The 58,784-nt window shown below is 44.1% G+C and overlaps 1 protein-coding gene across 2 annotated transcripts; it reads right to left on the reverse strand.

Annotated features, from left to right (window-relative positions):
* Positions 1-2,256: 2,256 nt before the first annotated feature.
* On the reverse strand, positions 2,257-43,877 carry Itgal (integrin subunit alpha L). Of its 2 annotated transcripts, none has more exons than XM_047534090.1 (31): positions 43,674-43,877; positions 42,460-42,562; positions 41,686-41,780; positions 41,506-41,573; positions 39,759-39,876; positions 39,503-39,633; positions 38,269-38,414; positions 34,530-34,662; positions 34,239-34,389; positions 29,820-29,893; positions 29,592-29,724; positions 27,161-27,312; positions 26,691-26,828; positions 26,057-26,254; positions 25,799-25,929; positions 23,643-23,803; positions 23,387-23,538; positions 20,902-20,991; positions 16,710-16,763; positions 16,544-16,614; positions 15,697-15,838; positions 13,490-13,600; positions 13,016-13,095; positions 12,840-12,926; positions 11,157-11,232; positions 7,705-7,818; positions 7,412-7,468; positions 6,692-6,790; positions 6,212-6,307; positions 5,465-5,575; positions 2,257-3,784 (listed from the first exon to the last, which is right to left on the reverse strand). In XM_047534090.1, exons 1-31 carry the CDS (start codon positions 43,729-43,731, stop codon positions 3,608-3,610), a joined length of 3,507 nt encoding a protein of 1,168 aa, XP_047390046.1. In that variant the 5' UTR covers positions 43,732-43,877; the 3' UTR covers positions 2,257-3,607. The 2 variants fall into 2 exon arrangements, with proteins under 2 accessions (XP_047390046.1, XP_047390045.1); XM_047534089.1 differs by having other exon boundaries at positions 16,710-16,766; positions 43,674-43,876.
* Between the last annotated feature and the right edge of the window lie 14,907 nt (positions 43,878-58,784).

Genomic DNA, 58,784 nt, shown 5'->3' on the forward strand with positions numbered 1-58,784 from the left:
GGAATGTGGGCTTGGGTGTTCTTATGTTTTAACTTTTTTCCATTTTAACTTCTAATTTGATATAAAAATGGTTCTTTGGGGATCCTTGATATTTTTAAAAGCATAAAGGAAGACTGACATCAATTACCATTGCATTAGAAACTTATGGAACACCTACCTCTTTGTGTCAGCTCTGGGGAAGGGCCAGATGTTGCTAAAACACAAATGAGCCTTTGTCCCCCTTGAGAACCTAAAAATTTGGAAAGAAGCCTGCCCAGAGGTAGCATGATGTGCCCCAATGAGGTGGAAGCTAAGTGCTAATCAAACCAAGAGAATGAAGAAGGCTTCAAGTGCTTTGAAGTGAGGAAAATTGTATTGGACAGAAAAGAGGTAGAATCCAGGTGTGGTGGTTTGTGCCTGTAGTCCCAGCTGCTTGGAAGGCTAAGGTGAGAGGATCACCTGAGTCCAGAAGCTCAAGGCCATCCTGGGAAATATAGGGAGACCCCATTTCAAAACAAAACAAAAAATTTTTAAAAAGGAAAGAAGGAGGGAAGGAAGAGGAGAGGTGGAATGAGCATTTTGTGCAAAGTTATAAAGGCAGGGGAAGGTAAGTAGGTATGGGAGGACAGGTGCTGGTAGGTGAGTTAGAATAGATTCCTAGATGCAATAGTAACAGCTCTCATCCTGAAATGAGACTCACTCTTTTGGTTCCAAACTTGATGAAAACAATCATTTTTGTTTGTCACAGAATATCACTTCCTCAGAGAGACTTCCCTGAGCACCCATGGCCTTCTGAATCACTCCCTAACCTGTTTTCCTGCTTTCTTTTCTTCCTGGCCCTAACCACTACCTGAAGTCACTGTACTATTTTCCCACCATAACAAACTGCCTGAGGGTAGGGACTTGCCTTTTTCATCTCTACATCTTCAGATCCCAGGACAGGGCTGGACACAAAGCCCTCAAGACATACTGAATGAATAGAACCTGACTTACCTTTCATGAGCCCTACAGATTATTTCAAGTGCTGTTCTTACTTCTGTGATACGCTTGGCAGTTAAACTTTTCTCCACTCTGGGAAAATGGGTCTCACTTCTTCCTTCCTGCTGTTTTGTGTGTGGTCAACCCCATGGTTCTTTGGGGACTGGACCAGGAGAATGGATGGTGAGGTTGGAGAGGCTGGCAGGCCTTGAATGACTGTCTTGGGTCTTGCATACCAGGCTTGATGAATGGGGGGGGGCTCTAGGCAGAAGGGGGGCAGTCAAAGGTCACTGCCTAGGGGAACAAAATATTGCCTCTCACCTCCTACCTTACATGGATGCACCATTTTCTCTCTTCCCAGTGTAGGACCAGGAGCTGACCTCAGTCACTCAATATTTCCTTGGGGTCCTACTGGAGGATAGTAGTGACTGGACCCCTCTTTCTCCTCTAAAGGAGGGGCTTGAGAGCCACACCCCTTTATCCTTGCTCTAAATAAAAGATGAAGAAGGTGTTAGGGATCATTGAGCCCAGGGTCTCAAACATGCACAAACATTATACCACTGAGTCCTTTTTTTTTTGGAAGGGGGTCCTGCGGATTGAACTCAGGGGCACTTGACCGCTGAGCCACATCCCTATCTCTATTTTGTATTTTATTTAGAGACAGGGTCTCACTGAGTTCCTTAGTGCCTTGCTTTTGCTGAGATTGGCTTTGAACTTGAGATCCTCCTACCTCAGCCTCCTGAGTCGCTGGGATTACAGGCATGCGCCACCATGCCCAGCCCACTATGTCCTTTTTTAATGTTTATTTTGAGACAGGGTCTCAGCCTGTTGCTTAGCCTAGACTTAAATTTCTGATCCTTCTGTCTCAGTCTCCCAAGTAGTTGGGATTGCAGGTATGCACCATTATCATAGTTTATACTCCCATCTTAATAAATTACCAAATGCCCCCTAACCTTTTTTTTTTTTTTAAATTGAATGTTTATTTATTTATTTTTTTTTATTCTTTTTTTTTTTTATTGTGAACAAATGGGATACATGTTCTTTCTCTGTTTGTACATAGAGTAAAGGCATACCATTTGTGTAATCATACGTTTACATAGGGTGATGTTGGTTGATTCATTCTGTTATTTTTTTCCCCTTCCCCCCACCCTGCCCCCTAACCTTTTAACCTTTTCTCTAATTCAGTGTCTCTCTCTCTCTCTCTCTCTCTCTCTCTCTCTCTCTCTCTCTCTATTGTGCTAGGGATTGAACCCAGGGCCTCATGCATGCGTCAGTATCTGAGGGTCATCATGATAAAAGAAAAAAAAAAAAAAAAGAAAGAAAGAAAGAAAAAAGGGGAAAAAAAGGAAGAAGCAGAGATGACCATTTCAGTTCTTCTTAGGGAGAAATCACAACCTCTTAAGTTGAAAGGGGAATGTTTATTTAATTGAGTCAGTCTGGAATGTTGCACCATCACAAAAACGTCACAAAATTGGACTGAATCTCACATTTATTGGATAAGTATGTGTAGGCACTGTGCTTGGTGCTGAGGCTGCAGGTGAACCCGTTCCATTTTGAGCTTGACCTCCTTCTGATCAGGGTGCAAAGGAGCCTGGGAGGTGCTGTGAACCAGGGGAGGGACAGAGCCCGTGAAGACTGAGCTTTGAAGGATGGGGTTCCCAGGGACCTGTCTAAACTTTTTCTGTATCTTTCCATGGGTTCTATCATGAATTTAATGAAATTGTGTCAAATACCTGCTATGTGCCCTACCCTGAGATAGCACTAGTGATCCTAAGTTGAACGGGATAGGTATGCACTCCCTACATTCATGGAGTTCCCTGTTTGAGAGACGGAAATTAAATAAATCATTAAGCAGTGAACACATACAAACTGGGGGACAAGGAACAAGTTCAGGCTTGTGTAAGTGTATGCAATGGAGAGCTGGATTGAGCCAGGACAGGGACTGCCCTGAGGAAATGACAAATGTGCAGAGATCTGAAGCCTGAGTGAAGGTGAACCAGGAAAGAAGAGGAGGCAGGAATATTCCAGGCAAAGGGGGCTATCTGGGCCAATGCAGAGGAGAGGAAGGAGCTTGGCAGCCAAGGAAGGTTAGAATAAGAGGAGTCTAGAAAGCAAGGTGGGACATCTCCAGAGCTGCTGGTACCCATTTCTACAAGACCTTGGAAGTCTTCTTAGGGAATTTGGTCTTTGGCATTTGCTATAGCAATACAGTTACAAGGATCAGATTTGCTCTCTGGCAACAGAATGGGGGGACTGGACACTAGGCAAGAAAGTGTACAGGGGCAGGTTCTGAATCTGAGGCCTCTGGACATCCAAGGGCAGATGTGAAGGCCAGAGGATTACTAGGTTCTGAGACAGGTTCAAATTTAAATTTCAATTTAAATCAAATATTCTCTTCCAGGGGAGAAAACCAAGAGAGGCTGATGGGAGCCAGGACCATCTGATAACCAAAAGGTCTCACCTCTGTAGATTCTCACCATGAACCTGCAGAAGAGGCAGGCAGGAATGAGATCCATGTGCACAACCAGGAAACCGAGGCCTAGAAGAGCACTGATTTGCCCCAGGACACACAGTGCAATGCAGGCAGAGGCTGGCCAGCCGCAGGCATCTCAAGTCCAGTTCTGGATCCTCTGTGCACCAGGCCTGGACTTCAGTCCTTGTCACCTCCATCCTGGGTCCCCTCTCCCTGGAGGGGCTCTAAACAATCCAGATCTTTGGCCTTTTCCTCAGATGCTGCCAGAGGCCCAGAGTCTTCTCCAGCGATTCCATTTGGGACATTGCCATCAGCTTCCATCTTCTCCTTCAGGTTCCGTTTGAAGAAGCCAACCTGCAGGAAGACAGACATTGAGTGAGCGAAAGTCCATGCAGCATTTGAGACCAGTCTGCTCCAGCAACATAAGAAGACACTCTGTCATCTGCATGCTTTGTTCTTGGCGGGGGGTAAATATATGTATATATAAATCTTAAAAAAATTTTTGTGGTGCTAGGGATGTAACTCAGGGGCTCACACATGCTAGGCAAGTGCTTTATCATAGATCTACATGCCCAGCCCTTTTTAATTTTTTTTCTTTAAATTTTGAGACAGGGTCTTGTTAATTGCTCAGGATGGCCTTGAACTTGTGATCCTCCTTCCTCAGCCTCCTGCATGACTGGGACTATGGGTGTGTCACCCTGCCTGGCTGGAAATGCTTTTTAAAGCTTTAAGTTTAGTAGTTCATTCATTTTTCTTCTTTTTTTCCTTTTTTTGTGGTGCTGGGGATTAAACCTAGGGTCTCATGCATACTAGGCAAGCACTTTACCACTGAGCTACGGCTACATCTCAGCCCTAGTAGTTCACTCTTTAGGCTCATCAAAATGTCGTGTTTCAATCTTTTAAATGGGTGTTTTTTTTTTTTTTTTTTTTCCAGTGCTGGAGATTGACCCAGGGCCCTACACACACTAGGCAAGTGCTCTATCACTGAGCTACTCTCCAGTTCATTGACCAGTTATTTGACAATATTTAGTAACACGAAGAGTCAATACTTAATGTAGTGCTTATTATATGATACACTCTCTGCTGAAAGCTTGGAACACCCATACACATATAGTCAAGTAGAAAACACAAACTCCCCAAAAGTCTATATAGTATTATCCCATTTACGTTCTTCACATATACACACATAAAATTTCTCTTTTCTGTTACACTTACATGCACACATTTATTAATAATGAAATTGGAATTTGAAGGACTGTAAACAAAATGGATGCTTATGACAACCCTCTGGAGATGCAATTAGAGAGGAACTTTGATTTTCTTTTTTTAAAATATTTTTTTAGTTGTTGATGGACATTTATTTATTCATTCATTCATTTATTTATTTTATGTGGTGCTGAGGATCAAACCCAGTGCCTCACACATGTTAGGTAAGTGCTCTACCCCTGAGCCACAACCCCAGCCCAAAACTTTGATTTTCTATATTCTCTTTCCTATAATATTTGAAGTTCTTTACATGGAACATATGCCCTTCACTCTTCATCTCTATCTTCTACTCATCCTTCAAGTTCCAATTCAAATGCCACCTCTCTTAGGAGAACTTTCCAGGCCCTCACAGCCTGAGTTAGGTCCCTGTGTTACAGGTTCCAGAGTATAAGGTCCCCAGTGTGGCACTCATTATGCCTGTTCCTGTCTTCCCTTTCCGGGAAGACAGGGACCATATTTTGGTATATGCCTCTGAACTATGGGACCTGGTACAGTGTCTGGCACCAGGAGGCCTTGCTACATGGGAATTTTCTTGTCCCTCCTTTCTATCTAGTCTTGGCTTTACCAGTGCTGGACTCAGCAATAGTAGGAAAAAAATCTCACTTGCTCTTTGGACCTCAGTAGCCTTATCTACAGAAAAGAGATAAGTTGATACCTTTTCTGATTCTAATGCTCCCTGGCCATGGTGGTCTCCTCCCTGGCTCCTGCCAAAGCCCATCCCCCCAGCCTTCTGTCTTGGCAATGTCCATTCCTTCTGGAAGTTCCCACCTTGTACAGTGCTAGGAAAATCAGCAGCAATAGTAGCAGCCCTCCGATGCCACTCAGCACATAAAGATAGAGCATCTCCTTCTCATACACCACGTCAACCTTCATGAGGACCTGGAGAAGGAGGGGCAGCTGAGTGCAAGGAAGAGCCTTCTCACCCCTAAAAGTTCCCATGTACCACCCAGTCCCCAGTCTCACCACGTCCATCTGGGCTGTGTCACAGCACTAGGCTCTGGCTCCAGAACCTCTCCCTCCAACGCGTCACCCGCTATAGTCACCACAGTGGCTTGGTCAACCCACACCACAGCCTTCCCTAAGACTTAACATGGCTTCTCATTAGCCCCAGCATATAGTGCCAGAATCTCAGCTCAGCATTCAAAGTCTTTCAGAATCTGGCTTCTGCTTACCCTTTCATATTCATCTGCTAGGTCAGCTGCACTTCCTGCTCCCCCAGCCCTCCCTGATCACTCTGTGGGCCTCTGGGCTGCTCTGAGCACCCTCTCTTTGCTCACTGCTGGGCTGGTGACCCTTTGCTAAGCTGCTATCAGACTGATTTTTAGCAGACACCTGAGTCTGCCTCATCTTACAGGGATGACCTTGTGGTCTCCTTGCACCCCAGTGGTGTGGGAGCTTCTCCAGGGCAGATGGCTTTGGCTGGGGGAGAGAGGGTGGGTATAGCTGTCTACATCCAGCTCTGGCCTGGGGCACCTCAGAGCCCTCTCTTCCTGGGACTTCTAAGGAGGTAGATACCTGGGCCATGGAGGCGTTGCTGCCATACAGATGGAAGTGCTTGCTGCTATTGAAAGAGATGGAGAGCGAACTGCAGAGGCTGAACATGGAGGAGGCCTGTGGGAAGGGTGGGAGGCGTCAGGACCCAAAGAACAAGGATGGAGAACCCACCTCAACACAATAGGGAGGAGAAGAGGGGAGTGGGACCCAGTGGGGTGACCCTCCTCTACTTGGTTCTCTACTGTGGGCACCTTCTCATTGCTGGAAGGTTGGTTTCTCCCATAAAGAACATGTGAGAACTTTCTGTAGACCCTCAAAAACAACCCTGAATTTTAAGCAAATCATAGTTCTCTTTCATCTGCAACTGTCTAAACTTGGGGGATTTTTCATCAAGATAAAAGAGAAAAATGGAAGTAGACTATGTGGGGGAGTTTTCATGCATCCCCGCAAGGCTCCTAGGCCCCCGACTACTTCCCATCCACAGTTATGAGTAGGTGGTACCTCAATCTCTCCCACCAGCTCCACGGTTCCGGTCACTTGGACGATGATCTCCTGCCTGAAGACAATTGGGCAGTGGAACTGGACTCCTGGGAGACAAGGCTGACGGGGTCAGGAATACACGGGTGTCAGAGAAGGCTATTGTCCCTTCGCACTCTGCTCAACCACAGACCGATTTCTTTCTTTTTATTTTTTTGTATTGGGGATTGAACCTAGGGGACTTTACCACTGAGCTACACCCCCCCCCATTTTTGTGGTATTGGGGATGAACCCAGGAGTTCTCTACCAATGGGCTACATTCCCAACCTTTCTTATTTTTTAATCTTCTTTTTTTTTTTTTTTTTTTGGTGGGGCGTACCAAGGATTGAATTCAGGGGCACTCAGCCACTGAGCCACATCCCCAGCCCTATTTTGTATTTTATTTAGAGACAGGGTCTCACTGAATTACTTAGCACCTTGTTTTTGCTGAGGCTGACTTTGAACTCACAATCCTCCTGCCTCAGCCTCCAGAGCCACAGGGATTACAGGCATGCACCACCATGCCTGGATCCCCCTTGCTATTTATTTTTTTATTTTGAGACAGGGTTTTGCTAAGTTGCTAAGTTTTGCTAAGTTTGCCTTGAACTTGTCATCCTCCTGCCTCAGATTCCTGAGTCACTGGGATTACAGGAGTGCACCACTGTGACTGGCCCCAGCCCAATTTCTCAGCTCACAGGCTCATACCTCAGCTGCACTGGGCAACCTTCTCAGTTCCTCACGATGGCAGGTGACAGGAGGTTCCTAGGAATGAAGGTGTGAGGTCTCCAGTTGGTCCAGGGTGTCTTTCCACCCCAGCTAAGACCTTGACATTCCAGTCTTCTTCCCCAACTGGCCCTTGGTTAATTCAGACATTACCAGATCCATGGGATTTAGATTCCTTCATCCTCACTCCCTTTCCACATCCAGCTCCACGTGCTGAATCCAGGACAAGTTCACCCCACAGACCTGGGCAGCCTCCTTCTCTGGGCAGCACTCACCATCTGCACATGCCACATGTGTGTGATGAGCCCCTCGCTGTAAGGATGTGGCACCCCAACCAAGGCCTCCAGGGCGGGCATGTTGTGATCATGGACGGAAGGCTGAATCCTCACCTGGCACAGAGGACAAGGACTTCAGAGCCTGAATACCAACCACGCCAATTGCCACCCCACCTGGAGCGCCCTGCAATCCTTGCTGGCTGAGTCCCAAGGGCCTGCTATTTGTGGGCACTGTGTAATGACGACCATCCTCACAGCTCTTCAGTGGGGGTTCCCTGCTCTTCCGCATGGCAAACCCTCACACACCCCGCCAGGCCCTGTCCCAACATCATCCCTGAAGGTTTTGCTGCTGCCCATAGAGAGGACAGTTTCCTCCTCCTGTGTCCCACAGCACTGGCCATCCCTGGCAGGATGGCAAAGTGTCTGTTTCTGTGTCTATAACATCACTAGACTATGAACTTCCTGGCTACAGGGGCAACGTCTTATTTCATCTCCAATTCCCTACTGCTTGATGTGGTACTTAGTATATAATAGGCCAAAAAAAGTAGTTTTTTGCTTTTGTTTAGGTGCTGGGATTGAACTCAGGGCCCTGCACATGCTAAGCGTATGTTCTTACCACTGAGCTATCTAACTCCAGCCAGAAAAGTAACATTTTGGGGAGTGGATTGGGAGGTGGGTACTGGGAATTGAACCCAGGGACTTTACCACTGAGCTACATCCCCAACCCTATATATATTTTTTTTTCTTCTGAGACAGGGTCTCACTAAATTGCTTAGGGCCTCACTAAATTGCTGGGGCTGTCCTCAAACTTACAATCCTCCTGCCTCAGCCTCCTGAGTCTCTGAGATTACAAGCATGAGCCATCATGCCTGGTCCTTTGGTTTAGATTTAGAGTGTCCCCCCAAAAACTCGTGTATGAGACAATGCAAGAAAGTTTAAAGGTGAAATGATTGGGTTATAAGAGCCTTATCCTAATCAGTGCATTAATCCACTCATAGGGATTAACTGTGGTAACAATTGGCAGGTAGGGTGTGGCTGTAGGAGGTGGGTCACTAAGGGTGTGCCTTTGGGATACATATTTTGTCCTTGTTGAGCAGAGCTCTCTCTGCTTTCTGATTGTCATGTCCTGGGCTGCCTTCCCCATCACACCCTTCTGCCTTGATGGTTTTGCCTCATCTCGGGCCTGAGGGCAATGGAGTTGGCCTCTACTGACTGACACCTCTAAAACTGTGAATCCTAAATAAAACTTTCCTTCTTGGGTCACTGCCACAAAAAAGTTGACTAAAATATCTGGCTGGTTTTTTTGTTTTGTTTTGTTTTATTTTTAGTTTTAGTTTCTGAGGATTGAATCTAGGTACACTTTACCATTGAGCTACATCCCCAGTCCTTTAAAAAATTTTTTTAATTTAAATTTAAATTTTGAGACCAGCTCTAGCTAAGTTGATGAAGGTCTTGCTAAATTGCCCAAGCTGGCCTTGAAATTGTGATTCTTCTGCCTTAACCTCCCCAGTTGCTGGGATTACAGGGATTACTGGCGTGTACCACCATGCCCAGCTCTTGAGTACTTTTTATATAAAAGAGTTACCTGTGCTAGGGCTGGAGACCCAGAAATGTATGAGAAAGTGACACAGAAATGGCACTAATAATGCCTTAGGGAGGTCAAGCAGAGAGATGTTCATCCAGTAAAAGGGGTTCTATGGTTTATTCAACAAATATTGGTGGGCACTTAAAATATCAGTTAAATTAACTCAAAAAGGCCTAATGTCACAGGCAGCAATGGAACTTAGCTGTGAGAGTTTGCCAGGGTTTTCAGAGATGAAGATGGGAGGGTATCCAGAAAGAGAAGATACAGGGAATCTGAACTATGTGAGATAAGTGTGATTGGCTGGAGAGTGGGAAGCCTGGGGAGGAGATGTGGGGGATCATGCAATTCTATTGGCCTATCATATTGGGATCCAACTGTGCGGTCCAGAAGGCCTGAGTGTGAGGAGTCAGGGTACTATTGATGGAAATCATGGAAGATAGCTGAGGAAGAAGTAGCTGCAAGGAGGCATGAAATGGAAGAAGTTCAGAAAGGGCAGATCAGCCCCATATTAGGGCCTATCTCAATTGGGTGAAATGAGAGATATGATGACCCTATATACATATATGATTACACGAATAGTATGAATCTACATCATGTACAACCATAGAAATGAAATTATGTACCCCTTTTTGTGTACAATGAACCATAGAACCATTTGTGTACAATGAATCAAAATGCACTCTGGGTAAAAAAAATAATAAAAAAATGAATTTTAATGACTCTTACACTGGGCTAAGTTAGGCCTTACTAGCCACATTGAAATTGTATGCAACTTCATTTTATTTTTTTGTGGTGCTGGGAATGGAACCCAGGGCTCAGCATATGCTAGGGAAGTGTTCGACCACAGAGATCTCTCTCCCTGTCTCAAATATTAGGGCCTGTCTCAACAGTTCAGTTGCAAGAAGATGAGAAACTGAGTCTGAGCAGTACCAAGGGGCAAAGAGAAAAGGGGATATAAATAGAACAGTGGGACCAGGCACAGAGGAAGGGCAAATTCACACAGACTTGGAAATTCTACTTGAGGCAAAGAGGGTGCTTTAAAAGGATCCCAAGCAAGCCGGGGGAGATGTTGGCTTAGGAGAAGTTGACAAATTTGGCTTGGAACATGTGGAGACCAAGGCTTCAAGATAGCCATTGTATGCAAAATTGACTATGCCTCTCGAGACGGTACTGTATATTTATCCTATAAAGTAAAATGAAAATGCTCTTGACTTAGGCGATGCCTCCTCCTCCCTTGGAGGTCACCTCTAAGGAAACCCTAGACTGGGGTATAGCAGCCTCTCTCCTCTAAGCTCCCTGTAATGAAGATCACTGCCCAGCATTGACCATGTTGTGGGAACAATGAGAGATCATGAATTTGGAGGTTGAACACATGGATTTGGGTATTCAAATGGAAGCCTGAATCTGACCCCTTGCCCTTATTAGCCATGTGACCTAGGCAAGCTATTGACCTGTCTCATCTGTTCGATGAGAATGGCAATGACTATCATACAGGGCCTCACAGGCTGGAGGGCACCAGTTGTGGAACTTAGGTTTGGTGATGGGCGGGGACCCAGCACCAAGCAAAGTACCTAAAGTAGAACAGTGGTTCATTAAATGCTCACAAAAACATAAGTGCTCTTTCAGGGTCCTCATTCTCAAGTTCTGATGCCATAAATATGTGTTCAAGTGTGGAAAGTGAGGCTGCTGCTGTGGAAGCATTTAAGTGGAGACTGTGAAGCTCTGCAGACAGGAAGACAGACCTAGGTGGAAGACTGGATCCAAGAAGGATGGACCGTATCTAATAGGCATGTGCAACCCCCATTCCCAGGACAGACCTGAATGAATCTATGGCCTCTAAGGACCCTTCCCCCCTTGAGGTTCATACCTGGTAGATGTGCTTGACTTGGTGAATCTTGGGACCTTTGGGGGTGAAACTGACATAGAGTGTGGAGTTTTCCTGGCTGTAGAGAGAGAAGAGCAGAAATGGAGGGCAGAGGAGACGTCAGCCAGGTCTCTAGGGAGCTTCTGAGCTGTCAGCACTGGGCTAGGCATTACTTGGACACCATCATTTCATTTAGTTCTTTGGAAACTAAGACCAGCCTCTCACCCAAAGCCCCACAGTGGAGAGAGAGACAGGACAGGAGCCTGGGGGCCAGGCCATGCTTTAGGGGCTGTGTTCTCTCTGCTGAGTGTCACCTCACTGGTGTCTCCCCCATCTTCTGGACCCTGCTTATCTCCTAGATAACCATCAGCCTCTGCATCCCTCCCTGACTCCATGCTTACAGCGCATTTGACTGGCTGACCTTTTCTCCGATCCTGATGCCACTACTCAGAACCCGTCCATGGCTCCCGGTTGCCTGGGAGGATCTGATCCAGGCTCCCACATTCAGACTGCTTTCCTCCTGCTCCCCTGAACATCCCCACCCCAGTCCCTCTGCTTCCTGCCTTCTTCCCTTTGCCTATGCTTTTAGCTTTGTCTTCTTTCTGGCCCTTACCCAAATTGCCCCATCCTCCAGACCCCAGTCCCAGTCTCACCATCAATCTTTCATCTCTCCCCTCATGACCACCTTGGCATTTGCTGGCTCTAATTTTGTATTGATATAATTTCATATCAATTTGGAATTTATGTTCAGAAGCATGGGAGACCCGAGCCGGGATGCTGAACCTGTCCTTATCTCACAGAGCCAAGTTGAAAAAGCCCCTCAACTTTTCTAATTTCCTTTTCTATAAACAAGAAAATCCAACTAGAGCTCCCCATGAGTCCTTCCTGCCACAGCATTCTGAGATTCACTGGTTCTGGGTGTGCAGGAGTTTGGTTTCTCTGGCTTGACTGTAAGTTCCCTGAGGGCAAAGGTCATGGTGGGGACTTTAATCACTCCCAGCACTGCTGTTCCCAGGAAGGGAGAGACTCTAGCACAGCTAAAAACAGCTCAGAGCTGTGACTTTGGAGCCAAAGTTAGACCCTGGCTTCAATGCTTCCTGGCTGTATGATCTTGGGCAAGTGCCTGACTTCTCTGAGTCTCCGTTTGTTTATTAGTCAAATGGAGAGAGGTACAGCTGCCTCACAGAAGTGTCAAAAGCTCCAGGGAAAGCCAGCAGCCAGGCAGTGCCTGTGGCACAGCATCTGACACAGGGCAGCTTGCAGTGCAGTTTTTAATTCCATCAGTTAATGATGACCTGAGTTCTTAAAGAGTCCTTCATCTTTGGTGCAGGAATACCATAAGGGTCGTGACTGAGATCAATTCTAATTACCAGCCCCCTGCCCCAGAGGCTCTAGAAAAGGAAGAGGAGCCAGGTGCAGTGGCATATGCCTGCAATTCCAGCAACCTGGAAGGCTGAGGCAGGAGGACCTCAAGCTTGAGGCCAGTCTCAACAACTTAGAGAGAGTGTCTCAAACTAATAAAAAGAACTGGGAAGAGCACCTCTGAGTTCCAGTCCCAGAACAAAAAAAAAAGAAAAAAAAGAAAGAAAGAAAAGGAAGGGTGCCTCTGCAGGGGGCGTGCCCGGGCAGCAAGGCTGGGTGGGAGGCTGAGGTGGGAGTCGGGGGTCAGTGTGGCTTAGGACTCACTCCTTGATGAGCACATTGATGGGGTACAGGACAGGGATGCTGGTGGTGGCTGAGTTGTCCTCCAGGAGGCCGGAGTCCTCATTCTCACTACATGGGGGCAAGGCAGAGGGTGTGTTAGAAGTGGCCAGGCCTGTGGGGTGGCGATGCTGGCGGGGGCCCGCTGGGGGCCTGCTCACCAGTTCACAGTGGCACGCAGCTCGACAAAGTCCTCCCAGGAGCTGTTCAGCAGCGTATTAAACATCACCTGGATACCAACCTGGCAGGGAAGGAGTGGGGGGCCTCAGGAGCAGTCTGAGCACCTCAGGGCCCCCAGCCCAGTCACCATGACTGCAGTGACCATCACAGGTGCTTACTACGTCCCAAGCACTTGGCTAAGTGGTTCATCCCCGTTGCACATATGAGAAAACTGAGGTTCCAGGTGGTTAAGGCATGTGTGCATGGTCACAAAATGAATAACCCAGTCCCAGATTTGTCTCAGTCCAAAGTCCAGCCTTTCAAATATGACACAGAACAGCTCCTACACATGTTCCTTGGGGTAGGGGCTGGCTTCCTGGCTAACCACCTACCTGCCTCCTCAGAACCAAAGTCTGCCTCCCCTCCTCTGGCTCAGAGTCCCTTGGTTGTGTGTTTCAAACACACGTTGCACTCACCGAGCTACCTGCTTTGAAGATGGGAGAGCTCACGTTGCACAAGAGGGTCCTGGTCAGGAGTCTGGATTCCCCAGGAAGCTCCTCACAACTCACAGGTATCTGGCTGTGCGGCTGGGAGTGAGAAGGGAGACCAGGGGTCAGGGTTGCCCCAGAGGTCATCAACCCTGGAGCTGCCTCCAGGACTCTGTCCCTGTCATAGCACATTCTCAGAGAGGCAGAGGCAAAGAATCAGGGTCATAGCCAGATGGTGGCACGTGCTGTTGTTCCATCTACCCCTGGGTAGGAGTGCTACCTCTGAGGCAGGAAGACTGCTTGAGCCCAGGAGTTGGAGACCAGCCTGGGCAACACAGGGAGCTCCTGTCTTGAAAAAACAAAAATAAAAACACACAAAAAAAAATCAAAAACAAAAATATTATGCTAAGTGAAATAACCCAGACACAAAGGGCAAATATTGTGTCATTCAATTTATATGAATTATCAAAAATATGTAAATTCACAGAACCAGAAAGTCCATGAGATCTTCGCAGGGACAGAGAGGGTAGGGAATGAATTATTGCTTAATGGGTCTGAGATAACGCAGAAGCTCTGGAAATAGTGGAAACAGCTGCACAACATTGAGAATGCACTCAGTGACAATTAACTGTATGCCTAGGAATGGTTAAAATGGTAAAATTCATGTTGCATAGCTTTAATACCATACTTTTTTTTTTTTTTTTTTTTTTTGCGGTGCTGGGGATCGAACCCAGGGATTTGTGCTTGCAAGGCAAGCACTCTACCGACTGAGCTATCTCCCCAGCCCACCATAAAATTTTTTTAAACATGGGGGATAACCATATGGAGGACAAATGTCAATTAATTAAAACTAATATAGAAAAAGTACACAATGTGGGGGTGTGACTCAGTGGTAGAGCACTTGTATAGCAAGCACGGTGCCCTGGGTTCAATCCCCAGTACTGCCAAAAAAAAAAAAAAGAATAAGTACACAACACTGTGTATGTATATAAATAAACAGATGATATATAATACACACCTACATACATATGTATATGTACAAAACTATATATATAGACAAGTAAGAAGGATAAACACTAAAAGATTAAAGTTGTAATTGGCCAGGCATAGTGGCACATGCTGTAAGCCCAGTGACTCAAGAGGCCAAGGCAGGAGGATCGCAAGTCCAAGGCCAGCCTCAGTAACTTAGTGAGACCCTCAATGACTTAACCAGACCCTGTCTCAAAATAAAAAATAAAAAGGAAAGAAATTGTGGTATATATGCACAATAGAATATTACTCAGCCATAAAAAAGAAAGACTTTATGACATTTGCCAGTAAATGGATGAATCTGGAGACTATCATCCCCCCAAAACAAAGGGTGAATGTTTTCTGATATGTGGAAGTTAACCCACAATGTAGGGAGGAGAAGAACAGAAGTTCAGAAGGTTAGACAAAAGGAGAATGAATGGAAGGGAGGGAAGAGAGGAGTAGGAAAGACAGCGGGAGAATCTGACATAACCTTCCTATGTACATACATGAATACACCACAGTGAATCCCACCATTGTGTACATCCACAAGACTGGAGCCCTAATTAGAATAAGATGTAGTCCATGAATGTATAATTTTATCAAAATGTTTAACTAAAAAGAACCAATAAAAAAATAAAAAGGGCTGGGGATGTGGCTCAATCCCCAGGACAAAAAAAAAAAAAAAAAAAGTAATCGCTGAGTTGTAGAAGTACATGTTATTGTCTTCTTTAAATGTCTCTGTAATTTCCAAATTTCTATTGTGATCATATATTATTTTTACAATAGTAATTGAAAAATAAAAGTTATATGTTAAAAAAAAAAAAGTTGCTCAAAAACACTCTGGTTGCCTCTACGAGGGAGGTAAATCCATCTCACTCAACTCACATCTTGCTCACCAACTGCACGGGGGCATGGCCCCTGAAGCTCTTCCACACACCCCTCTTGTATGACCCTCTCACTAACCCTCTGGGTGTCCTCAGTCTCACTTTCAGTTGTTAAATCTGAGGTTCAAAGAGGGTAAGTTGGTATCCTGGATCACAGAGCTTGAGGGAGACCTTCAGGCTGGGGGCACAGATAGGACACTCAGTCCTCTGCTACCAGCTGCTGCCCACTGCTGAGGCCGTCGCGGCTGCCTCAGGCGGCAGGATGGAGCGGGAACTGCGGGAGTCAGAGCTCAGGCTCACCTTGAGCATCTCCACCTTTCGGAAGGAGAGCCCCCTGGGGAAGCTCAGGTTCAGCTGGACCCAGTAAGCATCTTCTCCTGAGTTACTCAGTGTCCACTCCACAGCCAGGTTGGCAGAAGGGGTCAGACGCAGGACTGGGGATCTGAGGGGGGATCAGGGAAAAGTTATAGGGACCCAGATGAAGGAAGTAGGATCGAGGTGGGAACAGAGAGATCTGGAGGGTCACACGAAATGAGCTCCCATGCACAGACCTTAGTTCTAGCATCTCATCCAACCTGACAGCAGTTCTACAAGGGACGTGCGTTTCTCAGAGAAGGAAATAAGGCTCAGAGAGGGAACTTGCAGGGAAAGGGCTTTATTTATTTTTTTAAGGATATCTTTGGACTCTGAGTCCAGTGTTTTTTCCAGCTGGGAGCTGCTCCATCAGAATGAGGAGGTGCGGTGGCACACACCTGTAATCCCAGCAGTTTGGGAGCCTGAGGCTGGAGGATCCTGAGTTCAAAGCCAACCTCAGCAACTTCGTGAGGCCCTAAGAAACTCAGTGAAACCCTGTGTCTAAATAAAATATTTTAAAAGGGCTGGGAATGTGACTCAGTGGTTAAGTGCCCTTGGGTTCAAACCCTGGTATGAAGAAGGAGAGGGAGAGGAAGAAGAGGAAGAAGGGAGAGGAGGAAGAGGAAGAAGAAAAGGAGGAGAAGGAAGAGGAGGAGGAGGAGGAGGAAGAGGAGGAGGAGGAGGAGGAGGAAGAGGAGGAGGAGGAGGAAGAGGAGGAAGAGGAGGAAGAAAAAGAAAGATACAGATGGAATTGAAGGGAAGGCTGGTGGTGGATGTGGGAAGCCTTACTGACCTGTCAGGGGAGGACAGCACCAGGTTTGCCTCGCACTTCTTGTCCTCTCCGCAGTTTTTCTCAAAAGGGATCTGAAAGGTCAAGAAGCAAGGACTGGGAGGCTGGGGCTCCAGACCCAGCGAGAGCCCAACCCCAGGCCACGTGTCTGCCCCTCCTCCCCTCTTACCTCCTTGGTCTCAGAGTGTGGGGCTGGTCTCAGGATGGGCCGAGTGTCCTTGTCCTGCTGTGCATGGAGTAAGGAGGACAGGGGAGCTGGGTTGGGGCAGCAAGACTGGTGAAGGAGGGCTGGAGGAGCTCCTGGTTTGGGGCTCAGTGGGAATGGGTTTGGTCTTCCTCCCCAGGAGCCAAATGCCTTTGCAGGACCAGCCTTAGTCTCCTGCCTCTGCCCACGGCTATGTGTGAGGCCCTTGTCTGGTGGCAGCTACCCAATGAGAGTCAGAGACTCAGGGTGACCCATTCCCTCCTATGGACAAAGAAGTCCCACAGTTTCTTCCTCGACAGGGGCTCCTGGCTGCACAATCCCAGATTCACCCGCCTGCCAATGGCCCTTTCCTGGGGTTCTCCTCTGCCAACTCCTTCTTCACCTAGAGTGATTCTCCAGCTCTTAGAATTTCAAGGATGATTTTCCCAACATTTTCTGAGCTTCTACTCCAGGCCTGGCCCGGAACTGGTCACTGGTTGTACACCAGAAGCCAAACAGACACGCTGCCTGCCCTCCCGATCTAGAGGAAGAAACACCCTGCATTTTCAACCCTGAGTCAAGGTTCTGACCAGAGAAGGGCAGAGTATCTTCAGAGCAGGGGGAAAGGACTCCTCTCTCAGACTTGGGGGACAAGGAAGCTTCCTGAAGGAATGCCATCCTGACTGAAATCTGAATGCTATAGTTTAGATCTGAAATGCCCCCAAGGTCCATGTGTTTAAGGCCCTAGTCCACAGTGCAGCTGGGAAGTGGTGGAAACTCTAAGATCTGGGAACTAGTTGAGGAAGTTAGGTCATTGGGAGAGTGCCTTTGAAGGAGATATTGGGACCCACTCCTTCTTCTCTCTTTCTTTGCTTCTGGCAACCATGAGGGTGGACAGGTGCCTCTACTGTATGCTCCCACCATGATGTGGTGCCTCATCCCAGGCCCAAAACAACAGGGTCAACTGATCAGGGACCAGAACCTCCAAAACCACAAGCCAAAATAAACATTTCCTCTTTATAAGTTGACTGTCTCAAGTATTTCTTATAGTAATGGAAAGATGATTGATATAAGGTCACACCCCCCTTAGGTGCCAACATGGCGCTGGCCAAGCTTCTCTTCCTGATTTTACAGACCCAGCCTCATAACTTCTTCCCCCCCGACGCAAACTCGCACCCAATTGGCGCTGGACATCCTGCCCAGAACCCTAGCAACAAGCTCACCCAATCAACTCTCAACCCGTTTCATGCCCCAACCAATCAGCCTCTTCCCGGCCCTATATAAGTGTGTGCATTTTTAAGATAAAATGGGACTTCTCCGGTGATTTGCTTTGGACTGTGGCTCCATGTGCTTCTTTCAATTGACACATTAAAGGAGGGAGCCAGATGAAGAGAATGGAGAGAAAGAAAGAATAGTGTATACAAAGGCCCAGAGGATAGACAGACTGTGTCCTCTCAAGGAGCAGGATTGTGCTCAGACTTGCTGGAGTTCCATTCATTAGAAAGGGCAGGGAGACAGAGCACGATCCAGATTCCATTGAACTTGGTGGACCATGATAGAGATTTGGACTTTATTCTAAAGGTAATGGGGGCCCCAGAAAGATTTTTATGGATTATCAACTGTACATTCTAGAAAGACCCTAGCCTCCTCTGATTTCAGATCACCTGCCAAGAAGTCTCTAGATTCTTCCTTGAGGGGCTGGAGTCCTGGTGGCCTCTGCTGACTGATCCCCATGCACCCTCAACATTCACACACAGATCTCCACCACCCACTGGGCCATGGACCAAATGGGAGTCCAGACCTTGAAACTGACAGTCATCTTTCTGTCAGAAGTGAGGTTCATCTCCCTGTTTCCTTTGACCTTACCACCATACATTTCCTCTCTTCTCCACCTACCCAAAGTCTACTGATTTTGCAAGAACCAATGACACTTCCTCCAGGAAGTCTTTTTTGACTTTGACTGACTTCAGGTCTCTTTTCTCCTGAGTTTTTATACCACATAGTTTGGCATTTAATTAATACCTATGGTTGAGCATGCTGGTTGTGCCCACATATCCTTCTTCACCTTTGCCATTAAAACAGAGCCTACGCTTTTTGTTGGGTCACATGGCCAAGTTCCAACCAATGAGATGCAAGTGAAAGTGTTATGTGGGCAGGGGGGTGTTTAAGAACTGTTCTTAAAGACATATTTCTCCTGTCTTCCTTGGCAAGGCACAAATGTGATGGGTAGAGTCCATGCAGCCACTTTGAGCACAAGAAGACACAAAGAAAATGAAGAAGAAGGAAGATGAGGAAGAAGCAATATGGAAGGAACCGAGGCAACTGACTTGGAGAAGGAGCAACTGAACTATGACAGGAAGGCCAAATCCAGCCCCAACAGTTCAGTTAATAAAATGCTACCGGAACACAGTCACACCCACTCATTTGCCTACTGTTTCTGACTGATTTGATGCTGTAAGGACAGAGCTGAGTAGCAACAGAAGCCACCTGGCCTGCGATGCCAAAAACATTGACTATTTGGCTCTTCCCAGATAAAGTCTGTGAACTATTTATTACAGGAATGGAAAGATGATTGATCAGTAAACCCCTGATTTAGAAACTCAGACCTGCCACCCCAGCTCCAGCCTGCCTTTTACAGGGGAAAGACAGACTTTTTACAAGGCACTTTCTATGTAAATTTCTATGTGTTTGCAGCTGAGCTAATCTAATAGTACTTTGCCCCTGCCTAGAATGAACCCAGTTGCCTCTGGGATGATTCACAGGCCCCAAGTGCAACCAAGTTCAAAGAAGTTCAAAGCTGAACTCTCCAGCTCACTTTCCTGACAAACCTGTGTTCTCTTTGGTGTTTCCTGTTGGGGGCGGGCTCCATCATCCACCCAGATGCAAATCGGAAATGAGTGTCATCTTCTGCCTCTCTCCCCACATCTCAGCCTCTGACAGTTCTGCCTCTTACACCTCTCTTGACTATATCTCTTTCTCTCCGCTCCCACAGAAAATGCCTTGGTTCAGGCCTTACCATTCCCCAGTGGCACCAACCACTAGAGCAGTCTCCCTGATCCCAGGCTCACATCCTTGCAAGTCAGCCTCCTTACCACTGCCGGAATTAGCTTCCTTTCTATGTGACAGTAGAGATGTCTACGTCCCCTTTCCCAACTCCTCTCCACACCTGGGTCCCACCAAGGGCTTTGATTGACCCCATACATTCACATATGGGTACACACTCTACCCAGGCCTGGTCCAAGGGATTCATTTAGGGGTACAACTGTGGCCAAGGTCATGACAAGAAGAAGGTCTCTGCTTTCTACTTGGAGTTGCCAAGTAATGGAGAAAATGTCTGACAATGATACCAACACAAAGAGAGTAAGTGATGGTAAGAAGAAAGACGATTCCTGAATGCCCACCTCTCCTCCACCTGGGTCACCTCTGTGGGCAGACTTTCCTTATCCCCTCAAATCTCTGGTATAGATTGTTGCTGCTCTGAACCTACTAACTTGACTTGTGGCTCGATGGCAGTGTGTGGTCACCGCTGACTTCCCTGGTTTCTCCAGCAGTGCCCAGAAAAGGCCTTAGCACAGGGAAGGGGCTCAGTCAGCTTTGCTCGAGTCTGTGGTGAGCATCTGGAGGGAAGGGCTTTATTTCTGGTAAACACACCATCAGTATCTTCAACTCTCAGGAGAGTGAGCACAGGTGGACGGGGTGTGCCGCTCTAAGCGGCCAGAAGCCACAGGAAAGTGCAGCCGGCAGTGAGAGGCCTCCAGCTCTGGAAGAAGCCTCACTTCATAGGTGGGGAAACAGTTCCAAGGAGGGACAGAACCTGCTCATGCTTGTGCCAGGAAAGAAATCCACGTGTTCAGGCTTCCAGGCCCAGGTTCTGTCCTCCAGAGCCTGTTGCCTTCAACCAACTAAACCATCAGTTGAGTGCCAAGGATTTCAGAAAAGAACATCAGTCTTCTGGCACCCAGAGTCACTTCCCAGGCCCCCCTTATTCTCAGAGTTGCATTTTCAAATTTTTAAAAAATAAAACTCCGATAAATTCCCTTCCTGCTGCTTAAGTAAGCCATATTTGTTTTATGTTGCTTAGAATCAAAGACTCCTACATAATTCAGTCTCTTCTTCCTAAATAGAATATCTTCTCTTCCATATTCCCCATTAATGCCCCCAGTCAATCTCCTCTTACCATCCTTTGATCCCTTGATGTCCCTTCTTCTTCCCAAAGAGAGAAATTCAGGGAGACGTTGATGGGAGAGATGAGGTCTTGAATGCAGACCTGAAGGTGAAAAAAAGAATGCAATCTTTGTCCTGAATCTAACATACCAACTGAGCGCATGCCTTGTGTGCATTTTACCAATGATCAAATGCTAGTAGTAAGTTATCTAAGACCTCAACAGAAGCGAACATATTTTTTCACTACTTACTAATAATAAATAAGTATGCTATATAGCATATGTTTATATTGTGCCCAGGGTACTTCTCAGCACAAGCTTCTAATTACCCAACCCCAATTCCATGGAAACATCACTAATCAATCACAGCACTATTTGCCTTTGAGTCCTAATGAAAGCTGTTGAATCTATCAAACTGTTCTAGGCAGTCATTATCAACGTTTGCACAAGAATATTCTAGAATAAACTGAGCTTGGTAGGACACATCTGTAATTCCACTCAGGAGGCTGAGACAGGAGGATTGCTAATGTGAGGGCAACCTTAGCAATTTAGTGAGGCCCTAAGCAACTTAGTGAGACTGTCTCAAAATAAAAAATTAAAAGGGATTGGGATAGGGCTGGAGATATAGCTTAGTTGGTAGAATGCATGCTTCACAAGCACAAGGCCCTGGGTTCAATCCCTAGCACCACCAAAATAAAAAAAAAAAAGTGGGGGCTGGGGATGTGGCTCAGTGGTAGGGCATCCCTGGGTGCAAGGTTCAATCTCCAGTCTCACAAAAGGAAAAAAAAAAAAAAAGGATAGAGAATTTTCTAGAATAACAGGACTATCCTAATTCTAAAATAGTCCCTTGAGAATAGGGATGAGGTTTTTTTTGTTTTTTTTTTTTTTTGGTAATTGTGGTTTTTTGTTTTTGTATTTTTTTAGTTGTAGATGGACACAATTCCTTTATTTTATTTATTTATATGTGGTGCTGAGGATCAAACCCAGTGCCTCACACATGCTAGGAAACTGCTCCACCACTGAGCTACAGCCCAGTCCCAGGGATGGGTTTTGGTGGTTTGTTATTACCAGTGCCTGACACTGGTACTTCACAGGCATGCAAATCATACTTCACCTAAAATTCCTACCAATTTTGAGAGGAAAGCATTATTATTTTCACATTTAAAATGAGGGAAATGAGCCTTAAAAAGGTGACCCAATTGCCCAAAGATCTAGAACTGGGAGTGAGAGAGTCAAGATATGAATCTACATCTGTCCAAACCCAGAAGCCAGGGTCTTTCCACCATCTTTTCCATGGTCTTTTCCACCATGGTCTTTGCCATCTTCTCTGGCAAATTAAAGTTCAAGTGTTAAGTTCTTGTAAGGGCTGGGATGCAAGGAGGCCGAGGAGCAGGACATGGGATTGTAAGTGAAATAGGCTGTGAGTGGATACTGTCAGAAAGGGTGATAGCTAACCCGGAGGTTCACTAAACTATTTGCTTCTACTTCAGGTCAGACACTCCCCACAATAAAAAATGTAAAACAAACTTCAATATCTCTTTACCCCAATCCTATCTTCAGTCCTTTTTGAAACATTTAAGAGATCATAATATTTGATGTCAATTTCATTTTTTCACAAGGACAACTATAAGCAAACTGCATTTGTTTATTTCAGCACTTGTTCAAACTAATATAAAAAAAAAACTTTCTGCAGCTCTGTGCAGTGCCTGTAATCCCAGCAACTGGGGAGACTGATGCAGGAGGATCACAAGTTCAAGGCCAGCCTGGGATACTTAGTGAGATGTTGTCTCAAAATAAAAAATAAAAAGGACTGAGAATGTATCTTAGTAGTAGATCACGCCTGGGTTCAATTCCTAGTACTGCAAAAACAAAACAAACAAGAACAAAAATAAAAAATAAAAATTCTTTTTCTGGAATAGATGTTAATGAATTATTACATGTACCTGGCAAATAATGACATACCATGATGACTGAATGTCCTCTAGCTATTAAAATATGAAAGAGCTGGGTGTGGCAGTGCACACCTACAATCCCAGAAGTTTGGGAGGCTGCGGCAGGAGGATCATGAGTTTGAGGCCAGCCTCAGCCATTTAGCAAAGTCCTAAGCAACTCAGAGAGACCCTGTCTCTAAATAAAATATAAAAAAGGGCTGGGAATGTGTCTCAGTGGTAAAGTGCCTCTGGGTTCAATCCCTGGTACAAAAAACAAACAAACAAAAAACAAAAACACAACTATGAAAGCTGAGTTGCAGCATTAATAGGGGAAAATGGTAGGTGCATTATAATCGTTACCAAGTTACAAATGCTTTTGTGAATATAGTCAGGACTACAAGAAAATATGCTAAGGGTGTTATCCCCACTATTGTACAAGAGGAAATGGTATACTGAGACATCAACAGGACTCGTCACCCAGCTGGACAACAGCAGAGACAAGCCCACACCCTCTCTCCATGGTTGGCTCATTCGCCCCTTTCCAAAACACCAGCATTGGCTCCCTTACCGGGAAATGAAACCAGAACTCCGTGCAGGTCCTGACCAGGGTAACTGCTGTGTTCCCAGTGAGTTCAGGTTTCCCTCCAGGGAACAACCCCCGGCTCCTGGTCCTATGGCCATCCAGCTGCAGAGTGTAGGTGAGATTGGCAACCAGGTGACCTGGGAGGGTAAAAAAGACAGGAGTTGGTTGGTGGAGGATCCTGAGGCCATAGCGGGGATTTGGGATGGGCAGCTGCTCTTGTGGGCAGGAGGACAGCACTGACCCTGAAAGCTGGGGATGAGAGACTTGAGCTGGAAGCAGACTGTGAGGTTAACACCTTCCTTCTTCTCGTGACTTGCTGAGTAAGAACACTCCACCTCATGCACTGGGATCTCAGCAGGAGAGAAGGACATCAGAGTGACAATATCCACCACAGGCCGGGAGCTGCCAGACAGAAAGCCACCAAGTCTCTCCCTTGGCCTCAGCTGCACATCCCCGTCAGCCCTGGGGCTGCATCAGCAGAATCCAAAGGACTCTTCTTCCCTAAGCTGATCACTGTCACCTCTCAATGATGACAAGGACAATGACAATTAATTAGGCCTCCCTAGTTCACTTCTGGCAGCCTCATGACCCATTTTCTATAATGAAGAATGAGTTGTAAGAAGAGAAATCCCAGGGGCTAGGGATGTAGCTCAGTGGTAAAGCACTTGCCTAGCATGTTCAAGGACCTGGGTTTGATCCCTAGCACTACAAAAATAAAAATAAAATGAAAACAAAAATCATACTGAGCTATTTCTATGCATATAACCATCCAATGATGCCACATGATATTTAGAATAAAATTCAGATATTTTACAATCTTGGTCATACATCCTTATCTCCAATCTTATCTTCCTTCCCTTATCTCTGGTCTAACATCCCCTGACCCTGGACTGACCACATTGCAGTCACATCTGTCCTCTTTGGTGAGAAGCTTTTGCCTCCGAGGGCCCTGGCACATCCTGGGCTTTCTATTTAGAACTCTCTTAACCTAGATTTCTGCAAGCCCAGTTCTATCTCATCTTTCAATTCCAAGTTCATACATCACCTTCTTAGAGAGTTTTATTTGGCCACCCAATCTTCATAAGGCCTTCTCCACTATTTTCTCCCATAGTTCCCTGTTCATTTCTTTCACTGCACTTACCACAGTTCATAATTAGCTATTTACTTGTTTACTTTTTTGAAATACTGGGGATTGAACCCAGGGTTGCTGTACCACTGGGCTACACTCCTGGCATGTTTTATTTTTGGTTTTGAAACAGGTCTAAGTTGCCCAGACTGACCTTAAACTTGTGGTCTTCCTGCTTAGCTTCCTGAGTCACTGGGATTACAGGCAAGGGACACCATACCCAGCTTGTTTAATTTATTATATCTATCACTACACACACACTCTGGACCCAGTACCGGATTCAGTGTTCAAGACATAGCAGGTGATCAATAAGTATCTGTACTCTGTACAAAAGATGCTTCCAATAACACAAAGAGAGGATCAGACAGGAAATGTCACCACCACTTCAAATGTGAGGAAAGTTAGGTCCTGGGAATCCAGGCCACCAGGTTCTAAAGTCATGCCTCTGTCTATCACATGTGTTGCTTCTCTAGGAAGTTCTAGACAGGTCTTCTCTAGGAAGTGTCAGATAGGTCTGGGTTCAAACCAGTTCTGTCACTGAATGGCAGCTGTTGACCTGGAATAAGACATGAAGCCTCTATAAAGGAAAATCCAGTCAAGCACAGTGGCACATGCCTGTAATTCCAGGGACTCCAGAGTAAGGCAGTAGGATCACTAGTTTCAGGCAAGCCTGGGCAATTCAGTGAGACCCTGTTTCAAAATAAATAAGGCTGGGGATGTTAGTGGTGGAGTACCCTTGGAATTCCTTTTTTTTTTTTTTTTTTTTTTTTTTTTGGTGGGAGGTATTGGGGATTGAACCCAGAGGTGCTTTACCACTGAGCCACATCCCCAGCCCTAATTTGTATTTTATTTAGACACAGTATCTCACTTTTGCTGAGGCTGACTTTGAACTTGTGATCCTCCTGCCTCCGCCTCCCAAGCTGCTGGGATTACAGGCGTGGACCACCACACCTGGCTTATTTTTTATTTTTGAGACAGGGTCTCACCAAGTTTCTTAGGGTCTTGCTAAATTGCTGAGGCTGGCTTTAAACTTGCAATCCTCCTGCCTCAGCCTGTCCAGCTGCTGGGATTACAGGCATGTGCCATCAACCCAGCTGCAACTTTGTGTTTGATTCCTTAGTACAGGGGAAATTAAAAAATGCAGAACCCCTCTGGCAGGGTTGGAGTGAAGATCAAATGGGTTAGTGCTGTCAAGCATTAAGCATAGTGCACAGTTCACTGCTCAAAGGAGAAGAGCTTAAGTTATCAGGGGACTTAGGAATCTATCTTACCGCAGCACAATCACCTGGCCCTCAGCTCCCACAACCACATCTGCCAAGCCATCTTCTCCAAGGTCCTTGACCCCATGAATGGAACGTCCAAACCAACGAATTCCTGAGAACATCTGGGTCCCTGCTATTCGCTGAAAACAAGAGAGAACTTCCTGCTAAGATGAGCAGAGGACAGATAGAAGGCCTGAAGAGGCAGGCTGCGGACTGGAAACTTCCAGGTGGCTGAGAACAGTTTGATGGGCAGATGGGGTATCTCACCTGACTCGGCCAGGAGCTGAGTCCACCGTTCCTCCCATTGAAGATGTAAATAGCCCCCTGCTCCTCCAGAGGGGCTCCCACAGCCACATCCATCAGCCCATCCCCATTAATGTCTGTTAAGGCAGCGATGGTGGCTCCAAACCGCCCAAGTGGGTAACCAGCATCTCCATGAAGTTCTGAGGCCATTTCGAATCCCAGCTGGGAAGGAACAAGGAAACAAGTCGCGACTCCATCACAGCAAGCTTCCACAGAACATGGCATTTGAAGAACACTAAAGAAATGTGAGAGGTGGTTCCTCCCAGTCAGAATGGTGCCGTCAAACTAACCTTAGTGCCAACTTGGTCTTGCACTGTCTGTGTGATCTCATAGCTCTGGAAAGTTCCCTAGCTTCCTATTTATAAAATAAGGCTTGCCAGTATCTCAGGAGGTGATGGAAGGATGAAATAAGGTCATGTATATAGAACATTTGGCACTGGGTCTTACACCCCAAGTAGTGTTAGCTATCGTTTCTTGTTCTAAAGGTTTGATTAACACATGATCAGACAGGAAAAGCCCTTCAGAACAATTAGAACCTGAGTAGGTCTGAGAATCTCTGCTTCTCCCCTTCCACGTCACTCAGGGTCCTGGTTCCCACCTGTTTTCTCTGGTAGATAAACACCCGGCCTCCTCTCTGCTCCCCATAAAACAGGGGGGCTCCAATCAGCAGCAGCTCTGTCTCCCCATCTTGGTTTATGTCAATGCCACATAGCTCTCCACCAAAATAAGAGCCGATCTGTAGGGAGAGGAAGATGTTAAAGGAAGAGCTCACAGGGACAGCAGGAGGTGGCAGGTTTCCTCCCCGCTAAGTCACACCATGTCCATCTTCTTAAAATCCCTCAAAAACAGGTTCATGTCCTGGATCCACCCTTAGAGCCTATGTAGATTAAGACAAGCTGAGTTCTGGAAGGTTCAGTTTCTTAAACTGGAGAGACACAAGGCTTACCTCAGAGGGTTTTGTGACAGGGCCTGTCACACAATAAGGGGATGAGAGTTGAAAGGACATCAGGAGCACTGCTCGTGTCACACCAGCCCCTATCCTGAAGCCGCCTCCTGGGCCATGCTCACCTGGGTCCCATTTATTTTCTGGACCTGGTTCCAGCGTCCTCTGTCCTTTGATTCTTCAAACAGTAGTACTCGCCCCACATGCTGGTATCGGGGGGCTCCAGCAGCCAGCAGTGATGTGGGGCCCAGGGAGGGCAGCCAGGTCACAGTGTAACCTGAGGAGAGAGAGAGAGGGGTGTGGAGATGAAAATGCAAAGGAAGCTGGAATAAGGACATAACCACAGGGAGAGGGCAGAGGCCTTCAAACATCGAACTTGAAGCAAAGATGCATCGAAGTGGTCAGGAGACCTTCTCCTGAAATTAAAAATAAACAAATAAATAAAATGGGAACAGTACCCACCTCATAGGGTAATTTTGAGGATGGAATCAGGCCAAGCATATAAAATGCTAGCACCTTGCTAATTATTACTAAACTAAGAGCTAAAAGTGAGTAGCAGAATAAGCACTTGATGTTATATTTATGTATCTCTGTGTGTGTGTGTGTGTGTGTGTGTGTGTGTGTGTGTGTGAGAAAGAGAGAGAGAGAGAGAGAGAGTAGTATCATGACTGTCTTTTTTCTTCTTTTTTTAAAAAAAAAATTGCTACTTGGGATCAAACTCAGGGGTATGCTACCTCTGAGTTACATCTCCCACTCCTTTAAAAATTTTTGTTTTTGAGATAGGATCTTACTAAATTTCAAAAAGACTACAATCCTCCTGCCTCAGCCTCCCAAGTCCCTGGAATCACAGGAGTGCACCACTGTGCACAATTTGACTGCCTCTTCTTTAGTGAACAAAGTTGTCGAAGATTTTACAGTGTACTGAAAAACAGGAAATCCCCTTGAAGGCAGTAAAGTAAGTGTAGTGGTTTACAGAACAATCTACTTGAGCTCCCCTACTAGTAATGTAACCCTGAGTAAGTTATTTAAACTCTCCTTGACTTGATTTCTTCAACTGTAAAACAGGGATAATAAAAATACTTTCATGGCCTTGGGATGTAGCTCAGTGTATGTGTGTGTGTGTGTGTGTGTCTCCCTGATTTTGATCCCCAGCACCACAAGAAATGAATGAACAAAAAGACTCCAAATTAAAAATTACTTAATAATTCTTTCTCATTGTGTTGTTGTGAAGATGAAATGATATAAAATATGTTAGCATGTGTAAAGCATTTAGGACATAATATTTGCTCAGTAAAGACTGTCCCCCCCCCCAAAAAAAAAAAATCACCGCCGAGAAGCTCCTGTAGAAGTGTAGATGTAAAATGAATAGCACCAACTTTTTTGAGAAAAACTTAATAAGAATTTGTGTTCTGAGAGTTTAACAAGGATGGACCCACTCCTAAGCAGTGGTCATGGATGAGGGAGTGTGGAAGAAGGTAGTTCTAGATTCAGGAGGTCAAACTTGGAAGCAGTCCTATCCCAGGCTCTTGGAACCAGTTCATTCCTTGGGGCACGCTGACTATGTGAAGCAAACCAAAAAAGCTATAACCCAAGAATAAGCTGGCATCAACCCAAGGAGAATGGCATCACTTAGGTGAACTGGCACCTACAGAGCTGTGCAGGATGAGACTTCAACAGCGACACCATGTGGCAGAGAGAAGCAACAGAAATTATGGTTTGACCAGACTCTTCCTCTATGTTTAGCATCATAAGAACTCTTGAAATTGAATAAAACTGTAGAGTTCTTCAACAAAGTCAGAAGGAGAAACCTCACAAAGGAACAAGTAGTCCTCCTACGAATAAGGCAGACTGTTTGAAAATGGACCTGGGATTTAATGTTTAGGTCCAACCAATGATGACAGAGAGTCACTGACATTGAAAGAAGTTTCCTGCTGGTTTTCACAGAAGCAGGAGGAGCTGCTCACCACAAAAGAGCCAGTGGGGAAGCACCAGGTGGGTGAGAAGGCAGAAGGAACAAGATTGTGGTTTTTGTGGGAAGGATAGGGAAGGAGGGTTGGAAAGTTTTAGCAAGTTTAGGATTGGACAGATTGAAGGATTTTGGTAGGCTCAGGATTGTAGAGGGTTCTTCAGTGGTCTGGTACCTTAACATGAGGCAACTTAGGGCAGGGGAACTCTTGGTTTGATGTGTGAGTTGAATAAAATAAGTGATTGGCATTCTGGGCTCTGGAAGGCTGGTATGCATATGAAAGTTATGTTCACAGGCAAGAGTTCAGTGGCTCTAGGAATTAGCCAGCCCTAGGAAGGGCAGTCTCTCCAGGATTAGCCAGGACCCAAGAAGTCAAAGCATCAGAAAGTCAAGAAAAAAAATTTTTAAAGTGTAATTAACACACCAGCAAGAGGTTATTAAGGGAAAAATTAAGACTATTATAATCATATTGAAGTTCTGAGTTTTTTCACTCTGGTTGCTGAACTACCTTCATTTTTATTTGGAAAGCCAACCTGAGCAACTCTAGCCCCCTCAAACAGAAGAACCCATCAAAAAAGAGAAATACTCACCCAAATATCCTGCTCTCACTTCTGGTGTCAATGGTTCATTTCCAACAAATGTGTCATCCTGCAAGTCAGCCTTCAGGTCTAGAAAGCCTCCAGCCCAGTCCTTGGCTCCAACTGCCCCCACAACTGCATGGCCCTGCCCAGGGAGGGAGGGGATCATGTCAGGACCCTCCTTGAACCAGCTACATCCCTGCAACACCCCTCTGCTCCTCACTTCAGGCCACCAAGCACCTTGCTGAGGTCTGCACTGATCCCACTGGAGGACAGCTCCATGTCGAAGGATGTCAGGTCCTGTTTGTTTGTGCCTGAAGGATAAAGTAGGGGAGATCAGACTGAGACCCAAAGAGCAGCAAAAGCCACTGCTTTTTGCCATGGTGCAAAGTAGAAAGCAAGAACATCAGATTTGGACAGATTAGGGAAGTGGCCTGATGCTAAGTCAGTGATTCCACCCGAATGTGTCTAAGGTACAGCTCTTCTAAAAAAAATGGTTTATTTATTTATTTATTTAATTGGTACTGGGGATTGAACCCACGGGCACTTTACCATGGAACTATTTCCCAAGCCCTTTTTATTTTTTATTTTGAGACAGGGTTTTGCTAAGTTGCAGAGGCTGGTCTCGAATTTGCCATCTTTCTGCCTTAGCCTCTGGGATCTAGCCTCTGCCTTAGTCGCTGGGATCACAGGTGTGTGCCAACATGCCCAGCCTATTTTTAAAAATAATTTTAGTTATTAATTTTTTGTGGTAGTGGGGATTGAACCCAGGGGAACTCTACCCCTAGCCACATTCCCCAGTCTTTTTCATTTTTTAAGTTGCTCAGACTGCCCTTGACTTTGCTATCCTCCCATCTCATGCTCCTGAGTAGTTGAGATTGCAGCTGGATGAAGTCAGCTCTTACTTGCTCCTACTCAGGCTTCCCCACATCAATGATGGGTACCCCCAACCTCCTAGAGAATCATGCTAAGAAACCAGGAACCAACCTCCATTCTTTCCTTTCCCTGTCTCATCTCTAAGAATCACCAAATCATGATGGTTCCACCTCAAGATAACACTTTCAGGCTGGGGTTGTGGCTCAATGGTGGAACACTTGCCTAGCATGTGTGAGGTACAAGGTCCTATTCTCAGCACCACATATAAAAAAACAAAAAAAGTAAAGGTCCATCAGCAACTAAAAATATATATTAAATTTTTTTTAAAAAGATAACACCTTCCCTCCGCGTCTGAAAAGTCTGTACTGCTCCCACATGGGTCCAAGCCATCCTAGTCTCTTGCCTAAATGGTGGAACAGCTTACTGATTTGGTCTCTGAGTTCATTCTTTCCATGTTTTCTTTCCACAGAGCAAGGTAGAGTAATATATTTTTTCAAAAATGTATACAGATCATATCTTGATATGTGATAAAATTGTGCCATTGCTTGTCACACTGAAATTCAAACTCCTTCTGAGCGAGGGACTGCAAGGCCCTGTCCCCTTCTCTAACCTCTTCTGTACCCTCCTCACCTTGTTCCTACCACACAGACCTTTTCTCTATTTCTCCAACATGCCAAGTCCTTTCCAACTTCCTGGCCTTGTGATTGCTCCTTTTTCTAACTGGAATGTTCTTTACCCGCATTCCTCAATTGCCATTTATTTCATCCTTCGTGTCTCAGCCCAAAAGTCATTTCAGAGTGTATTTTATCTCAAATTTTAAAATGTCATCTCAGCCGAGCACAGTGGCACATGCCTATAATGCCAGTAACTTGGGAGGCCGAGGCAGGAGAATTGCAAGTTTGAGGCCAGCCTCAGCAACTTAGTAAGATCATGTCTCAAAATAAAAAATAAAAAGGACTGGGAATGTAGCTTCGTGGTTCAATCCCCAGTATCAAAAATAAATAAAATCATCTTGAACAGGCCTTCTTCCAAAAGCCAATTCAAAGTGGCAAGTGTTCTACCACAGAGTAATACCCAGGCCTGCTCCTATGTAAGTCTGTCTCATTGTTTTTGTTTTTTGGGTTTTTTTTTTTTTTTTTTTTTTTTTTGGCAGTACTGGGAATTAAACCCAGGGGAACTTTACCACTGAGTCACATCCCCAATCCCTTTTAATTTTTTATTTTGAGAAAGGGTCTAAGTTGCTTGGGACCTTGCTAAATTGCTGAAGCTGGCCTGGAACTTGCAATCCTCCGGCTTCAGCCTCCCAAGTTGCTGGCATTATGAGCATGCAGGCAAGTGCTCTGCCCCTGAGCCACAACCCCAGCCCTACCCTGGGTGTCTTAATCACAGAGTCTGGTACATAGTTGTTGCAAGCATGAGTCAATAAAATGCTCCTCATGCTGAGATAAATTAAATATTATAGATAAAGAGCTTGTTCCATGTAAATTTTCAAGAAACACGGCAAATATGACATCAACGGTGAGAAAGCAGACACAGCATTTGCCATGACAGGTACCTCAGAGGGCAGTGTGGAAGACTGAAGTCAGCAGTCAAAATAGAAGCCAGCATATGACAGGGAACATGCAGCAGTTACAGGAGCACACAGCACCTAACTCAAACTCGGGGTCAGTGAGAACTTAATAGGAGGAAGTGACATCTAAACTAAGAGCAGGAGGATGAGCCAGGCAGGTCAAGACAGAGGATGATAGCTAGTGATAAGAGCTATGATTTATAACGCACAAGGAAAAATATGGAGTCGGGAGCTGGGGTCCATGCCTGTAATCCCAGAGACCCAGGAGGCTGAGCAGGAGGATCACAAGACCAGCCCCAGCAAGTTAGCAAGGCCCTAAGCAAATAAGTTAGTTTTTCTCAAAATAAAAGTTAAAAAGACCTGGGGATGTGCCTTAGTGGCTAAGTGTCCCTGGGTTCAATCCCTGTACCAAATAAAATAGTAATAATAATAATATATGGAAATAAAGGAGCTATGATCTATGGGGATCCCACAATGTACTGGGTGCATTACTAACCTGAGATTACGGGTTGAATTATGTCCTCCAAAAAGATAGGTTGACCTCCTAATTCCCAGTATCTCATGATGTGAGCTGATTGACAAATAATGTCTTTATAGAGGTCATTGAGTTAAAATGAGGACATTAGGGTGGCCCCAATCCAATACGACTGGTGTTCTTATTAAAAGGAACACAGACACACATGTGCACAGATGAGAGATGACATTAAGAGACACAAAAGATGGTGACCAGGTGACTGGAATGATGTACCTACAAATGTACCTACAAATGTACCTACAAATGGAGGAATACCAAGGATTGCAGGCAGACACCAGAAGCAAAAGTGTTAAGGAAGGGCTCTCTTCTAGAACCATCTGAAAGAGCATCCCCCTGCTCTTCTGGACTTCAAGCTTCCAGAATAAAGAGACAATGAATTTCCGTTGTGTTAAGCCACCTGGTCTTTGGTACTTCATTACAGCAGCCCTAGAGAACCAGTACAGCAGCTAAACCTTACAGCACCGTGAGACTGGTATTATTATCCCCATTTAACAAAGTAGAATAACAAGCCTCAGAGAGGGGAGTAACCTGACTGAGGTCACACAGCAGGTAAGAGGCAGAGTGAATTCTTTTTTTTTTTTTTTGGTACTGGGGTTTGAAACTAGGGGTGCTTAATCACTGAACCATATCCACATCTCCAGCCCTTTTCTTATATTTTATTTAGAGACAGAGTTTCACTGAGTTGCTTAGGGCCTCACTAAATTGCTTCAACTAGCTTTAAACTTGTGATCCTCCTGCACCAGCTTCCTGAGCCTCTGGGATTACAGGCATACATCACCGTGCAGGGCAAGGCTGAGTGAATTCTTGATCAAGTCTGCCCAGTTCCATTGTAGACTCCACAGTGCATCTTCAAGTGAACCAAACACATGGCCTAGGGGACTTCCCCTTGGAAACCATGCATCTTGCAGCAGAATGGGCTTCCTGAGGTAATGCACTCTTATGACCAGTCCTCCATCTGGTGACTACAATAAGAACTTTCTTTTTTTTCTAGGCCAAGGAAGAATACCTGTGGGCTCCTCACACTTTGTTTCTAATAGCTTGCCCATCTTATTTTTATTTATTTATTTATTTATTTATTTTTGGTACCAGGGATTGAACCCGGGGAAGCTTAACCACTGAGCCACATCCTTAGCACTTTTTTTTTTTTTTTTTTTTTTTCATTTTGAGTCAGGGTCTTGCTAAGTTGCTTAGGGCCTTGCTAAATTGCTGAGGCTGGCCTCAAACTTGTGATCCTCCTGCCTCAACCTCCTGAGCCACTGGGATTACAGGTGTGAGTGGGATTTCAGGCGTAAGCCACCCCATCCTGTTTTAGCTTGCCCATGTTAAGTAATGTGGGGCCTATGACAAGTGAAAATGAAAAAGCTGACCAAGAGGAGAAAGAAATTAGATGAAAATCCTTCAGGGCTCAGAAGATACCAGGTATGGATTTGGGCCTACTCTGGATCAAGCAGAAAGATGGAATTTCTGAGAGAAATATCTTATGAAAGCCTGCTCCTAAATCGTCCTCTCCTGAATTCCTGCTTGAGGCTGTTGCTTGCTTTCTTGTTTAGGAGAGCTCTCAGCCTGGGATACCCTGGGCTACCCAGGGCTCATTACTGTTCAGTGTGTTTCTTATCTAATGTCCTGGGGAGTTCTTGAATACAACTTCCCAAATTCTCTCCCAGGGACTATCACTCACCCTCGATGTCATAGATCTTCTTTTGCAGCTCAGTGAATAGGTCTCTGAGTTTCTCAAAAGTGTCCAAAATCTTTACAAACTCCTCTGTGGGTTTTGAGGCAAATTTGTGGAGGGTCTCCTGACTTTTCTTGGTCTGGAAGTGCCTTCCAATCTGCAAGGGAATGAAGAGTGAAGAGCTGACATCCCCAAACCTCAGACCAAGACTTTGGCCCAGGGAGAAAAGGAATAGGGTGTCAGGAATAGGAAAGGAAAGCGGGGAGGTAAGAAGCAGCTGGAGCATGGGACCCATACCCCAATGACATAGCGGATGATGTCTTTGGCCATGTCAATGTTGCCATGGTCGGTAGCCTCCCCGTCAGTGATGATGATGAGTACTCTGGTGGCATCTGGCCGGGCCCCCTGCTCTTTCTGGAACACCTGTGTCCTATGTCCAGGAGAGGGGGATGTTAGAGACTCCCCCCAGACCAGAGCCTGAGGTCTCCCCACCCCTCTGCTCATTATACTACTGCCCTACCAATTATGCAAAAGCCCTCTTGAACCTCTCAGGCAGGTACCCAAGACTTCAGCATTCACCTCTGACCCTTGACCTCACCCTTCCTGCCACCCATTCTCCCTGGACCAGTGATCTTTATGCTGCTATGTTCCGGGCAGCCCGGTGGGTATTTCAGAGTCCCCAGGCAGAAAGGGGAAGTTTTGAGCAGGGAGGCTTCCTACTTTCCATTTCAATCACATAGCAACCACCCTTTCATCAGCTAGAGATGTTGATCTAGGTGAGATTTCATGGGACAAAAGAGCAGAACAGTGAAAGAAAATTGGGAAGTCACTCTCATGGAGCAAGCTCACACAGCAAGCAGCTCCTCTGCCTTCTTTCCCTACCACTCCCAGGCTATCTAGAAAGTTCTATCATAGCAGATAATGGAGGGAATTCAGTGACCTAATTCCATGTCAGTTTTCCTCCTGCACCATCAATATTCAAGGAAAGGACCATATTTCATCCGTTGCTGTATCTCTGGCTCCTGGCACAGAATGGATGCTCCATGTGTGTGAGATGAAAGAAAGAAAGGAGCCCGTTGTGGTGGCACGCGCCTGTAATCCCAGCGGTTTAGGAGACTGAGGCAGGAGAACTGCAAATCCAAAGCCAGCCTTGGCAATTTAGCAAGAACCTAAGCAACTTAGCAAGACCCTGACTCAAAATAAAAAATATAAAAGGCTGGGGATGTAGCTCAGTAGTAATGTGCCTCTGGGTTCAATCCCCAGCACAAGAAAGGAAGGAAGGAAGGAAGGAAGGAAGGAAGGAAGGAAGGAAGGAAGGAAGGAAGAAAGAAAGAAAGAAAGAAAGAAAGAAAGAAAGAAAGAAAGAAAGAAAGAAAGAAAGAAAGGAGGGAGGGAGGGAGGGAGGGAGGAGGGGAGGGGAGGGGAGGGGAGGGGAGGGGAGGGAAAGGAAGGGAAGGAAAAGGGAAGGAAATGGAAATGGAAAGGAAAGAAAAGGAAAAGAAAGCGCCTTGGCCAATAAAGGCTCCAAAGTCCAAAGTTCTGCCATGTCCATAGCCTGCTTCTGAGCAAGTCAGCCTGCCCACGCTTTTGCTGGAACAGCAGCTCTTTGTGAACCATTTGAGCTGAGAATGCCTGCTTCAAGACCTCTGGTTCTTTCCTGGATGGAAAATGTTTCTTCACCTTCCATCCACATGGACATGGCCCTGTCACGGGTCCTGTTCATGGATTTCCACCTGGTTCAAACCACCACTGTCCCTCATCTGAGTTTTTAAGTAGGCTCCTACCTGGCCTCTTTCTTCTACCCTGGTCCCTGCTACATTCTATTATCAGCCCTGCAGTCAGAGGGATTTTTTTTTTTTATACCAGGGATTGAACCGAGAGACACTTAACCACTGAGTCACATCCTCAGCCCTTTTTATTTTTTATTTTGAGACAGATCGCTCTAAGTTGCTTAAGGCCTTTCTGTGTTGCTGAGTCTAGTTTTGTACTTGTGGTCCTTCTGCTTCAGCCTCTGAGCTGCTGGAATTACAGGCATGCTCCGGCACCTTTTCTTTTTATAAGATAATTATCTCAGGTATTTGTCACAGTTACAGTGACAGAAAACTGAGTAACACCAAGTTTGTTCACATCTCAAGGCCTTGTTATTGCTTCCACCTGGAATGGAAGTCCCCCAGGTACCCACATGGTCCACTTTGTCACCTCCACCAAGTCTCTGCTGAGAAGTGACCCTCCTTGATCTACCTATGGAATATGGCTTTATTTTTCTTTGTATAACTTATGTCTTCTATTGTATTATCTAATTTGTTTATTTATCCTGTTTGTTATTTTTCTCTCCTCTACTAAAATGGTAGCTCTAAGAGGGTAGAGATTTTTCTGTTTTATTCACTGTGATATTCTCAGTATTTAGAACACAGCAAACAATAACCTGTGGTCCACATTCAGCCTGCACCTTGTTTTGTATGTTCTACAAGGTAAGAATGGTTTGTATATTTTTAAAGAATTATAAAATCAAGCAAAGGAGAATATGCAACAGAAACCATATGTAGCCAAAAATGTTTAAGGTATTTATTATCTGGCCCTTTCCAGGGAGTTGGAAGATCCCTGATAGAACACTGCCTGGCACAAAGGGGTGAGGTTTCAATGAGACAAGTGTTTATGACCCAGTGTGTGTGTGTGTGGGGGGGTGTGATTGACGTACACCTCTAATCCCAGAAGCTTGGGAGGCAGAGGCAGGAGGATCGCCAGTTCAAGGCCAGCCTTAGCAAATTAGTGAGGCCCTAAGCAATTTAGCAAGATCCTGTCTCAAAATAAAAAACATAAAAATGGCTGGAGATGTAGCTCAGTGATTAAACACCCCAGCACACACACACAAAAAGTGTTTATGACCAACGTTTCGGTGACTCTCTTTTTGCTCCCACAATTGACCCTTTTAGAGGGTCTACTCATTGTTTGGTGGCCTCCTTCTCTAAGAATCTAGACAGAAAATTTCTAAGACAACTTCCTGCAGAGATGGAAGCCTTCATGTTTGTGCCATTTGCTTTGGCACACTACCATAAGTAGTTCCAGGTCACAACAGTGACGAATCTCTGCTTTGGATTCAGGAAATCAGGATATGGTAATTTGTTTCTTTTCTTTTCCTTTTTAATTTTTTTTCAGTACTGGGAATTGAGCCCAGGGCCTTGCACATGATACGCAAGCACTCTACCACTGAACAACACACCCAGTCCTTTTTAATATATTTTATTTTGAGACAGGATCTTGCTAAATTACCAAGGTTGGCCTTACACTTGAGATCCTCTTGCCTCACTCTCTTGAGTAGCTGGGATTACAGGTGTGCACCATCTCACCTGGGTAGGATATGATAGTTTCTTTTCTTTTCTTTTTTTGGTGGTATTATGGATAGAACTCTTGGATGTAGCTATACCACAGAGCTACATCCCTAGCAGGTATGGTAGTTTCTAATGTGGGACTAGAAATCATCAAATTTTATGAACAATTCAAGGAATTCTTCAACAATTCTTTTGACTATTTGAGATTTTTGCTGATATGTTGATTTCCAAAGCTGATCCCCTTCTTAAAGGTGACTCTTTGTGGTCACTGTGTTTCATAATTACTTTCCAGGTCCTGGTTTTACTCGCTCATGAAATACTATTTCCCTAGAAATACTTCTTGTCCCTGTATCCTCTCTAGAATTTTCTTTTGGGTTTAGCAACTACAGAGTAGATTACTATTACTTATAACCGAAGACTAGACTGGACTAGGGTTGGGTTGTAGCTCAGTGATAGAGCACTTGCTTAGCAGCAGATTCCATCCTCAGCACCACATAAACATAAATAAATAAAATAAAGGCCTTGTGTCCACCTACAACTAAAATATACATTTTTAAAAAACTGGACTAAAGTTGCTCCACCTGAATCCCTACAATAAACTGTCCCTCCTGTACCTATCTACTGAGTTCTCCCACCTTGCAACTGGAAGAAGCACACTCCTACAGAACAGATGAATGGACATGTTCTCTCCTCAGAAGGGAACTCACATGACATATCTGATGGCACCAAAGGTGTTGGTCAATTCACACATGTGTTTCACGTTGGCTAATAAAACATCAGGGTCCTTCAGTCTCACATAATCCAAGAAATTAAATTCTGTTCTGTAATTTGTGGAAAATTGAACAGCAGCAAACTAGGGAAGGAAGGGAGAAATGGCATGTAATTCTGTGTCTCTTCCCACTTGTCTTCTCTCATCTCTACTTCTTATGCAGGTCCTGGGTAACCCAAGTCTGCACCCCTGCTTAAAATCATTCTTTTGAAATGAAGCAATATATAAATAAATGCATAAATAAAATAAAATGAAACTTTGCTTTCTTTTGCAGTGTTGTCTTCTGAGTTCTTGATCTTGGGTCTGCCTACCTCATCAGAAGGATAGTTCTAGGTAGCCATATTTCCATGGAGTGACCTTGCTACAGTGGATGCATTGACTAGCCTAGGGATGGTATTATGATTTAGATGTGAAGCATCCCCCAAAAGCTCATGTGTGAGACAATGCAATAATGTTTAAGGGTGAAATGTTGGATTATGAGAACATTAACCCAATCAGTGAATTAATCCCCTGATAGGGATGAACTGAGTGGTAACTGTATGCAGGTAGGGTGTGACTGGAGGAGGTGAGCCCCTGAGGTGTGCCTTTGTGGTTTATATTTTGTCCTTGTTGGTCAGAGCTCTTTCACTGCTTCTTGGGTGCCATGTCCTGAGCTGCTTTCCTCCATAACACCCTTCTACCGTGATGTTATGCCTCCTCTCAGACCCCAAGGGATGGAGATCTCCACCTATGGAGTGAAACCTCTGAAACTCTGAGCCCAAAATAAACTTTTCTTCCCAAAAGCTGACTAAAACATATGGTCACGGGACTGACTCTAGGCCAGTATCTCTTCCCTGAAAATTTAGAATTTTCAGAGGGAGGAGTTGGTTGAGAGGAAATTTAACATGTGATTTGGGAGCTTTCCACAGGCCCATGTGACCCATGTGATCCAAAGAAGTTAATTTACAGAGAGAGCAAGAAAGAAAAGAGGGAAGCTAGAACACAAAAAAGAAACAGGAATGAAAATTAGACAGAATATTAGGAGCTTTCTACTCTTTGGTTCTTCCAAAGATCTAGTTAAAGCCATGACCACACATTCTGGAGAAACTCATTCCAAACTTTCCTTTCATGACTTAAGCTAGTTCAGATAGCATCCACTGCCTGTAATCAAGACTACTAACCAACATATTTACCTGGTAGGAAGAGTTGCTGAGTTTCTTCATCACATCCTTCATGAAGTCCACGATTTTCTGAAATTCGTCCTGTTGCAAGCTCATTGAGCCATCAAATAGGAACACCAAGTCTACATTGCCTTTTATACATTCTGCAGAGGCCAGATGCAAAGAGTCCTGCTGAAGCGTTTCCAGCATTTGGGCCACCCGTGCTGCTTCCCATGCAGGGACAGCTACATAGAGATATTTTTATCCACTGGGTCCCCAGTTCCCTTACCCTGATAACCAGGATGCCCTTGCAGTACAGGTCCCCCCAGATTCTGGGGAAAAAGGTAACACAGGCCACTCAGATAGGTATTCTGGTCACATGTCCGAGACAGCCCAGGGTCACAGGCCTAAAGGAAACAAAAGTAAAAGGGTTGGGGCTTCCTCTTGCTATGAATCTTTTTGGTATCCTCAGCAAAGAATAAGAGCCTTCAGAATCTTGTCCTCCTCCCTCACTCCCTACACCCAAATGGTTACTCCAATGCAAAATAATTCTCCCTCTGCAAGGTCTCTCATATCCATCTCTCCATCCTTACAACTGATACTTTATGCCAGTGGATACTCACCATCTATGAAATAAAGTCTAAACACCTTAGTTTGGCATTCACACTGATCACAGTTGGGCACATTTCCAGGCACATCCCTTCCCAAGCCCAATCACACATTCTGTGTAAGCCCAAATCACAAACTAACTATTCCCAGAATGTACAATACTTTCTCTTTCATTTATGATTATCTGTCCTGCCAGACTGACTGACATTTCCAGACAGGGCTTGTATCATGTATCACGGTCAACTTTCTATTAACTTTCCTTTCCCCTTCAGAACCTAGCACAATGCCCAATACATAATAGTAGCTAAGTTAACTAGCTACAGTTAAATAGTGGATCAGTATTTCACTAGTTCATCTAGTTCTTACACAACCATGTCAAAAGGATACTGGATGGGAAAGATTGGAAAGAACAAAGAGAATTAAAATCAATTGAGGATTTGATCCTGGCTCTACTACTTTGCAGCCATGTGATCTTGGTAAAGTTTCTTAATTCTTTGGGCCCTGTTTCCTCACATGAAAAATGTATATATACTTTTAACCCGAAGTCTTAAGGGTTAAAAGAAATCAAGCAATGCTTCCCAAACTTTTAGCATTTGTATAACACTTTACAATTTCTAACATATGGCATGCTTATTTAGTGCTTTCCTTTAAACTCACTTCTTTAAACTTTAGCTTCCGCCTATATTTTTATTTATTTATTTGGTACCAGGGACTGAACCCAGAGGCACTTAGCCACTAAGACACATTCTCAGCCCTTTTTAAAATTCTTTCTTTGGTGATTGAAACTGGGGATTGAACTCAGGGGCACTCAACCACTAAGCCACGTCCCCAGCTCTATTTTGTATTTTATTTAGACACAGGGTCTCACTGAATTGCTTAGAGCCTTGCTTTCGCTGAGGCTGGCTTTGAACTTGCAATCTTCCTGCCTCAGCCTCCCAAGCCACTGGGATTACAATTCAGTGAGCCACTGAACCCAGTTTATATATTTCTAATAAGCAACTGAAATACATGTGACTATTAAAACATTAAAAGTTGGCATATGGGGCTGGGATTGTGGCTCAGCGGTAGAACGCTTGCCTGGCATGTGCAAGGCCCTGGGTTCAATTCTCAGCATCACATATAAACAAAATAAAGGTCCATCGACAACTAAAAATATTTTTTAAAAAGTAGTCATACCACTAAAGATCATATTATATATCAATAGGCATAGATATTTCATCTTTGTAAAAGTAATTGAAGTAAGAAGGTTCTTGAAAATAACTGGTTCCTAATTGGTTCTTGATAAATACCAATAGAATCTGAATCTCTCTGATACCTTTAACCTTTTATGGAATCTTTTATCCATTTTCTTTTCCCCTCTTTTCAATCTCTCTTTTCTAACATTGAGTTTCCTAGGCTCTGCTATCACCACTATACAAAATTCTTACCAAAAGGCTTCCACCTGAGGGGTCTGTCACCAAGGTCATTCCCAAGTACTTGGAAGTATAGTTGGAACCTGTAGGCACCAGAAGGTTGGGCTGGAGGAACTCAGGCAATCTGGATGTGTTGGGGTCAGCCTCAGTTTCCCTAAAATCCCATTCTTCCCTTCTCCCTTACCAGCTACTCACCTCTCAGACTGACTGGCAGGCAGTGTCCAGTGCCTGGCTGGCACTGATAGAGGCTTCCTGTGCTGTTCCCCTCACCTGGAGCTCCCACAATAACCCTAGAGAGAAATCTCACCTGTGAGATGGAGTTGCCCACCCACTCCTACCTATTAAGCACAATCAGATCCCACAGATTATCCCAAAGCAATGCAGCCACTCCCCTTTGGGGAGACTCCTCAGCCCCCACCTCTTCTCCCCTGAATCCCAGAGAAATATTTACACATGCTTGAATGCTAAAAGATCAAGGATCCTTTCCATTTATAGTCTAGAAAACTTGAGGCCCAGAGAATGATCTCCCAGAATATCCCATCATGAATTACTCATTCAGTCATCCATTCAAAAGTCATTAATGGCTTACCTACTGTGTGCTAGACTAGGGAATGTATTAGGAAGAGGGGAGGGACACAAATCTGCCTTCAAAGAGCTCACTGTGTAGTCAGGGAGAGTCAAAAGCCTAGGAGGTGATGCAAAGTGTCTTAAGGGCTGTAATGTTTCCCCTGCTAAGCACTTAGGAGGAGCCTTAACGGTTGTGTCCATCCTACTATTTGATAGCCTTACTCCTGTTTCCAGAGAATTCCTACTGACACTCCTCCAGACTGGAGACCTGCCCTGTTTCATTGACTGACTGGCAAGAGGTAGGTAAAGTCCAGGGGTGGGGGCAGCCCCTTGGGGGCCATAGGGGCACCTGGTCTTGTGTTCTGTGCCAGGCAGGGAGGATTTAGGGGGACGGCAGCTCACCCATTTCCAACCTGCAGGACGCGGTACCCAAAGTGCTTCCCGGCTTGAGGGATGGAGAAGTACTGCACGTTCTGTGTGTCCAAGTTGTAGCTTGAGGCCGGAGCTAAGGGAGGCAAGGGTGGTCAGTTGATTTTGACCTGGGGCCCGCAATGCCCCCCATGCACCAAGAGCCCAGAAATTGACTGGCCACTGCTCATGTTTCTGGTCCCAAAAACCCCAGCCCACCTCCCCCAGGTCACCTATATCCAGACAGAACTGGAAAAGGTTCTTGGACTTTCCCCCAAAGTCCTTGACTCTGGGGAATAGGAAAGCAGCACTCCCTGCCACCCAGAGTTATGGCAGCTCTTCCCAGGGTGTGAGGAGGACACAACTTCCCTTTTAGCCTATTGGCAAAGAAACAAGAATGAGGAGGTGGAGGCCGGTGAGAGAGAAGAGGTCAAAGGGGCCCTGAGGTACAGAGTGGCAAGGCTCCCAGGCAGGAACCAAGATGGGGATTTCCCAAGGCAGGCTGTGCCTCCTCACATACCCATTTCTCCCATGATCATGGGGCCCGGGTACCCAAGAACTCAAAAGACCAGTACCAGGGACTCAACATCCCCTGAGCCCTGTGAGGTTGCCTCCTCACTCATCTCAAGCTCCCCCACTCCCCACCCCACCAGAGATGGGTCTCTCCCTGAAATGTTCTGTCTCAGATTCCCCCAGCCCATCTCCTGTATCAGGCGGCTTGGCATCATCTGCAAACCAAATCATTCTTTTCCATCCTGCTTCCCCACTTCTGGGCGTCAGAACTAGTTCACAGCACCCTGGGACGTCAGGGATGCCGGTACCTTTGTTTGTTCAGATGAAGGGAATGAGGACCACATAGGGGAAAGGATTTGCCAAAGACCATGTGTAGCAACTGAATTCCGCCCTCTCCTTTAGCCCTGCACACCCATTAGCCATCTGCCCTTTTTAAGGGTGCACTCTCCGCCTCTCTCACTATGCTGCCTTTGTCTCCTTTCTCTGTCTTTGCCTCCATACTCTGTTCATACTTTGGGTTTTGGCTTTCTTTCTCTTTCTTTTCCCCTTTCACCTCCTAGGATTCCTGGGTCCCGCGTTACCTGTGGCCAATCCCACCCTTAGAGCAGCTCCTCCTTTTCTCCAGTCCCACAAAATCCTGCAGTCTCCCTGGTCACAGACACATGACCCTTCCTCTCCCCTCCCCATTTTCCTACCAAAGAAAAAGGGCCCAGACAGCAGCAGCCTCACTATGGCGATGTAGGAATTCTTCATCTTTCCCGGGTTGCAGGGACCCTTGGGCCCAGGTTCGGTCTCCGAAAGCTCCTGGGATTTGCTGACAACCTAGACAGGCTGAAAGAGGGAAATGATAATGCCTAAGGGGCCTCTTGCAGTGGGACTTTCTCACAGAGGCACCAGGCTGATGACACTGGTTTGGAGGAGGGTGAGAGGGGGTGCCTTAGAGGTTGTGAAACCGCATAGGTTCAAAGAGGAAGTGTAAGCGCGTTAGAGACATTTCCTGTGCCTACTTGCATTTTCACATCATCCAAAAGCAGACAGCAGGGTAGTTGAGCAGCTGCATCATAGTCTCTCACCAGCTACCATCCGAAGACTCTTCAAAAAGCTCAGCAGAGGACTGGTCAAACACACTGGTACAACTGTAATGGAATGCAATGTAGCCATGAAAAAGATAAGTCGGGGGGGGGGGGGCGGGATTGAGATTGTTTTCTCTTTTTCTCTTGGCATTGAAAGAGGTCCATGACACACGATTAAAAAAAGCAAGTTACAGAGTGGGGTATTTAGTAATTACTTTTGGTCCTAAAAAGCAAAAAATAAAATCCATAGATTTGGAGAAAATATTTTTAAATCACATATCTGACAAGGCACTTGTATCCAGAGTATATAATTCACAACTTGACAATAGACAAATAGCCTATTTTATTTAATCAAATTAATTGATTGACTTTTTGTGGTATTGGGGATTGAATTAATGGTCTTATGTGTTAGACAACAACTCTACCACCAAGCTACACCCCCAACCCTTATTATTTATTCTCCAAATAACCTATTTTTTAAATGAGCAAAAGTTTTGAAGAGATATTTCTTTAAAGATGATATATAAATGACCAAGAAGCACATGAAAAGATGCTTAGCATCATTAGTCATTAAAGAAATGTAAATCAAAGCCACATAAGATACCACCTCACACTGACCAAGATGACTAGAATTTTTAAAGGAAAGAAAGGAAGGAAGAAAATAACTGTTGGCGAAGTTATAAAGAAATCGGAACCCTGAAACATTGCCGGTGAGAATGTAAAATGATACAGCTGCTATAGAAAACAATTTGACAGTTCTTCAAAAAAGTTAAAGATAAACCTGGTGCAGTGGCATCAGCTATTCTGGAGGCTGAAGCAGGAGAATTGCTGAGCTTGAGGCCAGCCTGAGCAGCTTAGCAAGATCGCTCTCAAAATCGCTCAGGGGTAGAGCACTTGCTTAGCATGTGTGAGACACTAGGTTTGATCCTCAGTACCACATAAAAATAAATAATATAAAATAAAATAAAATAAAGGTATTGTATCCATCTATAACTAAAAATATTTAAAATTAAAAAATAAAATAAAATAGAAAAGAATGGGGCTGTATGTAGCTCAGTGGCAAAGAGTCCTTGGGTTCAATTCCCAGCACCATAAAACAAATAAAAATAGAGTTACCTCATGACACAGAAATTCTTCTCCTAGGCATATACCCCCCAAAATCGAAAACTTAGCTGGGCATGGTGACTCACTCACACCTATAAACCCAGTGAGGGGCTGAAGCTGGAGGATCACAAGTTTGAATCAGCCTCAGTAACTTAGTGAGGCCCTAAACAATTTAGACTTTGTCTCAAATTTTTAAAAAAGTAATAGGATTGGGAATCTAGCTTTGGGGTAAAGCATCCCTGGGTTCAACCCCCAGTACCAAAAAAAAAGCACATGTTTTTACAAAATCTTATACACAAATGTTCATAGCAGCCTTATCCACAGCAGTAAAAAATTGGAAATAATCCTCATGTGCCACAACTAATGAATGAAAACAAAATATAATATATCCATACAATGTAATATTATCTACCCTTAAAATTGAATGAAGTGCTGTCCATGCTACAATATGGCTAAATCATAAAAAATAGACTAAGTGAAAGAAGCCAGACACAAAAGGTCACATATTGTATAACTTCATCTAAGAGAAAGGTCCAGAAAAGGTAAATCCATAGAGACAGAAAGTAGATTAGTGGTGACCAGGGATGCGGAGAACAGGAAATGGGGGCGACTGCTAATGAAGATAGAATTTCTTTTTGGGGTGATGAAATATTATGGAATTAAATAAAGGTGATGATTGTATAACTTCATGAACATATTAAAAACTGCTGAATAGGGCTGAGGATGTGGCTCAGTGATAGAGCACTTGCTTAGCATGCAGAAGGTCCTGGCTTCCATCCCTGGCACCACAAAACAAAACAAAACAAACCACTAAATTGTACACTTTGAAATTCTTTTTCTTTTTCCTCTTTTTTTTAATTAAAATCTTTTTTATTTTTACAGACTGCATTTTGATTCATTGTACACAAATGGAGTACAACTTTTCATTTCTATGGTTGTTCACAATGTAGATTCATACCATTCATGTAATCATACATATACATAGGGTAATACTGTCTATTTCATTCTACTGTCTTTCCATCCCCCACCCCCTCCCACTGCATTGTCTTCTATACCATCCAAAGTTCCTTCATTCTTTTCTTCCCTGCATCATCCCCCCTTGATATATATTATCATTCACTTATCAGAGAAAACATTCGGCCTTTGGTTTTTTGGGCTTGGCCTATTTCACATAGCATGATATTTTCCAACTTCATCCATTTACCAAAAAATGCCATAATTTTATTATTCTCTATGGCTGAGTAATATTCCATTGTGTATATATACCACAGTTTCTTTATCCATTGGTCAATAAAAATATTCCATTTTCTATCTATACCACAGTTTCTTTATCCATTTGTCAATAGAAGGGTTCTATGGTTCTAGCTAAATGGTTCCACAATTTAGCTGTTGTGAATTGCGCTGCTATGAACATTGATGTGACCGCATCACTGTAGTATGCTGATTTTAAGTCCTTTGGTCATAAACCAAGGAGTGGGAAAGCTGGGTCAAATGGTGGGTCCAAGCTTTCTGAGGAATCTCCATACTGCTTTCCAGAGTGGCTGCACCAATTTGCAACTCCACCAGCAAATGTATGAGGGTGCCTTTTCCCCCACATCCACACCAACATTTATTATTGCTTGTGTTCCTGATAATAGCCATTCTAATTGGAGTTAGATGAAATCTTAGGGTGGTTTTAATTTGCATTTCTGTAATTACTAGGGATGATGAGCACTTTTTCATACATTTGTTGATCACTTGTATATCTTCTGTGAAGTGTCTGTCCATTTCCTTAGCCCATTTGTTGAATGGGTTCTTTGTATTTACGGTGTAAAGTCTTTTAAGTTGTTTATAAATTTTGGAGATGAGTACTCTGTCTGAAGTGTGTGTGGAAAAGATTTTCTCCCACTCTGTAGGCTCTCTTTTCACATTATTGATTGTTTCTTGCGCTGAGAAAAAACTTTTTAGTTTGAATCTATCCCATTTATTGATTCTTGCTTTTATTTCTTGCGCTATGGGGGTCTTGTTAAGGTCCTACGCCAACATGATGGAGATTTGGGCCTACTTCTTCTATTTGGTGAAGGGTCTTTGTTTTCTGTACTGGGGATGGAACCCAGGGCCTCACGTATAGTAGGCAAGTCCTCCACCTCCATGCTACACCCCCAGCCCTTCTTATTTTTTATTTTGAGTCAGAGTCTTAGTAAATTGCCCACACTAGCCTGGCACTTGTGATCCTCCCACCTCAACCTCCTGAGTCACTGGGATTACAGGTGTGCACTTCTGTGCCTGAGTGGAAAAGGAGATTTTTTTAGGTGAATTATATTTTAATAAATAATAATAATAATGAAGTCATATGTGCATGTATTTTAAAAATCTAAAATTATATACAACCAAACTCTAAATAGTGATTGTTTCTTCAGAATGAGGTTTATGCATTTCTTTGTGTGTGTGTGTGTGTGTGTGTGTGTGTGTGAATTGAACATAGGGCCTTGCGCATGGCAGGTAAGGGCTTCACCACTGAGCTAGAGCCCCAGCTCTTTTTAAATGTTTATGTTTAGAACTGGGGTTGTGGTTCAGTGGAAGAGCACTTGCCTGGCTCGTGTGAGGCACTGGGTTAGCTCCTCAGCACCACATAAAAATAAATAAATAAAATAAAGGTATTATGTCCATCTACAATTAAAAACTATTTTAAAAACAATACCTTAAAAAATAAAAATAAATTTTTATTTTTAGACAGATTCTTATTAGATTGTCCAGGGTGGCCTTGAACTTGTAATTCTCCTGCCTAAGCTTCCTAAGTAGCTGGAATTATAGGTGTTCGCCGCAACAGGGGTTTATATATTTTTACATCATTTGAATTTTGTCTTACAATGAGGATGTATAACTTTACATTTTAAAAAAAGCACAAAAATATTAAAAACATAACAGAATACAGGAACTGTATACGTTTGTGGGCAAATGGGAGGAACTTTCAGATTCTCCCTGTGCTGTGAGGAAATCCTACTCAACCAGCAAGGTCACTTCCAGGGCCACTGCCCAAGGGAAGGAAGACTTTTGCAGTCACATTATCTGTAATCTCTACTGCCAGTCAGTTATGTCATACAAATTGGCTCTTGGTAATTAGATGACATCAATCTCCTCAAAATTTTTCAGTGAAGATTTGATGATTCAGGTAGAACTTGGTGGCGCAGGCCTATGATCACAGTGGGTTGGGAGGCTGAGGCAGGAGGATCGCAAGTTCAAAGCCAGCCTCAGCAATTTAGCCAGGCCCTAAGCACTTTGCAAGACCCTGTCTCAAAATAAAAAATAAAAATGGACTGGGGATGTGGCTCAGTGGTTGAGTGTCCCTGGGTTCAATCCCTGGTACCAAAAAAAGCCAAGAAAGATCAGATGATTCAGGTTGATTTCTTTCATTTTCTGTATAGCAATTCCATTTACAACTAACCAAATTCTATTGTTTTGTTCTGAAATTACAAAAAGGATATACATTTTAAAATTCAAATGCCGTAGAAGTATGCAAAGAAAAAGGATAAAAACCTTTTTTAAAGCCCTTCCCCCCACCATTCCTAAGTCCCGAGAATAACCATTGTTAACATCTGGAGCCACACACTCTCCATGAAAATTAAAAAAGGTAAATTCTAATAGTTAACTATACAGGTTTGACTTGTTTGGGAAAACTGTAATGATCTCACATGGAACATCTAACCCATAATTGATAGTCAGATCAGCCATCCCCAGTGTGAAGGTTTTCCTTAAGGCTATCTTTGAAATGCTTGAATTAGGCTTAAATTTAAAGAAACTTGAAGTGTTTAACTTAAGTGTGTATTTAACTTCAAGTGTTTATAAACATTTAAGCAGTGATGAATAAGACAGCTGGGATAAAAGGAATTCAAAAAATGATTTCAAAGTCTCCATTGCTTGGATCACAATTTAAGTGTATGTTTTAGCAGACAAGTGTATTCATTTATAAATTTATCATAGTTTGGTTTCAGATTTTCAAAATTCAAAAGCTTCCAGGCATGGGGGTACACGCCTGTAATCTCAGCAGCTTGGGAAGGGGAGGCAGGAGGATCGCAGTTCAAAGTCACTCTCAGCAACTTAGTGAGGCCCTGTTTCAAAATAAAATACACAAAAAGGGCTAGATATGTAGTTCAGTAGTTAAACATCCCTGGGTTCAATCCCCAGTACAAAAAAAAAGTAAAAGACTAATACCATTTCAGTCCATTTCAGCTGCTATAACAAAATACTTCATGTCTAATGAGGACTTATTCTGCTTCAAAGATGACGCCTTCTTACTGTTGCCCCCCAAAGGTTGCGCCCGTAAATACTATTGCATTGAAGATTAAGTTTCAACATGAATTTTGGAGGGATGTGAACATTCAAATCAAAGAATTCCACCCCCAGGGCCCTCAGATTCACATCCTTTTCACTTACAGAATATATTCATTTCATCCTAATAATCTAAAAAGTCTTAACTTGATTCAACATCAACTTTACAGTCTAATCCTAATGTCTCATCTAAATGTCATTTCATTCAGATTTGGGTGAGACTTAAGGTATGATTCATCCTGAGGCAGATTCCCTCTCCAGCTGTTATCCTGTGAAATCAAACAATTAGATGCTTCCAAAATATAAGGGAGCATGGGATAGACATTCTCATTTCAAAAATGAGAAATAGGAAAAAAGAAAGAGAAAACAGATCCCAAGCAAATCCAACAGGACAAACATTAACTCCAAAGGCTTCAGAATATTCTTTGTGAGTGTGTGTATTTGTGTACCAGGGATTGAACCCAGAGGTGCTTAGCCACTGAATCCCAGCCCTTTTTATTTATTTTTAATTTCGAGTCAGGATCTCGCTAAATTGCTCAGGGCCTCGCTAAATTGCTGAGGCTGGCTTTGCTTTTTTTTTTTTTTTTTTTCTTTTGTGGTACTGGGGATTGAACTCAGGACCTTGATGCTTGTGAGGCAAGCACTCTACCAGCAGAGCTATCTTCCCAGCCCCTGAGGCTAGCTTTGAATTTGTGCTCCTCCTGCCTCAGCCTCCCAAGCCACTGGGATTACAGGCCTGTGCTACCATGCCCGATAGAATATTCTTCTTTGTCTTCATGTCCCACCTTTCAGACACAGGGAGTGAAGGTTGGAGCCCCATGGATTTGCTGGGCACAAGAAGAGCAGCTCTTGGGGCCATATGCCTTCAGCTCTCCCAGGCTGAAATTATGTGCTGTGTCTACCAGTCAGGGGTCTCAGGGTGGCCTTACCCTCACACCACCATTAGGCGTTGCCCTTGTGGGGTTGACTTCATAGCCCTGCCCTGCAACTCCCCTGGGCATTGCTCTATTTGTGACTCTCTGCAATGGCCCAGCCCCTCAGCCGGCTCTTTGCATCAGCCTCAGGGTTCTCTAGGGTATCCTTTGAAATCTAGTAGGAGGCAGCCATGCCCCACAGCTCCTGTACCCTGTATACCCAGGGAGATGGCACTTTGTGAATGCTGCCAAGGTCACCCGGAGCCACTGTAGTCACAGCAGGAGCAGCTAAGGAGAACTGCATCAGAATGCACGAAGCAGAACCTTGAGATTATAACAGCAAATCCCGAGATCCCTTGGGCACCCTGGGCCGTTCCCTTGAGACCAGTTCGTCTTCAAGGCCAGACGTGTGATGGGAACGGCAGCCTCAAAGGTCTTCAAAATGGCTTCTGAATCCTTCTTCCATGTCTTGATGAATATCTTGTCTCCTTCTATCCATACCAATCTCCTTTTTAAACATCTTCAGCGTCCTTGTCATGAACATGGTATTTCATTCTTAACATGGCTGGGTTGAGAATTTTCCAGATCTTTAAGTTCTGTTTCTCTTATGATTATAAATTCTTTCAAAACATTTTTCTTTTTTTTTAATACCTTTATTTTATTTATTCATTTTTATGTGGTGCTGAAGATGGAACCCAGTGCCTCACACATACCAGGCAAGCACTTCTACCACTGAGCCCCAACTCCAGCCCTCAAAACATTTTTAAACATTTTTTGAGATGGCGTCTTGCTGTGTTGCCCAGTCTGGCCTCCAACTCACAGGCTCAAGCAATTCCTGTCTTAGCCTCCCAAGTAGCTGGAACTACAGACAAGTGCCACCATGTCCAGCAATTCTGCCTTCAATTCATTTCTCTCTTCTCAAATTTTACTATAGTCAAGAGAAACCAAGATACATCCCCAATGCTGTGCTTAGCAATTTCTTCACTAAATATCCTATTTCATCTCTGTTAAGTTTGCCTTCCACAAAACACTAGACCCAAACACAATTCAGCCAAGTCTTTTGGCCTTTATAATAAGAATGACCTTTCCTCCCTTTTCCAATAACATGTTCCCTCACTTTCACCTGAGACTTCATCAGAATGGTCTTTTCTGTCTGTATTTCCACCCATACTCTGATTGCAACCACTTAAGCAATTTCTAAGAAGACCGAGTATCTCTCTACAGCACCTTCTTCTGAGCCCACACTAGAATTGCCCTAAGTCTCCTTTTATGGCAATGTACCTCAAAACTCTTCCAGCCTCTGCCCATTACCCAGTTTCAAAGCTGCTTTCACTGTCTTGGGTAGTTGTTATGGTAGTACCCTACTTCTCAATACCAATTTTTGCTTTAGTTTGTTTGGGCTGCTATAACAGAGTACATTAGTCTGGGTAATTTATATATAATAGAAATTTATTTCTTGTAGTTCTGAAAGCTGGGAAGTCCAAGGTCAAACAAAGCTCCATGGTATTTGGTATCTGTTAAGGTCTTTCTTTCTGTTTCCTAGATGGCTCCTTTTCATTGTGTCTTGTGTAGCAAAAAGCCAAAAGAAACAGATTCTGTCCCTCAAGCCCTTTTATGAAGGTACTCATTTCATTTATTTTATTTTTTAATCTTTTGGTACCAGGGATTGAATCCAGGGGTGCTTAACCACTGAGCCCATCTCCTTTTTATATTTTATTTTTTATATATATTTTTTGTATTTTATGTTTTATTTTTTATTTTGAGACAAGGTCTTGCTAAGTTGCTGAGGCTGGCTTTGAACTTGAGATCCTCCTGCCTCAGCCTCCTGAGCTGCTGGGATTACAGGTGAGTGCCACCACGCCCAGTCACTAATCCCATTTATGAGGGTAGAGACCTCATGGCCTAATCACTTTCCAAAGTCCTTGTATGTGTGTGTGTGTATGCATGTCCACTCACACCAGGGATCAATCCCAAGGCCTTATGCATGCTAAACATGTGCTCTGCCTAGTTACATCCCCAGTTTAGGCCTCACCTTTTACTACCACTACCTTGGGGTTTAAGTTCCAACATATAAATTTTGGAGGAACACATAACATTCAAACTACAGCAAATAGTTTTTTTCTTTCTGTTTAAGAGCTTTAAGGCTGAGGAAGCTACGAAGTTCAAGTAAGCCCCAAGGATTAAAGGAAGTCGGGGTCTTAAGTGGGTGACAGTAGGTAATTCCCCTGAAGAACTGGGCTGCAAAGATCTCAGGCTGGGATCACGTGGGGAAGTCCTGAGGCATGATGTCTCACTCTCACACCGTTCTCCACACACAGTTCCTACTTAGTCACTGGCTTCACTGCTTCTTAACTCAGATTGTCAGTTCTCGGGTCCTCTGAACTGCCTATCTCTCAATTCCGTTTCTTTTGTGTGAACTTCCGTCACTTCTCACCGGAAGTATCCATTGCCACCGCAGCTTATCTCTTGCTCACTCTTCTCCCTCACAGGTACTGAGAAACCTGAGCATGTCTTTCTTACACTTGAAATCCTCTGATGAGTTCTCTTTATGCACACAAGATCAAGTCCAAGCTCCTCGGGGTGGCATTCAGGGCTTCAGTCATGACTTCTCCCAACTCCACATCCAGCTCTACCACAGTAGAGTTCAAATAGGCCACGTGTCCTGGAAAACAGTCCATGGAACTTGGAGCACTGGCCACACTGGCACCTCCTGCAGAAATTAGCCCAGCAGGGGGTTTCCTGTATGACGTCATCTTGCCTGCAGCAAAATGAACATTCTGAAACTCACCTACTGGCATGGCTGCGTGGTTGTGGGCTCTCGGGACCCAGATCAATGTCTGAGGCAAGAGGAGCCACACGTAGTCTGAACCTGACAGATGTTATCTCTCTTCAGGATCGCTTCCTTGCTTTGCTTGATATGAGTTGTTACATACAGGATCATGAAAATGGACCCAATCATATTATTTCACAGGGGGAATGAATGACAAGTGACATCCTTGACTGGAAAGTTTGAAGGTCCAGAGAATCTGTGTATCTAAGATGGAGCCAGCATCCTGGCTGCCTCAAGTCCTTTGTGTCCTCTCTGAGGTAAAATGGTCTTAACTTTGTCTCCTTTTCCTATGGTTCATCTGAAAATACTGAGAGGGGATTTTTCTTTGGTCCCACTCAAGAGAGCACATAAGATTTTATGTCCAACTGCTCTTTAACTTCACTTGTGATCCCTGATCCAAGCCACCATCATTTCTTGCCTGGATTTTGTGACAGTCTCTTAAGTGGCCTCCCTGCTTCCCAACTTTGGCCCTGCTCCAGCCAGCAGTCAGAGAGATTTTTAAAAATATACAGGTCTGAGCTGGGTGAGGTGGCGCATGCCTGTAACTCCAGGAACTCAGGAGGCTGAGGCAAGAGGATCACAAGTTAAAGGCCAACCTCAGTAATTTATTGAGGCCCTAAACAACTTAGCGAGACCCTGTCTCAAAATAAAAATAAATAAAAAGGGCTGGAGTTGTGGCAAGCTCAAAACAATTGCTTTAGCTGGCATGGTGGTGCACACCTGTAGTCCCAGTGACTGAGGAGGCTGAGACAGGAGGATTACTGTTTGAGGCCACCCTGGACAACTTAATGAGACCTTGTCTTAAAATCTCAAAATTAAAAAAAAAACAACAACAGTCTGAGTATGCAGCTCATTGATTATCTAGAATATCACATAAAATATATATAACGATCTTGCCACTTCTTGTTCAGAATCCTCCAGTGGCTCCCTATTTCACTCAAAATATAAACCAAAAGTTGGATGCCATGGCTCACACCAGTAATCCCAGCAACTCAGGAGGTCGAGGGAGGAGGATTGCAAGTTTGAGGCCAGCCTCAGTTACTTAGTAAGACCCTGTCTCAAAATAAAATAAATTATATATATATGTCCACATATACATATTTGTGTGCGTGTGTGTGTTATGTATGCCAGAGTTCTCACTGTGGCCTTCAAAGTCTTAACCTAGCATATTTCTCATTATCTCTGACTTCTCTGACCTCAGCCCCCTCACTAGCCACACTGCTGCCCTGGTTTTTTGGTCACCCCAACACAACTTCCATTGCTTGGAATGTTCTTTCCTAAGAGGCCTCATGGATCATTCTCTCATCTCCTTTGGATCTTTGCTCAAATGCCATCCACTCCTTAGGAACTATAACCTCCTACTATACTATCAGATTTACTTCTTCATCTAGTTTATTGTTCATCTACTAGATTGTCCTACTAGACTATAAATTCCACAGAGGTAATGATATTATTTGTTACTGTTGTTCACAGCTATATATCCAAGATCTAAAATAGGGCATGGAGCATAGTAGGTGGTCAATAAATACGTACTGAATGAGCAAATGTTTGGGGCTGCTCTTGCCACTATAGGTAACTAAGAGTCTCCCTTGAAAACCACATAGTAGGACTGGGGATATAGCTCAGTTGGTAGAGTGCTTGCCTTGCATGCACAAGGCCCTGGGTTCAATCCCCAGCACCAAAAAAAAAAAAAAAAAAAAAAGAACCACATAGTAGAGGATCCAAGATGGCGACTAGAGGGAGGCTGCATTCCTTGTCGCTCTGTAACTTGGGTTTCAAGCAGAGGAAATTGTTTGTGAGGCAGTCTTCATTGATCACTGATCCCCTGTTGTTTATCCCATTTCTCCCACAGTGATCACCAGCACACTGCCTACTTTTTGAATACAGATCACTCACTGACTACCGCCCATCATTCGCCATTTGCCCATTTGCCTGCCTCTTGTCCGCCCATCACTGGCCTTTCACCTAACCATCGCCCACTGCCTGACATCCACCCACCATCATCCAACGTTAGCCTGCAGACTAGCTGCAGACCACCAGTGGATTGCCTGCTGCCCACTGCTGCCTGGAAGTCCATGGTCACAGTACCCGCAGGTTTGGTTACACATAGTTGCCGCCATTTTGGGACAACAGCCAGGTCCTGGAGGTTTGCCACGGCCACCATCTTGGGGCATGGCCATCTCAGTCTGGGGACTCAGACCAGGGCCTGAAGACACATTGGGGTACCTGCAGGTCTTGTTGCACCTGAGGTCTTTCTGCTTGGTGTGGTAGTGGCTGTCATCTGGCTGCCTCTTTGGAGGGTCTCCCCTTTGTGTGACCACATGCCTGGTAGTCTCTCTGCAAGTTGAAAGGGCATTGAGATCTTGGGACTGCAGCAAGACAGGGTCTGGGGAAGCTGAAGCCCAGGTCCGTCAGATTGCAGCTGGGTTTGTGTGGGACAGTCTGGGTCTGGCAAACCTGTGGAAAGCCAGAGACTAGGGGCAGTTCCCTAGCAGGAGCACAGGTTGAAGAAACTAGAGAAAACTGGGTTCTCTCCAGCTCAGTGAGTCCTGAGGTGTGCAGGGATGAAAAGGGCAGGCTACAATGGGTGGGAAGACTGTAAGAAGGTGTGAGGGCATCTTGCTATCAACTCACCCACCCAACCAGTCTGGCACCCACTAGGCTGAAACTAATATCAAACTTCAGGCAACCCCACCTATCAGTGGAAAAGGGAAGCTGAGAACATTTTTGAAACCCATCAGAAGCAACAATTCAATTTTCCATTGAGACTTTCCTCTTTTCTTTATTTATTTGTGTACTTAGTTATTTTTCACCATCTGTCTCACACCTCTACCATCTTTGAATTCAAATATTTTTCATGCATCAATATATCAAGGAATGGTTGTCTGAATAGTATGTGACAGTTTTGTTGTATATTCCTATATTTTTACTTTTAAAATCTGTACATATTTTTTTCTCTCGGCTGTCTCCCTAGATTCTCTTTCTCACTTCTCTCACACTAACAGCCATTCTCTATTAATTCCTCCCTTGCTCTTACTATAAATTTTTACCTCCAGCTACTCTCCCTCCCCCTCATAAACATCACATCTTACACTAATTCTGTTCCCTCATTGTCCATTATTAGAAACAGTAAACCCTTTCAGCAAACTTACAGTTTATATTGTACACAATAATTGATCATTTCTGCCTATTGTGACAAAACTATAAATGCCTTAATAGGAAATATTTGGTTTAAGGTAGTATATTGTTGGCATTGGGTGCTGTTAATATTGGTCTTCCCCTTAAAGGTGAGGTACTGGAAGCCTTCAGGGACACTAAAAGACTACAGGGTAGAATCTGTACTGCCTCAACTCCATACCACTAGATGAGAAGACACAAAAACAACATGAAAAAACAAGGGAACAAAGTGCCTCAAACAAACCAAGATGTTCCAAAAATAGAATTCACAGACAACACAGTAGAAGAAATGTTAGAGGAGTTTAGAAAATACATAGCTAGATTGATTTTTGAAGTAAAGGATGGTATTGGAGAGAAAATACAGGAAGTGAAAGATCACTTCAATAAAAAGGCAGAGATTATAAAAAGGAATCAAGCAGAAATCCTCAAAATGAAGGAAACAATAAATCAAATTAATTCAAAGGAAAGTATCACCAACAGACTAGACCACTTGCAAGACAGATCCTCAGACAATGAAGACAAAATATATACTCTTGAAAGTAGACTGCACAGAGAAGATGGTAAGAAACCATGAACAGAACTTCCAAGAAATATGGGACAACATAAAAAGACCAAATTTAAGATTTATTGGAATAGACGAAGGCATGGAGATACAAACCAAAGGAATGCACAATCTTTTTAATGACATAATATCAGAAAACTTCCCAAATCTTAAAAATGAAACGCAAAATCAAGTACAAGATGCTTACAGGACCCCAAATGTACAAAATTACAGCAGACTCACACCTATGCACATTATAATGAGAATGACTAACATACAGAATAAGGATAGAATTTTAAAGACTGCAAGAGAAAAAAGTCAAATTACCTATAGCTGATTTCTCAACCCAGACCCTCAAGGCCAGGAGGTCCTGGAATAACATATATCAAGCTCTGAAAGAAAATGCATGCCAACCAAGAATTTTATATCCAGCAAAATTAAACTTCAGATTTAAAGATGAAATAAAAACCTTCCATGATAAACAAAAGTTAAAAGAATTCACAACTAGAAAGCCTGCACTACAGAATATTCTCAGCAAAATATTCCATGAGGAGGAAATGAAAAAAAAAAATGAAAACCAGCAAAAGGAGAAAGGAAAGATCAATCAAAGGAGAAACTAAGTCAAGTTAAAAAACAAAACAAAACAAAAAAACAGCAAAATGGCCAGGAACACAAATCGTATCTCAATAATAACCCTGAATGTTAATGGCCTAAACTCATCAATCAAGAGACATAGACTGGCAGATTAGATTTTTTAAAAAGACCCAAACAATATGCTATCTTTAAGAGACTCACCTCCTAGGAAAAGACATCCACAGACTGAAAGTGAAAGGTTGGGAAAAATCACATCACTCACATGGACTGCGTAAATAAGCAGGGGTTTCCATCCTCATATCAGACAAAGTGGACTTCAAACCAAAGTTAGTCAGAGGGATAAAGAAGGACATTTCATATTGCTTAAGGGAATCATACACCAACAAGACATAACAATTGTAAATATATGTGACCCAAACAATGGAGCATCTACATACATCAAATAAACCCTTCTCGGTTTCAAGAATCAAATAGACCACAACACAATAATACTGGCTGACTTTAATACACCTCTCTCACCACTGGACAGATCTTTCAAATAAAAACTAAACAAAGAAACTGTAGACTTAAATGATACATTCAATGATTTAGACTTAACAGACATACGTAGAGTATTGCATCCATCATCAAGCAAATATACTTTCTTTTCAACAGCACATGGATCCTTCTGTAAAATAGACCATATGTCATGCCACAAAGCAACTCAGCAAATACAAAAACATAGAAATACTGCCCTGCATTCTATCAGATCATAATGAAATGAAATGAGAAATCAATGATAAAATAAAAAATAGAAGCTACTTCAACCCCTGGAGACTAAATAGCATGCTATTGAATGATGAATGGATAAAAGAAGAAATCAAGGAGGAAATAAAAAAATACTTAGAGGTAAATGAGAACACTGATACATCATATCAAAATCTCTGGGACACTGTGAAGGCAGTGCTAAGAGGAAAGTTCATTGCTTTGAGCTCATACATTAAAAGAATACAAAGTCAACAAATAAATGACCTAACATTACACCTCAAAGCCCAAGAGAAAGAACAAATCAGCACCAAAAGCAGCAGAACACAGGAAATAATTAAAATCAGAGCTGAAATCAGTGAAATTGAAATAAAAGAAACAATTGAAAAAATTGACAAAATAAAAGTTTGTTTTTTTGAAAAAATAAATAAAATTGATAAACCCTAACAAAAAAGAGGGAGAAAACTCAAATTACTAAAATATGTGATGAAAAAGGAAATATGATGATGGATACTATTGAA

The sequence above is a fragment of the Sciurus carolinensis genome, chromosome 18 (assembly GCF_902686445.1).
Source record: "Sciurus carolinensis chromosome 18, mSciCar1.2, whole genome shotgun sequence".
Classification (NCBI taxonomy): Eukaryota; Metazoa; Chordata; class Mammalia; order Rodentia; family Sciuridae; genus Sciurus; species Sciurus carolinensis.

Coding starts and splice junctions, on each gene's coding strand:
- Itgal (XM_047534089.1), bottom strand. CDS start 43,731: ATGAAGAATTCCTACATCGCCATAGTGAGGCTGCTGCTGTCTGGGCCC. Junction 34,390..34,529: donor TCATCCGCTATGTCATTGGG/GTATGGGTCCCA, acceptor ATTCCCTTGCAG/ATTGGAAGGCACTTCCAGAC. Junction 29,894..34,238: donor GAAGATCTATGACATCGAGG/GTGAGTGATAGT, acceptor TTTATCCTTCAG/GCACAAACAAACAGGACCTG.